The sequence below is a fragment of the Oncorhynchus keta genome, unplaced genomic scaffold (genome assembly GCF_023373465.1).
Source record: "Oncorhynchus keta strain PuntledgeMale-10-30-2019 unplaced genomic scaffold, Oket_V2 Un_scaffold_11504_pilon_pilon, whole genome shotgun sequence".
Classification (NCBI taxonomy): Eukaryota; Metazoa; Chordata; class Actinopteri; order Salmoniformes; family Salmonidae; genus Oncorhynchus; species Oncorhynchus keta.
Genome location: NW_026290759.1, coordinates 157,446 through 222,448, shown reverse-complemented (window position 1 = coordinate 222,448; position 65,003 = coordinate 157,446). Strand labels below are relative to the sequence as shown.

Below are 65,003 nucleotides of genomic sequence, written 5' to 3'. Positions count from 1 at the left end.
CGCTGTACCTGTCCCGCAGTTGTGATGTTCGGATGTACCGATCCTGTGCAGGTGTTGTTACACGTGGTCTGCCACTGCGAGGATGATAAGCTGTCCGTCCTGTCTCCCTGTAGCGCTGGGCGTCTCACAGTACGGACAGTGCAATTTATTGCCCTGGCCACATCTGCAGTAGTCCTCAAGCCTCCTTGCAGCATGCCTAAGACACGTTCACACAGATGAGCAGGGACCCTGGGCATTTTTCTTTTGGTGTTTCCAGATTCGGTAGAAAGGCCTCATTGGAGTCCTAAGTTTTCATAACTGTGACCTTAATTGCCTTCCGTCTGCAAGCTGTTGGTGTCTTAACAACCGTTCCACAGGTGCATGTTCATTAATTGTTTATGGTTCATTGAACAAGCATGGGAAACAGTGTTTAAACCCTGAGATTTTGGGATATAAATATGAACTTTATCAAACAAAACATACATGTATTGTGTAACATGAAGTCCTATGAGTGCCATCTGATGAAGATCAAAGGTTAGTGATTCATTTTCTCTATTTCCGCTTCTTGTGACTCCTCTCTTTGGTTGGAAAATGACTGTGTTTTTGAGGCTCTGACCTAACATAATTATATGGTGTGCTTTCTCTGTAATGCTCTTTTGAAATCAGACACGTTGGGTAGATTAACAACAAGTTAAGCTTTAATTTAGTGTATTGCACTTGTGAATGTATGAAAGTTACATATTTCTAAAAAATATTTTGAATTTCGCGCTCTGCCTTTTCAGAGGAATGTTGTTGAGGGGTTCCGCTAGCCATAAGAAGTTTTAAGACTCCATGTTTCATTAGATGCTACAGTCCTCCTTTAAGACTCCATAATGTTTAATCATTAGATGCTACAGTCCTCCTTTAAGACTCCATAATGTTTCATCATTAGATGCTACAGTCCTCCTTTAAGACTCCATAATGTTTCATCATTAGATGCTACAGTCCTCCTTTAAGACTCCATAATGTTTCATCATTAGACGATACAGTCCTCCTTTAAGACTCCATAATGTTTCATCATTAGATGCTACAGTCCTCCTTTAAGACTCCATAATGTTTCATCATTAGATGCTACAGTCCTCCTTTAAGACTCCATCATGTTTTCCTGTTCAACAGTCTTGTAAAGATAGGGGGGGCCATGTTCTGTTATAATCTCCACCCGGCACAGCCAGAAGAGGACTGGCCACCCCACATAGCCTGGTTCCTCTCTAGGTTTCTTCCTAGGTTTTGGCCTTTCTAGGGAGTTTCTCCTAGCCACCGTGCTTCTACACCTGCATTGCTTGCTGTTTGGGGTTTTAGGCTGGGTTTCTGTACAGCCCTTTGAGATATCAGCTGATGTACTAAGGGCTATATAAATACATTTGATTTGATTACTTACGTAAATAAGCTTTCTATTTTTTGTAATACATTTGAAAAATGTCTAAAAGCCTTTTATCGCTTCATCATTATGGGTTATTGTGTGTAGATTGATGAGGAAATGTTTCATTTAATCCATTTTAGAATAAGATGTAACATAACAAAATGTGCAAAAAGTCACGGGGTCTGAATACTTTCCAAAGGCATTGGAAGTGATTGAGGACAGAGCATCGTTACTATATTCTAATTACAATCATTGACCCATAAGAGAACACCTGACCAAAGCCAGACGTGACCCATACAGAATTAAAACAACATTATTCTTAATGAGAAATATAATCTAATAAACAAATGTTTGCATAACCAAAGACATGAAAACTGGCACCAACATTGAATGTTAAAGATGTGTTCACAGTGTGGATGTTGACAGAGGGGGATTCCAACCCCAAAGTAATAGTGGTACAAAATATCATACATTCTAACAACAATTTGACCACCCCTGGGTTATGATGTATATAACATTCTAACAATTTGACCACCCCTGGGTTATGATGTATATAACATTCTAACAACAATTTGACCACCCCTGGGTTATGATGTATATAACATTCTAACAACAATTTGACCACCCCTGGGTTATGATGTATATGACATTCTAACAACAATTTGACCACCCCTGGGTTATGATGTATATAACATTCTAACAATTTGACCACCCCTGGGTTATGATGTATATAACATTCTAACAACAATTTGACCACCCTGGGTTATGATGTATATAACATTCTAACAACAATTTGACCACCCCTGGGTTATGATGTATATAACATTCTAACAACAATTTGACCACCCCTGGGTTATGATGTATATAACATTCTAACAACAATTTGACCACCCCTGGGTTATGATGTATATAACATTCTAACAACAATTTGACCACCCCTGGGTTATGATGTATATAACATTCTAACAACAATTTAACCACCCCTGGGTTATGATGTATATGACATTCTAACAACAATTTGACCACCCCTGGGTTATGATGTATATGACATTCTAACAACAATTTGACCACCCCTGGGTTATGATGTACATGACATTCTAACAACAATTTGACCACCCCTGGGTTATGATGTATATAACATTCTAACAACAAATTGACCACCCCTGGGTTATGATGTATATAACATTCTAACAACAAATTGACCACCCCTGGGTTATGATGTATATAACATTCTAACAACAATTTGACCACCCTGGGTTATGATGTATATAACATTCTAACAACAATTTGACCACCCCTGGGTTATGATGTATATAACATTCTAACAACAATTTGACCACCCTGGGTTATGATGTATATAACATTCTAACAACAATTTGACCACCCTGGGTTATGATGTATATAACATTCTAACAACAATTTGACCACCCTGGGTTATGATGTATATAACATTCTAACAACAATTTGACCACCCTGGGTTATGATGTATATAACATTCTAACAACAATTTGACCACCCCTGGGTTATGATGTATATAACATTCTAACAACAATTTGACCACCCTGGGTTATGATGTATATAACATTCTAACAACAATTTGACCACCCCTGGGTTATGATGTATATGACATTCTAACAACAATTTGACCACCCTGGGTTATGATGTATATAACATTCTAACAATAATTTGACCACCCCTGGGTTATGATGTATATAACATTCTAACAATAATTTGACCACCCCTGGGTTATGATGTATATAACATTCTAACAACAATTTGACCACCCTGGGTTATGATGTACATAACATTCTAACAACAATTTGACCACCCCTGGGTTATGATGTATATAACATTCTAACAACAATTTGACCACCCCTGGGTTATGATGTACATGACATTCTAACAACAATTTGACCACCCCTGGGTTATGATGTATATGACATGACAAGATACACTGGCTACTTTAGGCATCTTTTTTTAATGACATGTTTATAATCAAAAAGTATGTTTTTAGAGGGGAGGGAAATACTGTTTATGTTAAACTGTAGAGAACAAGAACCTTTGGTGAATCAGGGAGTCCCTGATATTTTATATACTACACATGTCCAGAAGTCTGGTTCTGACAATAAACAATAAACTTTTAAAGTTTCACTGTAACACTGTTACGAGGTTGTCAAGACAGGACCGTACTGTGGTACTACACTATTACACTGTTATGTACTAGTAATGTCTGTCAAGACAGGACCGTACTGTGGTACTACACTATTACACTGTTATGTCGTCCTTCTGTGGCTCAGTTGGTAGAGCATGGCGCTTGTAATGCCAGGGTAGTGGGTTCTATTCTGTCAAGACCACCCATACGTAGAATGTATGCACACATGACTGTAAGTCTGCTTTGGATAAAAGCGTCAGCTAAATGGCATATATTATTATTATATTATGTACTACTAATGTCTGTCAAGGTAGGACCGTACTGTGGTACTACACTATTACACTGTTATGTACTACTAATGTACTAGTATCGAAGAGGATAAGGAATATCTACAGGTGGAACATGTACACAATATAACACATTACTGTCAAGACAGCCAACAACCCACAACATGTATGTTATGTTATGTTACTAATGTAACAACAACCCACAACATGTATGTATGTTATGTTACTAATGTAACAACAACCCACTGCACATGAATAAACGTTCAAAGTCCTTGTTCCTGATTGACTGACCTTCATGTCTTAATATAGTGATGGACTGTCATTTCTCTTTGCTTATTTGAGCTGTTCTTGCCATAATATGGACTTGGTCTTTTACCAAATAGGGCCATCTTCAGTATACCATCCCCACCTTGTAACAACACAACTGATTGGCTCAAAGGCATTAAAGAAGAAAATCCGCAAATTAACTTCTAACAAGGCACACCTGTTAATTGAAATGCATTCCAGTTGACTTCCTCATGAAGCTGGTTGAGAGAATGCCAAGAGCGTGCAAAGCTGTCATCAAGGCAAAGGGTGGCTACTTTGAAGAATCTCAAATATATTTAGATGTATTTAACACTTTTTTTGGTTACTACATGATTCCATATGTGTTATAACATAGTTTTGACATCTTCACTATTATTCTGCAATGCAGAAAATAGTAAAATTAAAGAAAAACCCTTGAATGAGTAGGTATTCTAAAAACTTTTGACCGGTAGTGTAGAATAAAATATCTGTAGATCAGATGTTAATGAAGCAATACAGCAATACAGACCACATTAGTTTGTATGTTCTAGAGTCCAATTTGTAAGTCGCTCTGGATAAGAGCGTCTGCTAAATGACTTAAATGTAAATGTAAATGTCTAGTGAAGAGAGGGGGGATGACTGGGACAGGTGTAACAGTATAATTTTAAACCGTTTAAACCGTCCCCTCGCCCATACCCGGGCGCGAACCAGGGACCTTCTGCAGACAACGACAACAGTCACCCATCGCTCCACAAGACCCGCTGCCCTTGCAGAGCAAGGGGAAACACTACTTCAAGGTCTCAGAGCAAGTGACGTAACCGATTGAAACGCTATTTAGCGCACACCGCTAACTAAGCTAGCCGTTTCACATCCGTTACACAGGCAATGTAACATCCATAATGTTTTGAGAAAATGTTTTTGTAAAACATGCAACTTACATTGGATCATCTTGAAACGTTCTCTCTAAAGCTAACTTTCATCAAGGATTTATATGGTCTATTGGTTTCTCTCTTTTCATTGGCAGAATCCCTTTTCAGTGTTATGATATTCATAACATCCATATCCACCAGTCTCTTCTTCTTGTCAACTAACAGAACTCCACTGGTTGTCCTGGTAACAGATACCAGTGGGCAGATCTATTGTATTTGTTCAAACTAAACTAAAGCACTTACTTTGATGAGCTAAATCTGATCCTTTCTTCTCTTCTCCTCCTCTCACAGTTCCACTCAGCCCCGTTGTTTTCCTGCAGTCCACCAGCAGCACAGACAACCTCTTCATACCCAGCAGTAAGGTGCTACCGGGAGAGGCACGACACATGGACTCCGGGAGGCTGGAAGGGCTAGCATTGTCCTAGTAACCATAAAGAGGGGACACAGATGCACATCATTATGGATGCTGATGTCACTGTTGACATAAAATGCTTTACAGAAACCCAGCCCAAGCTGATAAAGCAAGCTGTATGCTAGACCAGACCAAGCTGTATGCTAAACCAGACCAAGCTGTATGCTAGACCAGACCAAGCTGTATGCTAGACCTGACCAAGCTGTATGCTAGACCAGACCAAGCTGTATGCTAGACCTGACCAAGCTGTATGCTAGACCAGACCAAGCTGTATGCTAGACCAGACCAAGCTGTATGCTAGACCAGACCAAGCTGTACCATCTGGTGTTCTGATCTGGAGAGACTCTTCTCTGCCTCGTCAGCATCAGGATGTTGTTGAGGCTCCCCAGAGGATCCACCATAGTCATGTCTCTCTCCTGTGTGAATGAGAACATCAGACAGATGGTAAACTTATGATCTTCGATTGCTATCACAGAGTCTTACAAGAGGCATGAATATGTCTAAAAAGGGCCTAAAATGGACACTTTCATCTTGATTTCCTAAAAATATTTGTGTTGCAAATGTAAAAGGGTTGTTCCACGAAATGGGTGCCTTTTGCATCCCTTTGACAAGTTAAGTATAAATTATGCACCAATGTTGAATTCTGAAAAGCCTGTTAGATGAAGTGCACTTCAACGTGGAGCACATGGACATTTCAATAAATCTAATATAAGTCACAAAAATATATGTACCAATGACGGATAGCACCTTTAACAATTTATTCAGTTGTGAACAACATTAAATTGTAGAACTTCAGTAGAATGCCCCTTTCAAACCCCACATTAGTTCAAGAAATGCATATTTTGTGCTCGTTTTTAAGTCAGTACTCACTGGTCTTAATCGAATCTTCAGCCTCATCCTTTTTCACTCCCAAAACGTCTTCCTCCTCCCCTTTAATTGAGATAGCCTCCTCTTCCTCTTTTACTCCAAAAGGTTCTTCCTCTTCTTTAAATGTTATGGCACCTTCCTCCTTTTTGATTCTGAAAGCTTCTACCTCCTCCTCTTCCACAACCTCTTTCCCATCTTCCTCTTTCACTGTAATATCATCCTCTTCTTCTTTCAATGTGATAGCCTCCTCTTCCTCCATTTTCATCCTGAAAGCTTCTTCCTCTCCTTTCATCAGAGCTTCTTTCTCCGTCGAGATCAGTGAGCTCGTGTTCCGGGCGATTCGCCTCGTGCAGTATCAATTTACCACATTAGCTAATTTAACAAGCAATCTACGTTTCAATGAACGAGTAGATATGTAAACAGACTTGTGTTCAAAACACTAAGAATAATATACACAAGATGTGTCTTAAACGCTTCAATGTTTCGGTTTAATGTTCGCTAGTAAACCACCACGTTGGTTGAATCAGAAGCCTTTTGTCGCTGTTGAAGAAGCTTCCTGTCCCGTCCACTAGATTATACGTAACGTGCAAGAAGCATCACCTGAAAAACTCACATTGCCATCTGCTGACTGGAGTGGGTAACGCAGTTTGGAAAAATATTAATTACAATTTTTATTCTGGCAAGCAATGCCATAACTAGTCATTTAAAAAGAACCAGATGTTATTTTTTCTCTTACTTATTGCAGCCAATACTTTCTTCTAGGGCTGACCTGCCAGTTGCAGTTCTCACAAAACAATTATATATAACCATTCAACACACCGTGTTTAGTCATGTTAGCTAGCTAATGTGTTCATAGCTTGTAGCGTGGAATAGGACATAAACAAACTGTTGCTGAGATAATGGATGTTTAAACTTCCAAGGAGAAAATAGGCATTGCTGAAACTCACTCATATGCTTGCAGTGTAAAAACAAAAGTGCGGTGAATGTATTCATACCCGAATACCCCAAACAAGGAGCAACTTCCAAAGCAGCTGAGAAGTGAACCATCACTGAGCCAGTTACAGGACAACATCGTCCGCATCCTCACGGCTAAATTCAGAGAGAGCGCAGATGACATCATGGATTTGGTGAAAAAGAACATTATCAGCATTGCTAACCTGAAGAAAGAGATTGATTTCAATGCCGAGGAAGTATAAACTCTGAAGCAGCAGAAAGCAACATTGAAAATTCAGGTTGCAAAGCAGGAGAGGAAACTCCCCGAAATGGAGTCAAAGGTAAACGAAAATGACCGGTATGGTCGGAGATGGAATCTTCGAATTGATGGAAGAGCAGAAAAATCTGATGAGAACATCAAAGCAAGAGTGAAGGACATTTACAGGGCAATAGACATGGAGGAGGGGCGAAATGTTGCAGGTTCCCTGGATGTAATGCAGTGCCTGGGTAGGCTGAGAGATGGGGAAAACTACCAGCCACCACGACCAGTGAAAATGAGATTCATCTCCAGGACAGCGAGGGATATGACATGGAAAATTGCAAAGAAAAATTACTATTTAAAGAACAACAACCTGAGGTTCAAGGAGCATCTGACAGCATTTGACAAATAAGCTCCGAATCGTCTGTGGCCGATGATTGAGAGAGCAAGGAAGGAGGGGAAAAGTGCATACTTTGCGGGAGCCAAGGCGTCTGTTAATGGAAGGGAAATTCACGCTGACGCCTAGCTTGTTGACTGCTGGATTTATCAAGTGAGTTGTGCAGGACTGGGTTTTCTTTGCATCTGATAAAACTTTATATTTCTTGAGGAAAGAGCCTTGTTTGTGTGATCCAAGCTTTCTTTTAGATATATTTTATTTATGGCAGGGAAATTCACACGGACACTTAATGTTAGCTTGATGGCTATTCGTTTAACCAATCTATGGCACAATGTTATTTGCAATTGTATAAAACTATATATATATATATAATTTAGGTCAACCACTTGCAAAGGACTGTTTTTATTTGCAACTCGTAAAAACGTTTATTTTTGTGAGAACCCGCTTCATGTGAACGTATACAAGTTTAATAATATTCATATAGTCACTGTGATAATAAACGTCAATTTCTGTTTTTTCTATTAATGCCAGGGGGAATCCGTAATATTTTAAAAAGGAAATCTTTATTTTTGTATTGTAATGGTAAGAGTGCCGACGTTTATTTAATTCAAGAAACTCATGCCTGTTCCACAGATACTGCGTTTTGAAGTGTCAATGGGGGAATGATATTTGGTTTTAATTTGCTACTAATCGCTCAGCAGGTGTCGCTATTTTAAAAGGTCACTTTAAGGGTCACATATTGAGTGATGAAGCAGATAATACAGGGAGATGGATTATACTACTAGTAGATGTCAACCACATTCAATTCATTGTTGTAAATACTTATCCTTCCAATAACAAGTCAAGGTACTGTATTTTATTTAGAGACATTCAGAGGAAAATAAGCTAATTACATTTCCATTGGCCAAAGTGATATGGGGTGGAGATGTTAACACAGTATTACATGATAATCTAGATGGATGGCCTCCTAAGGACAGTAATTGTGTTTGTGAGATAATGAATATATGTCTAAGGTTAGTAGGTGTTCTACATATTTGGAGACACAAGAACCCAGATATGATGATGTTTACATGGAGGACCAAGAATGTATCTATACAATCCCATATTGACTTCTGTCTGATATCTGAAGATGTGGCTGACAAGGTTGATACAGTCTCAGTAACAGTAACAGACCACAAAGGGATCTCAATAAAGAGAAATATACATGGTTTGTCAACTAAAAAAAGTTAGTTAAGGTTACTGGAAAATTAATGACTTTACTAGAGAATTAAGTATTTTTAAGAAGGAATTAGCAGCAATTATTGATAAATACTGGAATTGTGCCTGTGTTATGAATACGTTAGGAAGTTACTGGGAGCTAATGACATTTGATAAAAGGCTTTTGTCTATTTCAATGGGGAAAGAAATTGCTCGTTCCAAGAGAGAGAAAGAATATGACATCATAAAGGGAATAATGGATTATACTAAAAAAACGGAACTAATCCGGAATTACTGGAGCTATCATCATTACAAATGCAGTGAGACTGTATCTACGAGGAAAAGGCCCAGGGAGCGTTTGTAAGATCAAGAAGAAAATGGATGGAAGAGGGAGAGAAAAATACAAAATATTTGTTTAATTTAGAAAAAAGGGCAGGCGAAAAGACTTCCATATGTAAATGAATGATTAATAAACTCCCAATGAAAACAAGGAAGAAGGAAGTTATGCTATACTGCCTACAGGAAGTTATGTTACACTGCCTACAGGAAGTTATGCTATACTGCCTGCAGGACGTTATGCTATACTGCCTACAGGAAGTTATGCTATACTGCCTACAGGAAGTTATGTTACACTGCCTACAGGAAGTTATGCTACACTGCCTACAGGAAGTTATGCTACACTGCCTACAGGACGTTATGCTATACTGCCTACAGGAAGTTATGTTACACTGCCTACAGAATGTTATGCTATACTGCCTACAGAATGTTATGCTATACTGCCTACAGGACGTTATGCTATACTGCCTACAGAATGTTATGCTATACTGCCTACAGGACGTTATGCTATACTGCCTACAGAATGTTATGCTATACTGCCTACAGGAAGTTATGCTATACTGCCTACAGGACGTTATGTTATACTGCCTACAGGAAGTTTATGCTACACTGCCTACAGGAAGTTATGCTACACTGCCTACAGGAAGTTATGCTACACTGCCTACAGGACGTTATGCTATACTGCCTACAGGACATTATGTTACACTGCCTACAGAATGTTATGCTATACTGCCTACAGAATGTTATGCTATACTGCCTACAGGACGTTATGCTATACTGCCTACAGAATGTTATGCTATACTGCCTACAGGACGTTATGTTATACTGCCTACAGGAAGTTATGCTACACTGCCTACAGGACGTTATGTTATACTGCCTACAGGAAGTTATGCTATACTGCCTACAGGAAGTTATGCTATACTGCCTACAGAATGTTATGCTATACTGCCTACAGAATGTTATGCTATACTGCCTACAGGACGTTATGCTATACTGCCTACAGGACGTTATGCTATACTGCCTACAGGAAGTTATGCTACACTGCCTACAGGACGTTATGCTATACTGCCTACAGGAAGTTATGCTATACTGCCTACAGGAAGTTATATTATACTGCCTACAGGACGTTATGCTATACTGCCTACAGGAAGTTATGCTATACTGCCTACAGGAAGTTATATTATACTGCCTACAGAATGTTATGCTATACTGCCTACAGGAAGTTATGCTATACTGCCTACAGGAAGTTATGCTATACTGCCTACAGGAAGTTATGCTACACTGCCTACAGAATGTTATGCTATACTGCCTACAGAATGTTATATTATACTGCCTACAGAATGTTATGCTATACTGCCTACAGGAAGTTATGCTATACTGCCTACAGGAAGTTATGCTACACTGCCTACGGGACGTTATGCTATACTGCCTACAGGAAGTTATGCTATACTGCCTACAGGAAGTTATGCTATACTGCCTACAGGAAGTTATGCTACACTGCCTACAGGACGTTATGCTATACTGCCTACAGGAAGTTATGCTATACTGCCTACAGGAAGTAATATAATAATATAATATATGCCATTTAGCAGACGCTTTTATCCAAAGCGACTTACAGTCATGTGTGCATACATTCTACGTATGGGTGGTCCCGGGGATCGAACCCACTACCCTGGCGTTACAAGCGCCATGCTCTACCAACTGAGCTACAGAAGGACCACATGCTATACTGCCTACAGGACGTTATGCTATACTGCCTACAGGACGTTATGCTATACTGCCTTCAGAATGTTATGCTATACTGCCTACAGGACGTTATGCTATACTGCCTACAGAATGTTATGCTATACTGCCTACAGAATGTTATGTTATACTGCCTATAGAATGTTATGCTATACTGCCTACAGAATGTTATGCTATACTGCCTGCAGAATGTTATGTTATACTGCCTATAGAATGTTATGCTATACTGCCTACAGAATGTTATGTTACACTGCCTACAGGAAGTTATGCTATACTGCCTACAGGACGTTATGCTATACTGCCTACAGAATGTTATGTTATACTGCCTACAGGACGTTATGCTATACTGCCTACAGAATGTTATGCTATACTGCCTACAGGACGTTATGCTATACTGCCTACAGAATGTTATGCTATACTGCCTACAGAATGTTATGCTATACTGCCTACAGAATGTTATGTTATACTGCCTACAGAATGTTATGCTATACTGCCTACAGAATGTTATGTTATACTGCCTACAGAATGTTATGCTATACTGCCTACAGAATGTTATGCTATACTGCCTACAGAATGTTATGTTATACTGCCTATAGAATGTTATGCTATACTGCCTACAGAATGTTATGCTATACTGCCTACAGAATGTTATGTTATACTGCCTACAGGATGTTATGCTATACTGCCTACAGGACGTTATGCTATACTGCCTACAGAATGTTATGTTATACTGCCTACAGGACGTTATGCTATCTTACCCATGTTCACAGGAGAGCCCACCTGCACTCAGCTGGTCAAGTGCCTTAACAGGAAAAGGATATGACATCACACAGGGAGAATGAGATGGCAGGAGCAATGGTGCCCTGTATGTCCAAGGATTCTCTGGGCCAGATTACTGTAAAAGCACTTTGTGACCACTGCTGAGATTTTTTTTTAAAGGCCATAAAAATGTGCTTGATTGATTGTATAAATAGAAGTCCTACTACCAGTCAGATAGGAAGTAGCAGTGAGGTCCTATTACCAGTCAGGTAGGAAGTAGCAGTGAAGTCCTATTACCAGTCAGGTAGGAAGTAGCAGTGAAGTCCTATTACCAGTCAGATAGGAAGTAGCAGTGAAGTCCTATTACCAGTCAGATAGGAAATAGCAGTGAAGTCCTATTACCAGTCAGGTAGGAAGTAGCAGTGAAGTCCTATTACCAGTCAGGTAGGAAGTAGCAGTGAAGTCCTATTACCAGTCAGATAGGAAGTAGCAGTGAAGTCCTATTACCAGTCAGATAGGAAGTAGCAGTGAAGTCCTATTACCAGTCAGGTAGGAAGTAGCAGTGAAGTCCTATTACCAGTCAGATAGGAAGTAGCAGTGAAGTCCTATTAACAGTCAGGTAGGAAGTAGCAGTGAAGTCCTATTACCAGTCAGGTAGGAAGTAGCAGTGAAGTCCTATTACCAGTCAGATAGGAAGTAGCAGTGAAGTCCTATTACCAGTCAGGTAGGAAGTAGCAGTGAAGTCCTATTACCAGTCAGGTAGGAAGTAGCAGTGAAGTCCTATTACCAGTTAGATAGGAAGTAGCAGTGAAGTCCTATTACCAGTCAGGTAGGAAGTAGCAGTGAAGTCCTATTACCAGTCAGATAGGAAGTAGCAGTGAAGTCCTATTACCAGTCAGATAGGAAGTAGCAGTGAAGTCCTATTACCAGTCAGGTAGGAAGTAGCAGTGAAGTCCTATTACCAGTCAGGTAGGAAGTAGCAGTGAAGTCCTATTACCAGTCAGGTAGGAAGTAGCAGTGAAGTCCTATTACCAGTCAGATAGGAAGTAGCAGTGAAGTCCTATTACCAGTCAGGTAGTGAAGTAGAAGTAGCAGTGAAGTCCTATTACCAGTCAGGTAGGAAGTAGCAGTGAAGTCCTATTACCAGTCAGGTAGGAAGTAGCAGTGAAGTCCTATTACCAGTCAGGTAGGAAGTAGCAGTGAAGTCCTATTACCAGTCAGATAGGAAGTAGCAGTGAAGTCCTATTACCAGTCAGGTAGGAAGTAGCAGTGAAGTCCTATTACCAGTCCTACTACACAAAATGTCCCCTGTCATTGGATTTAGGTTGCCAGTTCGGTGAAAATAAAAAATACCTGTGTTCATGGATTTTTACAAATCCAATCAGTTTTCCACATTAATCAAACATCACATAGATTTGTTTTGTTGAAATGACGTGGAAACAAAGTTAATTCAACCAGTGGGAGGCTTGTAAATGACCCCAGGAAAATAAAACAAAGAACGCTTCATTGAGACAATGATAAACAGCAAGAGGGGGAGAGTTGTGGTGAATATTATAAAATAAGGATCTGCTGGAGTCCAAGTCAAACCAATATTCTTTATTTCTGAGCTCAGAGAGAATAACAAAGTTACACAGCGCAGTGTAGACAGTCTGAATTCCTGAAGCAGTGGGTGATGGGCACATATCTTTATAGTTTCCTGTTCCTGGGAGGGACTTTATTCATACAAAAGACGGAGATGCAGCTGGTTTGCAACGCAGGACGATACTCCCAGGAACAGGAGATTATAATAGGTCAGTTTCACAAGGTTAGTCACATACTCAGATATGTGGACACATACAATTAACATTTTGCATTACAGACACTGTGAACATTTTAATGTCATTAAATCATCAGTGGGCCACAATGAAAATGTCAACAATGGAACAAATGCATCACATCCAAATATCACTGTATTATCTGTAGTGCTGGAGGAATGACACAGCCAGATAAACACACAGTCAGAGTTGAAAAAAGGACCATTTAAACACATGGAATCTGATTTACTCTATATACTCCATATTCAATTCATATTTTCCAATAAAAACATACAACTATATGTTTACGTATACTTTGTACAATTCAATTTCATCTGGTAAAAACAGGTAAACACATTCTCAATCAACAATATAAGACAATTGGAGCACTGTGTATGTTCTCTGATGAATTTTAAGTCAATGTGATGTTAAATATCAATATTCACACTGGGAGAAGTAATTATTCTGTCCTGTGTGGATTCTCACGTGACTTTTAAGTGACTGTGATGAGAAATATGTCTTCCCACAGTCTGAGCATTTGTAAAACTTCTACCATGTGTGTATTCTATCATTTTCTTTGCAATAAACTTTTCTGTTTAAAACTTTTTTCACACTGGCAACACCCCTGTGTGTTTCCTCTCATGTTTTTTCAGATCCCCTGACTGGTTGAAGCACTTTCCACACTGGGAGCAGTGGTAAGGCTTCTCCCCTGTGTGTATTCTCTCGTGTCTTTTCAGGCTCCCTAACTGGTTAAAACTCTTCCCACACTGGGAGCAGTGGTAAGGCTTCTCCCCTGTGTGTATTCTCTCGTGATGTTTCAGGGACCTTATTAGGTTAAAACACTTGCCACACTGAGAGCAGTGGTACGGTCTCTCTCCTGTGTGTATTCTCTCATGATTTTTGAATTCCCCTAAATGGTTAAAAGTCTTTCCACACAGGGAGCAGTGGTAAGGTTTCTGCCCTGTGTGTATACGCTCATGATATTTGAGGGCGTGTAACCGATTAAAACTCTTCCCACACTTGGAGCAGTGGTAAGGCTTCTCCCCAGTGTGTATTATCTCATGTTGCTTCAGGGCCCCTAACAGGATAAAACACTTGCCACACTGAGAGCAGCGGTAAGGTTTCTCCCCTGTATGTATTCTCTCGTGTATTTTCATGTTACCTGCCTGGCTAAAACTCTTTCCACACTGGGAACAGTGGTAAGGCTTCTCCCCTGTGTGTATTCTCTCATGGAGTTTCAGCTTCCCCAAATCGTTACAACCCTTTCCACACTGGGAGCAGTGGTAAGGCTTCTCCCCTCTGTGTATTCTCTCGTGTCGTTCCAGCTTCCCCAAATCATTAAAACGCTTTCCACACTGGGAACACTGGTGTCTTCTTGCTGGTTTGGACGTCCCTGGCTCTGGTTCCTCTGAGTCTGGTCTTTCTCCTGCCAAAGACAGTGTTTAAAAAAAATTGATACCCAAATGAAACCTCCACATGATAAAACAACAGTTCTACAAGAGTAAATCCGAATCAGATCTCTCATTAACCCGAGGCCAGTTTTAACAATCTTAGTATGATTTTAAAACAAATGTAGAGCTTCCTGGTAATTACTGATATGTTTACACTACTTATTTTATTCATCCTGTTTTACAAGTCAGAACACAAAAAACTAAACAGTTCTAGGACACAGACGTCGCTGGATTCCAATCGAGCAGGAAGTTCTAAATATATAACTTTCATAGCTGTATGATACAGAATGCGACCTACACACTTTCTTAACTTCTTCGATATAGGGGCGCTCTTTTAATTTTTGGATAAAAAAACGTTCCCGTTTTAAACAAGATATTTTGTCACGAAAAGATGCTCGACTATGCATATAATTGACAGCTTTGGAAAGAAAACTCTGACGTTTCCAAAACTGCAAAGATATTGTCTGTGAGTGCCACAGAACTAATGCTACAGGCGAAACCAAGTTACATTTCATACAGGAAGTTCCCCTGATTTTGAATGTGCTGTGTTCCAATGTCTCCTTATATGGCTGTGAATGCGCCAGGAATGAGCTTACACTTTCTGTCGTTTCCCCAAGGTGTCTGCAGTATTGTGACGTATTTGTAGGCATATCATTGGAAGATTGACCATAAGAGACTACATTTACCAGGTGCCCGCTTGGTGTCCTCCGTCGAAATTATTGCGTAATCTCCAGCTGCGTGCATTTTTCCATTTGGTTCAGAGGAGAAACCAAACTGCCACGAATGATTTATCATCGAATAGATATGTGAAAAACACCTTGAGGATTGATTCTAAACAACGTTTGCCATGTTTCTGTCGATATTATGGAGTTAATTTGGAAAAAAGTTTGGCGTTGTAATGACTGAATTTTCTGTTTTTTCTTAGCCAAACGTGATGAACAAAACGGAGTGATATCTCCTACACAAATAATCTAACTGAGAGTCTCCTCATTGAGAACATCCGAAGTTCTTCAAAGGTAAATTATTTTATTTGAATGCTTTTCTTGTTTTTGTGAAAATGTTGCCTGCTGAATGCTAGGCTTAATGCTATGCTAGCTATCAATACTCTTACACAAATGCTTGTGTAGCTATGGTTGAAAAGCATATTTTGAAAATCTGAGATGACAGTGTTGTTAACAAAAGGCTAATAAGCTTGTGAGCCAATATATTTATTTAATTTAAATTGCAATTTTCATGGAATAGTTAACGTTGCGTTATGGTAATGAGCTTGAGGCTATGATTACGCTCCCGGATACGGGATTGCTCGACGCAAGAAGTTAAACATAAAATAACTAAAGAAGTAATTTTGTGTGATAGTCAAAAACTTGTTTTTACATCAAAGACACAAAGCACATCAGTAACATCTCTCAGTTGTTGAAAGGGTTCGACACCTGCTGTTTTAATGGACCGATTCCTTATTTAGACGTTCACAGGTTTTCAACATTTTGACTATCGCTGATGTCATATTTTGGGTAAAGTAAAAAATAAGGTGAAATATTTGGAAAGATGTTCCTAAAACTGATAGTAACTACAATAAACAAAAATATAAACGCAACATGTAAAGTGTTGGATGTTTCATGAGCTGAAACAAAAGATTGCAGAATTTTTTACATCCCTGTTAGTTAACATTTATTCTCTGCCAAGATAAACCATCCACCTGACAGGTGTGGCATATCAAGAAGCTGATTGAACAGCTTGATTATTACACAGGTGCACCTTGTAATACTGTTTAGCCATCGAATAGCTTTGATGGGTACTCTCTCATCTGTGTCTATTGAACTGAGTTGGGCCTCTGGAGCTTGAGCTGACAATTGATTCATGACTTACTGATAAAAACCTACAGCCGGGTTGGGGGGTTAAAACAACATCAGGTGCAGATGACCAGAGGATGAACCCAGGATGGCTTGTGATGCCCCCCGATCAGCATGGGAGGGGTGGAACCAGCCCTGACTAAGCATTTATAAGAGCTCTGTTTTTCATTCAAGGTTAAGCTCTCGGCAACATACTCAAGAGTGTGGGGTCAACAGCTTCATTATTTCAATAATTAATCAATATTAAATAAAAAATTATTGTTTGAAGAAATTACAAAGTCTCTCTCAGTATCATGAATTTCCATGACAACGCCCGCTGCGTCAATTTCTTTTATTTAGACGTTCACAAATTTTGTACATTTTGACTATCACAAATGTCATGATATTTTGTGTAAAGTAAAAATAATTTTGTGGTAGATGTTGCTAAAAAATATATAAAACACAACATGTAAAGTGTTGGTCCCATGTTTCAAGAACTGAAATAAAAGACCCCAGAATTTTTCCATAAGCAAAGGAGTTTATTTCTCAAAAATATTGTGCACAAATTTGTCTACATTCTGTTGGAGGAAATTATGGTTGAAATGACTAATTATGCATACATTCCAATCAGAACTGACTAGTCCAAATGCTATAATGTACTGTACATGTGAATTTTCTCTCTTGCTCCCATTCCCAATTGTATATAATGGAGTCAGGAGTTTAGTAACAATGAAGGTCTGTTCCTTAGTTCATTCAGTTGTACAAATGTCCAGGTGGTGGGAACGGCCCATCTACAGATTGTCTAGAATGTTGATTTATACTGACTGGCCTTGACTTCGTGCTGATAACGCGAAGGCTCGAGAGCTAGAGGGACCCTCTACTTGTAAATAGAACGTTTGGAAAACGCTGACTTCATTTTCAGTTTATAACCTGTGGAAATATGTGTATGCGTTTAGTACTCTCTTGAAATAAACGCTGTTACCTTTGGCTTTTAAGACTGGTCTCAATCTACTTCATGCATAATTAATGAACTTACATTAATGAATTAGAATGAGTGAGAATCTGGTTTTGGCTATAAAACACATAGGAATTTAGAATTCCTCTATCAGGTGGGTCTAAATATATAACTTTCATAGCAAATAACTAAAGAAGTAATTTTGTGTGATTGTAAAAAACTTGTTTTTACATCGAAGACACAAAGCACATCAGTAACATCTCCCCGTTGTTGAAAGGGTTTGACACATTGCTGTTTAAATGGACCAATTTCTTATGATATCGCTGATGTCATATTTTGGGTAAAGTAAAAAATAAGGTGAAATATTTGGAAAGATGTTCCTAAAACTGATAGTAACTACAATAAACAAAAATATAAATGCAACATGTAAAGTGTTGGATGTTTCATGAGCTGAAACAAAAGATTGCAGAATTTTTTACATTCCTGTTAGTGAACATTTCTCCTTTGCCAAGATAATTAATCCACCTGACAGGTGTGGCATGTAAATGTAAAGTCCATAGATTAGGGCCTAATTTATTCCTTTACAATGACTGACTAAAATTAACTGTAAATCGTTGAAATTGTTGTTTATATTTTGGTTCAGTATACACACACAGTGCATTCATTAAGGATCCAGACCCCTTCAACTTTTCCAAATGTTGTTATATTTCAGCATTATTCTAAAATTTCCCCCTCGCCAATCTAAACTCATCAAAAAAAAGAAACATCCTCTCACTGTCAACTGCGTTTATTTTCAGCAAACTTAAGATCGATCCAACGGGTCCCAGACGTGCTCAATTGGATTGAGATCTGGGCTCTTCGCTGGCCATGGCAGAACACTGACATTCCGCTCTTGCAGGAAATCACACACAGAACGAGCAGTTTGGCTGGTGGCATTGTCATGCTGGAGGGTCATGTCAGGATGAGCCTGCAGGAAGGGTACCACGTGAGGGAGGAGGATGTCTTCCCTGTAACACACAGCGTTGAGATTGCCTGCAATGACAACAAGTTCAGTCTGATGATGCTGTGACACACCGCCCCAGACCATGACTGCCCCTTCACCTCCAAATCGATCCCGCTCCAGAGGACAGGCCTCGGTGTAATGCTCATTCCTTCGACGATAAACGCGAATCCAACCATCACCCCTGGAGACAAAACCGTGACTTGTCAGTGAAGAGCAGTTTTTGCCAGTCTTGTCTAGTCCAGTGACGGTGGGTTTGTGCCCATAGGTGACGTTGTTGCCGGTGATGTCTGGTGATGACCTGCCTTTCAACAGGCCTGCAAGCCCTCAGTCCAGCCTCTCTCAGCCTATTGCAGACAGTCTGAGCACTGATGGAGTGATTGTGCGTTCCTGGTGGAACTTGGGCAGTTGTTGTTGCCATCCTGTACCTGTCCCTCAGGTGTGATGTTCGGTTGTACCGAGCCGGGGCAGGTGTTATTACACTGGCACTGCGAGGATGATAAGCTGTTCATCCTGTCTCCCTGTAGCGCTGTCTTAGGCGTCTCACAGTACGGACATTGCAATTTATTGTCCTGGCCACATCTGCAGTCCTCATGCCTCCTTGCAGCATGCCTAAGGCATGTTCACGCAGATGAGCAGGGACCCTGAGCATCTTTCTTTTGGTGTTTCCAGAGTCAGTAGAAAGGCCACTTTAGTGTCCTAAGTTTTCATAACTGTAACCTTAATTGCCTACCGTCTGCAAGTTGTTTGTCTCTTAACGACCGTTCCACAGGTGCATGTTCATTAATTGTTTATGGTTCATTGAACAAGCACGGGAAACAGTGTTTAAACGTGTTAGGGATAAGGGGCAGCATTTTCACTTTAATGAATTGCGTGCCCATAATGAACTGCATCCTACTCTGTCCTAGATGCTAATATATGCATATTATTATTACTATTGGATAGAAAACAGATGTCAACAGTCAGTAGAACGTGGAATGAAGCCTCTCGTGTGATGTGGGACTTGATGGAAGGGGAATGAGTCAGTGGTCTGTCAGAATGCCACATTACCGTTGATATCGCGTTCCATTACTCTGCAGACAAAAACGAATGCTCTGGTTGGAACGTTATTGGATATATATGATAATAACATCCTGAAGATTGATTCTCTACTTAGTTTGACCAGTTTATTTGACCTGGAATATAACTTTTTGAAGTTTTTGTCCGAGTTCGCCTGGACCAGCACCAGCTTTTGGACATGTGAACTAACCGTGCTAGCAAAAGTAGCTAATTGGACACTAGTAATGGACATTATGGAACAAAACAATGATTTATTGTGGAACTCTGACTCCTTGCACTGCATTCTGATGAAATATCATCAAAGGTAAGGGAATATTTATGACGTAATTTCGTATTTCTGTTGACTCCAACATGGCGGAGAAATATTGTTACGTCTTAGCGCCGTTTTAGATTATTGCATAGTATGCTTTTTTCGTAACATTTTTTAAAAATCTGACACAGCGGTTGCATTAAGAACCAGTGTATCTTTAATTATATGTAAAACATGTATCTTTCGTCAAAGTTTATGATGAGTATTTCTGTTATCTGGCGTAGCTCTCTGTAATTACTCTGGATATTTTGGAGGCATTTCTGAACATGGCATCAATGTAAACCGAGATTTGTGGATATAAATATGCACATTATCGAACAAAACATAAATGTATTGAGTGTCATCTGATGAAGATTATCAAAGGTTAGTGATTAAACCCGTTACAATGAAGATCAGTGATGTTATTTGGAATTTTCCGAATAATCTTCTTAAGACAAGGTCCTGAAAAAGATCCGTAATTGTTTTTGCTGAATTTATTTTGTATATGTTGAAAAAAAAAATGTCTTTCTCAGACATAAATAAACAACTCCAGGTGAAAGAAAAAGGCCATAGCTGTAATAAAATAACAAATTAACTGGCAAAGCAGCAGAGTGAGGCCCGCATCCAGCAACGTCACAAGTCATGTTTTTGCAGCCGTTTCAGCACAGCACTACAGGAAGAGAGGGGAAAAAATCCACGGGACTAGTTTCAATGTATGGAATCACTTAGGAGTTTCTGGATTTTGGGTAAACTTCTCCTTTAAAGCATCAGACTCCATAGTAATACATAATTAGATGCTACAGTCCTCCTTTAAAACTCCATAATGTTTCATCATTAGATGCTACAGTCCTCCAACCTGTTTGGGATAGGGGCCAGCATTTTCACGTTCAGATGAAAAGCGTGCCCAGAGTAAACTTCCTGCTCCTCAGGCCCAGAAGATAATATATGCATCTTATTATGCATATTGGAAAGAAATACTCTGAAGTTTCTAAAACTGTTTGAATGATGTCTGTGAGTATAACAGAACTCTTATGGCAGGCAAAAACCTGAGAAAAATTCAACCAGGAAGTGGGAAATCTGGGGTTTGTCGTTTTTCAACTCATTGCCTATCGAATATACATTGTCTTTGGGGTCATATTGCACGTCCTTCGGTGTCCACTAGATGTCAACAGTCTTTAGAACGTTGTTTGAGGCTTCTACTGTGAAGAAGAGGGGAATGAGAGCTGTTTCAACCAGAGGTCTGCCAGAGTAGCATGAGCTGATCACACGCTTACACGTGAGAGAGCGATCTGCATTCCATTGCAATTCTAAAGACAAAGGATTCTCTGGTTGGAACATTGTTGAAGATTTATGTTCACAACATCCTAAAGATAGATTCTACACATCGTTTGACATGTTTCTACGAATTGTAATATATCTTTTTGAATTTTTCATCTGAACTTTCACCTGGACTTGCCCGCGCCTCGTGAGTTTGGATTTGTTTACCAAACACTTTAACAAAAGGAGGTATTTGGACATAGATGATGGACTTCATCAAACAAACAAAAAACATTTATTGTGGAACTGGGATTCCTGGGAGTGAATTCTGATGAAGATCATCAAAGCTAAGTGAATATTTATAACGCTATTTCTGACTCCACAACATGGCGGGTATCTGCATGGCTTGTTGTTGTGTCTGAGCGCCATACTCAGATTATTGCATGGTTTGCTTTTTCCGTAAAGCTTTTTTGAAATCTGACACAGCGGTTGCATTAAGGAGAAGTATATCTATAATTCTGTGCATAATACTTGTATCTTTTATTAAAGTTAATATGAGTATTTCTGTAACTTGATGTGGCTCTCTGAAAATTCGCCGGATGTTTTCGAGGCACAACATAACTGACCATAAAGCGCCAATGTAACCTGAGATTTTTGGATATATATATATATATGAACTTTTTTGAACATAACATACATGTATTGTGTAACATGAAGTCCTATGAGTGCCATCTGATGAAGATCAAAGGTTAGTGATTAATTTTCTCTATTTTTGCTTTTTGTGACTCCTCTCTTTGGCTGGAAAATGGCTGTGTGTTTTTTTTACTCTCTTTGGCTGGAAAATGGCTGTGTGTGTTTTTGTGACGAGGCTCTGATCTAACATAATTATATGGTGTACTTTCGCTGTAAAGCTTTTTTGAAATCGGACACGATGGGGAGATTAACAACAGGTTAAGCTTTAATTTGGTGTATTGCACTTGTGAATGCATGAAAGTTACATATTTCAAAAAATATTTTTGAATTTCGCGCTCTGCCTTTTCAGCGGAATGTTAGCCATAAGAAGTTCAGACTCCATAATGTTTCATCATTAGATGCTACAGTCCTCCTTTAAGACTCCATAATGTTTCATCATTAGATGCTACAGGCCTCCTTTATACTCCATGTTTATCATTAGTGTCTGGAAGTCCTCTTTAAGACTCCATAATCTATTCTACACTCATCCTTTCAGTTTTAATAATATTTAATAATAATAATAATAATAATGTTATACTAGGTAATAACTAACTTTAATAACTAGGGTTAATACCTGCCTGGCGCCCCAACAAAATATTTCTTTACCCCCTCTAACAATACCTGCTACAGAATTAGCATAGTAGGCCATGTAATTTAAGGTAATCTGAAATATTTAGGACTAATTTATTCCTTGCCACCCATTCTGAAACTCACTGCAGCTCTTTGTAAGTGTTGCTGTCATTTCATTTCCGTGGTAGCTGACGTGTACAGTGTTGAGTCATCCGCATACAGACACACTGGCTTTACTCAAATGTCATTGGCATCTTTGATGAAAACCTGCTCCAGAGCAGAACCTGCTGCTTGAACAGAGTTCTGAGTAGAGGGTCTGAATACTTAAGTAAATCCTCCTGAATCCTCCTCCCCTCCCCCCTCCTCCCTCTCTGCAGATGACTTCATTCAACCATTTTGAAAAGAAGGTCGACGACATCCGATCCTCGTTTGCTAAGTCAAACGACACCGCTGGTTCTGCTCACACTGCCCTACCCTGTGCTCTGACCTCTTTCTCCCTCTCTCTCCAGATGAAATCTCGCGTCTTGTGACGGCCGGCCGCCCAACAACCTGCCCGCTTGACCCTATCCCCTCCTCTCTTCTCCAGACCATTTCCGGAGACCTTCTCCCTTACCTCACCTCGCTCATCAACTCATCCCTGACCGCTGGCTACGTCCCTTCCGTCTTCAAGAGAGCGAGAGTTGCACCCCTTCTGAAAAAACCTTACACTCGATCCCTCCGATGTCAACAACTACAGACCAGTATCCCTTCTTTCTTTTCTCTCAAAACTCTTGAACGTGCCGTCCTTGGCCAGCTCTCCCGCTATCTCTCTCAGAATGACCTTCTTGATCCAAATCAGTCAGGTTTCAAGATTAGTCATTCAACTGAGACTCTCTTCTCTGTATCACGGAGGCGCTCCCCACCGCTAAAGCTAACTCTCTCTCCTCTGCTCTCATCCTTCTAGACCTATCGGCTGCCTTCGATACTGTGAACCATCAGATCCTCCTCTCCACCCTTACCTCCGAGTTGGGCATCTCCGTAACGCTTGATTGCGTCCTACCTGACAGGTCGCTCCTACCAGGTGGCGTGGCGAGAATCTGTCTCCTCACCACGCGCTCTCACCACTGGTGTCCCCCAGGGCTCTGTTCTAGGCCCTCTCCTATTCTCGCTATACACCAAGTCACTTGGCTCTGTCATAACCTCACATGGTCTCTCCTATCATTGCTATGCAGAGACAACAATTAATCTTCTCCTTTCCCCCTTTTGATGACCAGGTGGCTGGAAAATGGCATCTCTGCATGTCTGGCCGACATATCAGTGTGGATGACGGATCACCACCTCAATGCTGAACCTCGGCAAGAAAGCTGCTCTTCCTCCCGGGGAAGGACTGCCCGTTCCATGATCTCGCCATCACGGTTGACAACTCCATTGTGTCCTCCTCCCAGAGCGCTAAGAACCTTGGCGTGATCCTGGACAACACCCTGTCGTTCTCAACTAACATCAAGGCGGTGGCCCGTTCCTGTAGGTTCATGCTCTACAACATCCGCATAATGTTGCCTCACACAGGAAGCGGCGCAGGTCCTAATCCAGGCACTTGTCATCTCCCGTCTGGATTACTGCAGTCTCTGTTGGCTGGGCTCCTGCCTGTGCCATTAAACCCCTACAACTCATCCAGAACGCCGCAGCCCGTCTGGTGTTCAACCTTAGAAAGTTCTCTCAAGCCCCGCTCCTCCGCTCTCTCCACTGGCTTCCAGTTGAAGTTTTATCCGCTAAAGACCATGGTGCTTAATAATAATACGGATGTGAGGGGAACGGCACCTCAGTACCTCCAGGCTCTGATCAGGCCCTACACCCAAACAAGGGCACTGCGTTCATCCACCTCTGGCCTGCTCGCCTCCCTACCACTGAGGAAGTACAGTTCCCGCTCAGCCCAGTCAAAACTGTTCGCTGCTCTGGCCCCCAATGGTGGAACAAACTCCCTCACGACGCCAGGACAGCAGAGTCAATCACCATCTTCCGGAGACACCTGAAACCCCACCTCTTTAAGGAATACCTAGGATAGGATAAAGTAATCCTTCTCACCCCCTTAAAAGATTTAGATGCACTATTGTAAAGTGGTTGTTCCACTGGATGTCATAAGGTGAATGCACCAATTTGTAAGTCGCTCTGGATAAGAGCGTCTGCTAAATGACTTAAATGTAAATGTAATATCAGTTTTGTATTTTTTAAAATTAATTAGCAAAAATATCAAACAAAAATGTTTTTGCTTTGTCAGTATGGGGTATTGTGTTTATAGAATAAGGTCAGTATGGGGTATTGTGTTTATAGAATAAGGTCAGTATGGGGTATTGTGTTTATAGAATAAGGTCAGTATGGGGTATTGTGTTTATAGAATAAGGTCAGTATGGGGTATTGTGTTTATAGAATAAGGTCAGTATGGGGTATTGTGTTTATAGAATAAGGTCAGTATGGGGTATTGTGTTTTTAGAATAAGGTCAGTATGGGGTATTGTGTTTGTAGAATAAGGTCAGTATGGGGTATTGTGTTTGTAGAATAAGGTCAGTATGGGGTATTGTGTTTGTAGAATAAGGTCAGTATGGGGTATTGTGTTTATAGAATAAGGTCAGTATGGGGTATTGTGTTTATAGAATAAGGTCAGTATGGGGTATTGTGTTTATAGAATAAGGTCAGTATGGGGTATTGTGTTTATAGAATAAGGTCAGTATGGGGTATTGTGTTTATAGAATAAGGTCAGTATGGGGTATTGTGTTTATAGAATAAGGTCAGTATGGGGTATTGTGTTTATAGAATAAGGTCAGTATGGGGTATTGTGTTTATAGAATAAGGTCAGTATGGGGTATTGTGTTTATAGAATAAGGTCAGTATGGGGTATTGTGTTTATAGAATAAGGTCAGTATGGGGTATTGTGTTTATAGAATAAGGTCAGTATGGGGTATTGTGTTTATAGAATAAGGTCAGTATGGGGTATTGTGTTTATAGAATAAGGTCAGTATGGGGTATTGTGTTTATAGAATAAGGTCAGTATGGGGTATTGTGTTTATAGAATAAGGTCAGTATGGGGTATTGTGTTTATAGAATAAGGTCAGTATGGGGTATTGTGTTTATAGAATAAGGTCAGTATGGGGTATTGTGTTTATAGAATAAGGTCAGTATGGGGTATTGTGTTTATAGAATAAGGTCAGTATGGGGTATTGTGTTTATAGAATAAGGTCAGTATGGGGTATTGTGTTTATAGAATAAGGTCAGTATGGGGTTTTGTGTTTTTAGAATAAGGTTGTAACCTAACGGCTCCAACAGTATTGTGTTTTTAGAATAAGGTCAGTATGGGGTATTGTGTTTATAGAATAAGGTCAGTATGGGGTATTGTGTTTATAGAATAAGGTCAGTATGGGGTATTGTGTTTATAGAATAAGGTCAGTATGGGGTATTGTGTTTATATAATAAGGTCAGTATGGGGTATTGTGTTTATAGAATAAGGTCAGTATGGGGTTTTGTGTTTTTAGAATAAGGTTGTAACCTAACGGCTCCAACAGTATTGTGTTTTTAGAATAAGGTCAGTATGGGGTATTGTGTTTATAGAATAAGGTCAGTATGGGGTATTGTGTTTATAGAATAAGGTCAGTATGGGGTATTGTGTTTATAGAATAAGGTCAGTATGGGGTATTGTGTTTATAGAATAAGGTCAGTATGGGGTATTGTGTTTATAGAATAAGGTCAGTATGGGGTATTGTGTTTATAGAATAAGGTCAGTATGGGGTATTGTGTTTATAGAATAAGGTCAGTATGGGGTATTGTGTTTTATAGAATAAGGTCAGTATGGGGTATTGTGTTTATAGAATAAGGTCAGTATGGGGTATTGTGTTTATAGAATAAGGTCAGTATGGGGTATTGTGTTTATACCGGGAGGTGACCCTTCATAAAACAACAGATCAGGGGTTCCACTGTATCGTTGTTGCAGCCTAAATGGCCAAATACACCTTTAGAGTTGAAAAGGCTTCCCTTCGTCAGAAAGCAGCTCTGAAACAGAGCAACAAAGGGACTGATTTGTTTCTGATCTCAGCATCTGTTAAATACACAGACCCCTTATTGTGCTGTAGTGAGTGTGTGGCTCTCGCACTCTGAATAGAGTTCATTATCAAGGAGGACGGTCACGTGTGTTGAGAAGTAGAGGATCACGAGTTTGAGTCCAGTATGGGGACAGAGGAGGAAACTAAACTGTTAGCAGCACACTGTCGTCATTTACATATGAAATCAATAAAGTTAGTAATTTCCAAATGAAACCATGTTCTTTAAGGTCTGTATGTTGTAGTTCAGGCTTTATTTGACCTGTTAGAGTAGGAAATGAATTTAATTTTGTCCATTACAGAGATGGAGGCCAAGACAACAACAAAAAGAAGCTTGTTTTAAAATATATATTTGCCATGTTTAACAAGTCCTGTAGATCAGATGTTAATGAAACAATTCAGACCACATTGAAGTGTATGGAGTTTTGTCTGCCTCTTCTAGAGTCTTGTAAAGAAAGGGGATTGACTGGAACAGGCAATGTACAATCCATAATGTATTTAGGGAAGGTTTCTGGAAAACAAGCACCTTACATTGGTTCATCTTGAAACTCACTCTAAAGTTAACTTTCATCAAGGTTTTATATGGTCTATTGGTTTCTCTCTTTTCATTGGCAGAATCCTTTTTCAGTGTTATGATATTCATAACATCCATATCCACCAGTCTATCTTCCTGTCAACTAACAGAACTCTGCTGGTTGTCCTGGTAACAGATATCAGTGGGCAGATCTATTTTATTTGTTCAAACTAAACTACAGCACTTACTTTGATGTGTCAAATCTGATCCTTTCATCTCTTCTCCTCCTCTCACAGTTCCACTCAGCCCCGTTGTTTTCCTGCAGTCCACCAGCAGCACAGACAACCTCTTCATACCCAACAGTAAGGTGCGACCGGGAGAGACACGACATGGGGACTCCGGGAGAGAGGAAGGGCTAGTGTTGTCCTGGTAACCATAAAGAGGGGACACAGACACATATCATTATGGATGCTTATGTCACTGTTGTCATGAAGTGCTTTACAGAAACCCAGCCCAGACCCAGAGAGAGCAAGCTGTATGCTAGACCAGACCAAGCTGTATGCTAGACCAGACCAAGCTGTACCACCTGGTGTTCTGATCTGGAGAGACTCTTCTCTGCCTCGTCAGCATCAGGATGTTGTTGAGGCTCCCCAGAGGATCCATAATAGTCATTTCTCTCTCCTGTGTGAACAAGAACATCAAACAGATAATGAACTTATGACCGTCTATTAAAATCATAGGGTCTTAGACGAGGCATTAGTCGCTCTAAACAGGCCCTAAAATGCAAATGTTAAAGGGTAGTTCCACGAAATGGGTGCCTTTTGCGTCCCTTTGATATTTAAAGTATAAATTATGTTCCAATATTGCATTTTAAAAGCCTGTTATACTAGATGAGATGCACTTTAATGTAGACCACGTGGAGAATGTAATAAACCTAATTTAAAAGACCCCAAAATATATGTACCAAAGGCAGATTGACCCTTTAACAATTTATAAAGTACTGAATAACATATTCAAGTGTAGAACTTCAGAAGAATGCCCCTTTAAAACCCCACATTAGTTCAACAACTGCATAGTTTGTGTCCCTGTTGAAGACAGTACTCACTGGTGTTAATCTGATATTCTGTCTCCTCCTCTTTCACACTCAAAACGTCTTCCTTCTTCACCTCTTCTGCGATAGCATCCTCTTCCTCTCTAAAATGTTCTTCCTCAATAACAGAATCATCTTCTTCTTTCACGACAATGTTCAGCCCCAAAGCTTCATTCTGCATACAGCAGACCTCTTCTTTAGCAGGGGAGGAGTAGTTTAGTGAGCTCATGGTCCGGGATGTTAGAATTAGCGACTAGCCTAGTGCTACGCTCAGTATCAATGTTTAACAACTTTGCAAATTGAACAAGCAAAATAGGTTAAAGTTAACCAGTTGATACGTCAAATGAACTGCGTTTACAACACTGAGATTAGCTAATGTACATTAATAATGTCTAAAGCGTCAATCTTTCAGTTTTATGTTGGCTAGCAGGCTACCGAGGTGGCTGAAAGAGTTGGCGCCTTGTTGTTCCTGAAGAAGTGTCCCGTCCAGTCCATTATACGTCACGCAAGAATCATCACCTGAAAGACGCTCATCGCCATCTGCTGGCTGGAGTGGGTAACGCAGTTTGGAAACAATAGTTACTACACTTTTTGCATTGGATAGAGCATCATAATAATTTAACAATAAACTGATATATTTTCTCTTACGTCTTACAAATAATTATTTCCTGTACACCGAAGTAGAAGCTTAATGAATTTGTAAATGATGAATAAATACTGTGTTTTAATACACATTTGCTCTGTTCATTTTTCACATTCGTTTTTTATCTAAATGTGACGGTACTAATCCCTTAAAGCTACGCTCTTTAAGATACAAATCATCCTGTAAACCAGGGGTGGGCGCGCTGATTAATCAAACTGCATTCTAAACTGAAGATCATGATTAGGTGATTATTGGAGTCTGGTGTGTTAGCTTGGGCTGGGGTAAAACTGTGACACTAATCAGGCCCTCGAGGTCTGGAATTTCCCAACCCCGCTGTAAACTAGAGAGCAAATGTATCACATGCAAATAGCACTTGATTTTCTGTAGTGCTTTACACAGAGTCTACAAAACATTAAGAACACCTGCTCCTTCCATGACAAACTGACTAGGTGAATCCAGGCTAAAGCTATGATCCCTTATTGATGTCACAAGTTAAATCCACTTCAATCGGTGTAGATGAAGGCGAGGAGATGGCTTAAATAAGGATTTTTAAGCCTTGAGACAAATGAGACATGGATTGTGTATGTGTGCCATCCAGAGGGTGAATGGGGAAGACAAAATAGTTAAGAGCCTTTGAACAGGGTATGGTAGTTTGTCCCAGGCGCAGGTTTGCGTCAAGAACTGCAACGTTGCTGGGTTTTTCCAGCTTCCCATGTGATTAGTTTTCTCATGAGCATGGCCTTATTTCTATTACAGCATATTGGATGACTGTCATTCATATTCCATTCACCCTGTTCAATGTAACAGCAACAGGTTTAGGCTACTATATGATACTCTAATTGTCCCTATACCCATCATGAGATTTCTACAACCTAGCCTATGAATGGAAGTTTAGAACGTAGGTGCACACAGGTCGAGATACGTTTTTTAGGTGACAGACAGTGACACATGGACAGACAGTTGTGAAGACATCAGTAACTAATTATCATGGTCCAAACACACCAAGACAGCCGTGAAGACATCAGCAACTAATTATCATGGTCCAAACACACCAAGACAGTCATGAAGAGAGGGCACGACAACAACTTTTCCACCTCAGGAGAGTGAAAAGATTTGGCATGGGTCCCCAGATCCTCAAAACGTTCTACAGCTGCACCATCGAGAGCATCCTGACCGGTTGCATCACCGCCTGGTATGGCAACTGCTCGGCATCTGACCGTAATACACTACAGAGGGTTGTGAACATCACTGGGGTCAAGCTTCCTGCCATCCTGGACCTATATAAAGAAAGCCCCAAAAATCAGATACTCCAGTCACCCAAGTCAAGACTGTTTTCTCTGCTCCCGCACGTCAAGCAGTACCGGAGCGCCAAGTCTAGAACCAAAAGGCTCCTTAACAGCTTCTAACCCAAAGCCATAAGCCTGCTGAACAGCTTCTACCCCCAAGCCATAAGCCTGCTGAACAGCTTCTACCCCCAAGCCATAAGCCTGCTGAACAGCTTCTACCCCCAAGCCATAAGCCTGCTGAACAGCTTCTACCCCCAAGCCATAAGCCTGCTGAACAGCTTCTACCCCCAAGCCATAAGCCTGCTGAACAGCTTCTACCCCCAAGCCATAAGCCTGCTGAACAGCTTCTACCCCCAAGCCATAAGCTTGCTGAACAGCTTCTACCCCCAAGCCATAAGCTTGCTGAACAGCTTCTACCCCCAAGCCATAAGCCTGCTGAACAGCTTCTACCCCCAAGCCATAAGCCTGCTGAACAGCTTCTACCCCCAAGCCATAAGCCTGCTGAACAGCTTCTACCCCCAAGCCATAAGCCTGCTGAACAGCTTCTACCCCCAAGCCATAAGCCTGCTGAACAGCCTACCCCCAAGCCATAAGCCTGCTGAACAGCTTCTACCCCCAAGCCATAAGCCTGCTGAACAGCTTCTACCCCCAAGCCATAAGCCTGCTGAACAGCTTCTACCCCCAAGCCATAAGCTTGCTGAACAGCTTCTACCCCCAAGCCATAAGCTTGCTGAACAGCTTCTACCCCCAAGCCATAAGCCTGCTGAACAGCTTCTACCCCAAGCCATAAGCCTGCTGAACAGCTTCTACCCCCAAGCCATAAGCCTGCTGAACAGCTTCTACCCCCAAGCCATAAGCCTGCTGAACAGCTTCTACCCCCAAGCCATAAGCCTGCTGAACAGCTTCTACCCCCAAGCCATAAGCCTGCTGAACAGCTTCTACCCCCAAGCCATAAGCCTGCTGAACAGCTTCTACCCCCAAGCCATAAGCCTGCTGAACAGCTTCTACCCCCAAGCCATAAGCTTGCTGAACAGCTTCTACCCCCAAGCCATAAGCTTGCTGAACAGCTTCTACCCCAAGCCATAAGCTTGCTGAACAGCTTCTACCCCCAAGCCATAAGCCTGCTGAACAGCTTCTACCCCCAAGCCATAAGCCTGCTGAACAGCTTCTACCCCCAAGCCATAAGCCTGCTGAACAGCTTCTACCCCCAAGCCATAAGCCTGCTGAACAGCTTCTACCCCCAAGCCATAAGCCTGCTGAACAATTCATTAAATGGCCACCTGGACTATTTACATTGACCCCTCCATTTGTTTTGTCCACTGCTGCTACTCACTGTTTATTATCTATGAAATGTCACTTCACCCCTACCTACATGTACAAACTACCTCGACTAACCTGTACCCCCGCACATTGACTCGGTACCAGTAGCCCCTGTATATAGCCTTGTTATTGTTATTTTATTGTGTTACTTTTATTATTTTTTACTTTAGTTCATTTGCTCAAATTTTCTTAACTCTTCTTGAACTCTATTGTTAGTTAAAGGGCTTGTAAGTAAACATTTCACTGTAAGGTCTACACTTGTTGTATTCGGCGCATATGACAAATAAAGTTTGATTTTATTTGACAAATTCAAGTATGTTTATCCCGTTTTTTTCTGTTTAAGAAACCTTTGTCAACAGAATCGTCAGAATGAATACACCACAGTTCACTTTCATAACAGCCACGTTGTATTCCTTCTCTCCTCCTCTCACCAGACCAATTTGATGCAGTGTACGGCGTATGATCTGAGCATGAACAGGCTGACCCCCACCCCTTCAACCTCTGCAGCAATGCTGGCAGCACTCATACGTCTATTTCCCAAAGACAACCTCTGGATATGACGCTGAGCACGTGAACTCAACTTCTTTGGTCGACCATGGCGAGGCCTGTTCTGAGTGGAACCTGTCCAGTTAAACCTCTGTATGGTCTTGGCCACCGCGCTGCAGCTCAGTTTCAGGGTCTTGGCAATCTTCTTATAGCCCAGGCCTTCTTTTTTTTCAGATCCTCAGAGAGTTCTTTGCCATGAGGTGCCACGTTGAACTTCCAGTGACCAGTCAGTATGAGGGAGTGTGAGAGCGATGACACCAAATTTAACACACCTGCTCCCCATTCACACCTGAGACCTTGTAACACGAACGAGTCACATGACACCGGGGAGGTTGGCTTATTGGGCCCAATTTGGACATTTTCACTTAGGGGTGTACTCACTTTTTTTTGCCAGCGGTTTAGACATTAATAGCTGTGTGTTGAGTTATTTTGAGGGGACAGCAAATTTACACTGTTTTACAAGCTGTACACTCACTACTTTACATTTTAGCAAAGTGTCATTTCTTCAGTGTTGTCACATGAAAAGATATACTCAAATATTTACAAAAATGTGAGGGGTGTACTCACTTTTGTGATATACTGTATATGCACACAGGTCGAGGGAAACATTTCCATTCCGCCTTGCACACTCTTTCTAGCATCTAAATTTCAGTCTCTCGATGTGCAAAACTGATAGAGACATACCCCAAGCGACTTACAGCTGTAATCGCAGCAAAAGGTGGTGCTACAAAGTATTAACTTAAGGGGGCTGAATAATTTTGCACACCCATTTTTCAGTTTTTGATTTGTTAAAAAAGTTTGAAATATCCAATAAATGTCGTTCCACTTCATGATTGTGTCCCACTTGTTGTTGATTCTTCACAAAAAAATAGTTTTATATCTTTATGTTTGAAGCCTGAAATGTGGCAAAAGGTCGCAAAGTTCAAGGGGGCCGAATACTTTCGCAAGGCACTGTATGTTTTGACCATGACAGTTTACAATCTAAGGTAATGCCAAGTAATTTAGTCTCCTTGTTCAACAGCCACACAATTCATTACCAGAGTCAGCTGAGGTCTAGAACTTGAGGAATGATTTGTACCAAATACAATGTTCTTAGTTTTAGAGATGTTCAGGACCAGTTTATTACTGGCCACGCATTCCAAAACAGACTGCAACTGTTTGTTAAGGGTTTCAGTGAACTCATTAGCTGTGGTTGCTGGTAGCTTATATAGTTGAATCATCAGCATACATGGACACACATGCTTTGTTTAATGCCAGTGGCAGGCCATTGGTAAAAATAGAAAAGAGTAGAGGGCCGAGAGAGCTGCCCTGCGGTACAACACACTTTATATGTTTGACATTAGAGAAGCTTCCATTAAAACCCTCTGAGTTCTATTAGATAGATAACTCTGAATCCACATTATGGCAGAGGTTGAAAAGCCATAGCACAAACATTCTTAAACAACAGGTTTTGGTCAATAATATCAAAGACTGCACTGAAATCTAACAATAGAGCTCCCAATCTTGTTGTTATCAATTTCTCTCAACCAATCATCAGTCATTTGTGTCAGTGCAGTACATGTTGAGTGCCCTTCTCTATAAGCATGCTGAAAGTCCGTTGTTCATTTGTTTACAGAGAAATAGCATTGTATTTGTGCCCTTCTTTTTAAAATTTTTTTAAAAATAATTCTTTATATCATTGATATTGGCTTCCTAATAAAGTTGATTATTTTTGTTGAGTTTGGTCACATCATTTCTCAATTTGCAGTATGTAAACCAGCCAGCCAGATGTGCAGCCAGACTTATTAGCCACTCCTTTGGCCCCATCTCTTTCAAACATACAGTTTTTAAATTCCTCATCAATCCATGGAGCCTTAACATATCTCAGTTTCTTAACAGGTACATGTTTATCAATAATTGGAAGAAGCAATTTCATCTGGTAAAAACAGGGAAACACATTAGTGGTAAGGCTTCTCTCCTGTGTGTATTCTCTGATGTTGTTTCAGGGGCCCTAACTGGTTAAAACACTTTCCACACTGGGAGCAGTGGTAATGCTTCTCCACTGTGTGAATTTTCTCATGGGCTTTCAGGTTTCCTTTCTGGTTAAAACTCTTTACACACTGCGAGCAGTGGTAAGGCTTCTCCCCTGTGTGTAATCTCTCATGAGCTTTCAGGTTTCATTTCTGGTTAAAACTCTTTACACACTGCATGCAGTGGTAAGGCTTCTCCCCTGTGTGAATTTTCTCATGAGCTTTCAGGTTTCCTTTCTGGTTAAAACTCTTTCCACACTGGGAGCAGTGGTAAGGCTTTTCCCCGGCGTGTATGTCCAAAACTTCTTTTTATGTTGAAGACACAAAGCACATCAGTAAAATCTCTCCGTTGTTGAAAGGGTTCGACACCTGCTGTTTAAATGGACCAATTTCTTATTTAGACGTTCACAGATTTTCTACATTTTGACTATCGCTGATGTCATATATTGGGTAAAGTAAAAAATAAGGTGAAATATTTTGGGTAAGATGTTCCTAAAACTGATAGTAACTATAATAAACTAAATATAACTGCAACATGTAAAGTGTTGGATGTTTAATGAGCTGAAAAAAAAGAAAGCAGAATTTTTTACATCCCTGATAGTTAACATTTATTCTCTGCCAAGATAATCCATCCACCTGACAGGTGTGGCATATGAAGGAGCTGATTGAACAGCTTGATTATTACACAGGTGCACCTTGTGCTGGGGATAATAAAAGGCCACTCTAAAATGTGCAGTTTTGTCACAATGCCACAGATGTCTCAGAGGGAGCGTGCAATTGGCATGCTGACTGCAGGACTGTCCATTTTTATATATTTTTTGGAGACAGACACAAAGCACATCAGTAACATTTCCCCGTTGTCGTTAGGGTGGACACTGAGAAATTACAAGATTGTATTAATACTGTTTAGCCATCGAATAGCTTTGATGGGTACTCTCTCATCTGTGTCTATGGGACTGAGTTGGGCCTCTGGAGCTTGAGCTGACAATTGATTCATGACTTACTGATAAAAACCTACAGCCGGGTTGGGGGGTTAAAACAACACCAGGTGCAGATGAATAATAATTGAAGGTCAGTAAAGGTTCTGTAAAATACTGTAGTTCAGATAGAGCCCGATCAGCAGACTGTAGTTCAGATAGAGCCCGATCAGCAGACTGTAGTTCAGATAGAGCCCGATCAGCAGACTGTAGTTCAGATAGAGCCCGATCAGCAGACTGTAGTTCAGATAGAGCCCGATCAGCAGACTGTAGTTCAGATAGAGCCCGATCAGCAGACTGTAGTTCAGATAGAGCCCGATCAGCAGACTGTAGTTCAGATAGAGCCCGATCAGCAGACTGTAGTTCAGATAGAGCCCGATCAGCAGACTGTAGTTCAGATAGAGCCCGATCAGCAGACTGTAGTTCAGATAGAGCCCGATCAGCAGACTGTAGTTCAGATAGAGCCCGATCAGCAGACTGTAGTTCAGATAGAGCCCGATCAGCAGACTGTAGTTCAGATAGAGCCTGATCAGCAGACTGTAGTTCAGATAGAGCCCGATCAGCAGACTGTAGTTCAGATAGAGCCCGATCAGCAGACTGTAGTTCAGATAGAGCCCGATCAGCAGACTGTAGTTCAGATAGAGCCCGATCAGCAGACTGTAGTTCAGATAGAGCCCGATCAGCAGACTGTAGTTCAGATAGAGCCCGATCAGCAGACTGTAGTTCAGATAGAGCCCGATCAGCAGACTGTAGTTCAGATAGAGCCTGATCAGAATTTGACCACCCCTGGGTTATGATGTATATAACATTCTAACAACAATTTGACCACCCTGGGTTATGATGTATATAACATTCTAACAACAATTTGACCACCCTGGGTTATGATGTATATAACATTCTAACAACAATTTGACCACCCCTGGGTTATGATTGTATATAACATTCTAACAACAATTTGACCACCCCTGGGTTATGATGTATATAACATTCTAACAACAATTTGACCACCCTGGGTTATGATGTATATAACATTCTAACAACAATTTGACCACCCTGGGTTATGATGTACATGACATTCTAACAACAATTTGACCACCCTGGGTTATGTATATAACATTCTAACAACAATTTGACCACCCTGGGTTATGATGTATATGACATTCTAACAACAATTTGACCACCCTGGGTTATGTATATAACATTCTAACAACAATTTGACCACCCTGGGTTATGATGTATATAACATTCTAACAACAATTTGACCACCCCTGGGTTATGATGTATATAACATTCTAACAACAATTTGACCACCCCTGGGTTATGATGTATATAACATTCTAACAACAATTTGACCACCCTGGGTTATGATGTATATAACATTCTAACAACAATTTGACCACCCCTGGGTTATGATGTATATAACATTCTAACAACAATTTGACCACCCCTGGGTTATGATGTATATAACATTCTAACAACAATTTGACCACCCCTGGGTTATGTATATAACATTCTAACAACAATTTGACCACCCCTGGGTTATGATGTATATAACATTCTAACAACAATTTGACCACCCCTGGGTTATGATGTACATGACATTCTAACAACAATTTGACCACCCCTGGGTTATGATGTATATAACATTCTAACAACAATTTGACCACCCCTGGGATATGATGTATATACATTCTAACAATTTGACCACCCTGGGTTCTAACATTCTAACAACAATTTGACCACCCTGGGTTATGATGTATATAACATTCTAACAACAATTTGACCACCCTGGGTTATGATGTATATAACATTCTAACAACAATTTGACCACCCTGGGTTATGATGTATATAACATTCTAACAACAATTTGACCACCCTGGGTTATGATGTATATAACATTCTAACAACAATTTGACCACCCCTGGGTTATGATGTATATAACATTCTAACAACAATTTGACCACCCTGGGTTATGATGTATATAACATTCTAACAACAATTTGACCACCCTGGGTTATGATGTATATAACATTCTAACAACAATTTGACCACCCCTGGGTTATGATGTATATAACATTCTAACAACAATTTGACCACCCCTGGGTTATGATGTATATAACATTCTAACAACAATTTGACCACCCTGGGTTATGATGTATATAACATTCTAACAACAATTTGACCACCCCTGGGTTATGATGTATATGACATTCTAACAACAATTTGACCACCCCTGGGTTATGATGTATATAACATTCTAACAACAATTTGACCACCCTGGGTTATGATGTATATAACATTCTAACAACAATTTGACCACCCCTGGGTTATGATGTATATAACATTCTAACAACAATTTGACCACCCTGGGTTATGATGTATATAACATTAACAACAATTTGATGTATGATGTAATAACATTCTAACAACAATTTGACCACCCCTGGGTTATGATGTATATAACATTCTAACAACAATTTGACCACCCTGGGTTATGATGTATATAACATTCTAACAACAATTTGACCACCCTGGGTTATGATGTATATAACATTCTAACAACAATTTGACCACCCCACCCCTGGGTTATGATGTATATAACATTCTAACAACAATTTGACCACCCCTGGGTTATGATGTATATAACATTCTAACAACAATTTGACCACCCCTGGGTTATGATGTATATAACATTCTAACAACAATTTGACCACCCTGGGTTATGATGTATATAACATTCTAACAACAATTTGACCACCCCTGGGTTATGATGTTATATGTATACATTCTAACAACAATTTGACCACCCTGGGTTATGATGTATATGACATTCTAACAACAATTTGACCACCCCTGGGTTATGATGTATATAACATTCTAACAACAATTTTGACCACCCCTGGGTTATGATGTATATAACATTCTAATGACATTTTTTGACCACCCTGGGTTATGATGTATATAACATTCTAACAACAATTTGACCACCCTGGGTTATGATGTATATAACATTCTAACAACAATTTGACCACCCCTGGGTTATGATGTATATAACATTCTAACAACAATTTGACCACCCCTGGGTTATGATGTATATAACATTCTAACAACAATTTGACCACCCTGGGTTATGATGTATATGACATTCTAACAACAATTTGACCACCCTGGGTTATGATGTATATAACATTCTAACAACAATTTGACCACCCCTGGGTTATGATGTATATAACATTCTAACAACAATTTGACCACCCTGGGTTATGATGTATATAACATTCTAACAACAATTTGACCACCCCTGGGTTATGATGTATATGACATGACAAGATACACTGGCTACTTTAGGCATCTTTTTTAATGACATGTTTATAATCCAAAAGTATGTTTTTAGAGGGGAGGGAAATACTGTTTATGTTAAACTGTAGAGAACAAGAACCTTTGGTGAATCTAGGAGTCCCTGATATTTTATATACTACACATGTCCAGAAGTCTGGTTCTGACAATAAACAATAAACTTTTAAAGTTTCAAACGAGGCTGTCAAGACAGGACCGTACTGTGGTACTACACTATTACACTGTTATGTACTACTAATGTCTGTCAAGACAGGACCGTACTGTGGTACTACACTATTACACTGCTATGTACTACTAATGTCTGTCAAGACAGGACCGTACTGTGGTACTACACTATTACACTGTTATGTACTACTAATGTCTGTCAAGACAGGACCGTACTGTGGTACTACACTATTACACTGTTATGTACTACTAATGTCTGTCAAGACAGGACCGTACTGAGGTACTACACTATTACACTGTTATGTACTACTAATGTCTGTCAAGACAGGACCGTACTGTGGTACTACACTATTACACTGCTATGTACTACTAATGTCTGTCAAGACAGGACCGTACTGTGGTACTACACTATTACACTGTTATGTACTACTAATGTCTGTCAAGACAGGACCGTACTGTGGTACTACACTATTACACTGCTATGTACTACTAATGTCTGTCAAGACAGGACCGTACTGTGGTACTACACTATTACACTGCTATGTACTACTAATGTCTGTCAAGACAGGACCGTACTGTGGTACTACACTATTACACTGCTATGTACTACTAATGTCTGTCAAGACAGGACCGTACTGTGGTACTACACTATTACACTGTTATGTACTACTAATGTCTGTCAAGACAGGACCGTACTGTGGTACTACACTATTACACTGCTATGTACTACTAATGTCTGTCAAGACAGGACCGTACTGTGGTACTACACTATTACACTGTTATGTACTACTAATGTCTGTCAAGACAGGACCGTACTGTGGTACTACACTATTACACTGTTATGTACTACTAATGTACTAGTATCTAAGAGGATAAGGAATATCTACGGAACATGTACACAATATAACACATTACCAAAGCATCTAAGGACACGAACACTGACTCTGACATTGTATTATGTTATGTGACAGTAGCATAACGTTGGACACACCTGCTCATTCAAGGGTTTTTCTTTATTTTTTACTATTTTCTACATTGTAGCATAATAGATGAAGACATAAAAACTATGAAAAAGCAGTGAAGTCCTATTACCAGTCAGGTAGGAAGTAGCAGTGAAGTCCTATTACCAGTCAGATAGGAAGTAGCAGTGAAGTCCTATTACCAGTCAGGTAGGAAGTAGCAGTGAAGTCCTATTACCAGTCAGATAGGAAGTAGCAGTGAAGTCCTATTACCAGTCAGATAGGAAGTAGCAGTGAAGTCCTATTACCAGTCAGATAGGAAGTAGCAGTGAAGTCCTATTACCAGTCAGGTAGGAAGTAGCAGTGAAGTCCTATTACCAGTCAGATAGGAAGTAGCAGTGAAGTCCTATTACCAGTCAGGTAGGAAGTAGCAGTGAAGTCCTATTACCAGTCAGATAGGAAGTAGCAGTGAAGTCCTACCACCATAAACACCATCTGTTGTCTGCACACCCCTGACCACAGATCAAATTAAATTAAATGTTATTGGTCTCATACACACATTTCTCTGATGTTATCGCAGGTGTAGCGAAACAGTGCAGTAATATCTAACAAAACATGCAAATCCCCACAATTTCTTTGAAGAAATGGATGAAGAAATATTGAGAAATGGTAGAACGAGGAATGTCAGAGTCCGGAATATAAATATACAGTTTGTTTACAATGTATACTCCAGTTTCAACTGTTCTGCCTTATTATTATTCGACCATGCTGATCATTTATGAACATTTGAACATCTTGGCCATGTTCTGTTATAATCTCCACCCGGCACAGCCAGAAGAGGACTGGCCACCCCACATAGCCTGGTTCCTCTCTAGGTTTCTTCCTAGGTTTTGGCCTTTCTAGGGAGTTTTTCCTAGCCACCGTGCTTCTACACCTGCATTGCTTGCTGTTTGGGGTTTTAGGCTGGGTTTCTGTACAGCACTTTGAGATATCAGCTGATGTACGAAGGGCTATATAAATACATTTGATATATGATGGTGTGTCTAGACATTATGGACCGTATATGAATATAAAAGGTGTGTACAGTAGTAGTTATATAGGATGAGCCTTGACTAGAATACAGGGTGGAGTACTGGGTGGTTGTGTGACTAAAGTTCAGGACAGGGTACTGTGAGGAGGCCGGCTAGAGGTGACTATTTAAGTCTGATGACCTGGAGATAGACCACATATTAACCACACAATAAGTATTGTGGTGGCAGCATTATGTTATGAGTATCCTTGTCACTGGCAGGGATTGGGGTTTGTCAGGATCAAAATAAATATGAAAGGAGCAAAGCCCAGGTAAAAAGTTAGAGGGAAACCCACCTCAGTCTTCTGAAAACCTGTTTCCATCACATCTGTCTTGAGTTTTTTTATACGGTATGACTTGACTCAAATAAAAACTTTGGATGGAAATGTGGTTAATCAATCTGTATACAGCCTAATTATTTCCCCATCAGGAAGCTCCGGTAAACAGTGGTTGTAGTGCACTGCTGCCACCACCAGGCCTGGAGTCCATTTTGACTTTGTTGATAGCAAGCTGCTGTGCGGACAAAGACGAAGCAGCTAGCTAACTGGCTAGCAATTAACCTATTGTGTGTATTGAACATTCACATTGGACTTGCATTTGTAAGGCTTCTCACCTGTGTGCAGTTTCATGTGTTCTTTCAGTTTTCCTGAATGGTTAAATCTCTTTCCACAGTGGGAGCAGTGGTAGGGCTTCTCCCCGGTGTGTATTCGCTCATGAGCTTTCAGGTTTCCTAACTGGGTAAAACGCTTTCCGCACTGAGAGCAGCAATAAGGCTTCTCTCCTGTGTGTATTCGCTCATGAACTTTTAGGCATCGTAAATGGGTAAAATGCTTTGCGCACTGGGAGCAGTGGTGAGGCTTCTCCCCTGTGTGGATTCTCTCATGACTTTTAAGTGACTGTGATGAGTAATATATCTTCCCACAGTCTAAGCATTTGTAAGGTTTCTCACCTGTGTGTACTCGCTCATGAGCTTTCAGGTTTCCTAACTGGGTAAAACTCTTTCCACACTGGGAGCAGCGGTAAGGCTTCTCCCCTGTGTGTATTCGCTCATGAGCTTTCAGACTTCCTAAATGGGTAAAACGCTTTGCACACTGGGTGCAATGGTATGGCTTCTCCCCTGTGTGTATTCGCTCGTGACCTTTAAGGGTTCGTAACAATTTGAAACTCTTTCCACACTGGGAGCAATGGTGTGGCTTCGCTCCTGTGTGTGTCCGCTTATGTCTTTTCAGGCTTCCTAACTTGGTAAAACTCTTTCCAATCTGGGAGCAGAGGTGTCGTCTTGCTGGTTCGGACGTCTCTGGTTCCTCCAAGTTTGGTTTTCCTCCTGCCAAAGACAGTGTTAATTATTGTGTGGAAGTCCAAAACCTTTATTTTTTTTTACTACATGAATATTGAAAAATATAAACATGAATATTGAAAACAAATGTTTGCATTATTTTGAAATAGTTGAACATAATATACTTTAAGGGTATATCAGTTCCAGGATATCTGCTAGTGTTAAAGTTATAGGCCATTTTATACGGAGAAATTAGCAAAGTAGGACATGTAATTTAAGGTTACCTAGCATAACGCCTGTTCTATGATATTATAAGCCTCGTTAGGGGCGGAGTCTAGGGAGATCCAGTCAAACAATGTCAATCGAGCAACGGCCAATAGCAGACGACTCCATATAAGGGACATGGTCGCTCCCATCTTCCATGTGTGAAAGGTAACATGGTGAATATCATAGAATCTGTTTTAAGTTCTATTTCAATGACTCGTTAGTCTTTCACTTTGGGGATAGAGTCAACTACCAACTACCATAGAGCTCATATATTCTCTGATGCCAAGTCTAGACAGGACCATCGCTCAGAGGTCCCCACTCTACTCACCGTATGTGTAGTGATGTCCAGTCAGTAGAACCTCATGAAGGTTCATCACCACAACATGCTTCATTACAGATCTCTTTGAACAGAGATGCCTTTAATAAACAATGTATATGTTGTATATGTAGCCATACCTCTGGTGGATTGAGCCATCAAGCCCTCTGGAGGTGTCAGATCCTTGCTACTATAGAACCTCATGAAGATATTTTTTTTTATTTGTATTTATTTAACCTTTTTTTGTGTGTTGAGAAGTAGAGGATCACTAGTTTGAGTCCAGTATGGGAACAGGAACAATGGAGGAAACTAAACTGTTAGTAGCACACGGGCGTCAGTTACACTGGAGTCAGTTACACTGGAGTCAGTTACACGGGCGTCAAAGTTAGTCATTTCAAAATGAAGACATGTTCTGTTAAGGTCTATATGTTGGAGTCGTGTGTCCCCCCCCCCCAAATAATGCTTTTCATTCAATCAATTTTCATAGCTTTTAGAAAAGGCTTACAGAACTTGTTTTAAAATACACATACCTTGATGAAGACAGCTTGGCTGTCAAAACGTTGGATATTTTTGCATCTGAGCTCCGAGAATGTGCAGCTCTCCTTTATTTTCAAGTTTTCCACTCAGCACCTCGCAGCCTAAATAGGTGTTTCTTTTTCTTCTAGATGAAAATATACATTTGCCATTTTTAACTGTAGATTAGATGTTAATGAAGCAATACAGACCACATTGAAGTGTCTGGAGTTTAGTTCTAGAGTCTTGTAAAGATATGGGGTTGACTGGGACAGGCAATGTAACATCTATGTTTTTAGGAAAACATGAACCTTACATTGGATCATCTTGAAACTTTCTCTCTAAAACTAACTTTCATCAAGGTTTTATATGGTCTATTGGTTTCTCTCTTTTCATTGGCAGAATCCTTTTTCAGTGTTATGATATTCATAACATCCATATCCACCAGTCTATCTTCCTGTCAACTAACAGAACTCTGTTGGTTGTCCTGGTAACAGATACCAGTGGGCAGATCTATTTCATTTGTTCAAACTAAACTACAGCACTTACTTTGATGAGCTAAATCTGATCCTTTCTTATCTTCTCCTCCTCTCACAGTTCCACTCAGCCCCGTTGTTTTCCTGCAGTCCACCAGCAGCACAGACAACCTCTTCATACCCAGCAGTAAGGTGCTACCGGGAGAGGCACGACACATGGACTCCGGGAGGGTGGAAGGGCTAGCGTTGTCCTGGTAACCATAGAGGAGACACAGACACATACCATTATGAATGCTGATGTCACGGTTGTCATAAAGTGCTTTACAGAAACCCAGCCCAGACCCTGATAGAGCAAGCTGTATGCTAGACCAGGCCAAGCTGTACCATCTGGTGATCTGATCTGGAGAGACTCTTCTCTGCCTCGTCAGCATCAGGATGTTGTTGAGGCTCCCCAGAGGATCCAGGATAGTCATGTCTCTCTCCTGTGTTAACGAGAACATCAAACAAATGGTAAACATATGATCTTCTATTACAATCACAGAGTCTTACCAGAGGCATGAATATGTCTAAAAGGGCCACTTTCATCATGATTTTATAAAATAATGTTTGTGATGCAAATGTAAAAGGGTTGTTCCACGAAATGGGTTCCTTTTGCGTCCCTTTGATATTTTAAGTATAAATGATGCTCCAATATTGCATTTTTAAAAGACTGTTATATCAGATGGGGAACTTTAATGTAGACCACATGGAGAATTCAATACATCTCATTTAAAAGTCCCCAAAATATATGAACCAACTGCAGAATGAACATTTAACAATTTATAGAGTACGAAACGTATTTAAGTGTAGAACTTCAGTAGAATGCCCCTTAAAAACCCCACATTAGTTCAACAACTGCATAGTTTGTGCCCCTGTTTAAGACAGTACTCACTGGTGTTAATCAGATATTCTGTATCCTCCTCTTTCACTCCCAAAACGTCTTCCTCCTTCACCTTTACTGAGATACCATCCTCTTCCTCTCTAAAAGGTTCTTTCTCTTCTTTCACTATAACAGCCTCCTCTTCTTTCACTGTAACAGCCTCCTCTTCTTTCACTGTAACAGCCTCCTCTTCTTTCACTGTAACAGCCTCCTCTTCTTTCACTGTAACAGCCTCCTCTTCTTTCACTGTAACAGCCTCCTCTTCTTTCACTATAAAAGCCTCCTCTTCTTTCACTGTAACAGCCTCCTCTTCTTTCACTGTAACAGCCTCCTCTTCTTTCACTGCAACAGCCTCCTCTTCTTTCACTGCAACAGCCTCCTCTTCTTTCACTGTAACAGCCTCCTCTTCCACGACAATGTTCAGTCCCAGAGCTTCTTTCTCCGTCCAGCAGACCACCTCTTCTTTAGCAGGGGAGGAGTAGTTTAGTGAACTCATGGTCGGGGATGTTAGCTAGTTAGTTAGCATTAGCGACTAGCCTAGTGCTAACCTCAGTATCAATCTTAAACAAGTTTGCAAATTGAACAAGCAAATTAGGTTAAAGGTCATCAGATGATAAGTCAACAGAAATGTGTTTAAAACACTGAGATTAGCTAATGTACACAAACACGGTGTAAAGCGTCAATCTATCGGTTTTATGTTGTCTAGCAAGCTACCGAGGTGGTTGAAATAGTATCCGTGTTGTTGTTCCTGAAGAAGCGCCCGTCCAGTCCATTATACGTCACACAAGAAGCATCACCTGAAAGACGCAGATCGCCATCTGCTGGCTGGAGTGGGTAACGCAGTTTGGAAACGATAGTTACGACACGTTGTATTGGAAAGAACGTCATAATAATTTAACAATAAGCTGATATATTTTCTCTTACGTCTTTCAAATAATACTTTCCTGTACACAGACGTAGACGCTTAATATGAATATGTAGATGATGAATAAATACTTCTATGAATAGGTAGTGTGTTAATACACATTTTCTCTGTTCATTTTTCACAATCGTTTTTGTCTAGATGTGACCATACTCTTCCCTTAAAGCCATGCTCTATAAGATACAAATAATCCTGTAAACAATAGAGCAAATGCATCACATGGAAATAGCACTTGAATATCTGTCCTGCTATACACTGAGTCTACAAAACATTAAGAACACCTGCTCCTTCCATGACATAGACTGACCAGGTGAATCCAGGTGAAAGCTATGATCCCTTATTGATGTCACTAGTTAAATCCACTTCAATCAGTGTAGATGAAGGGGGAGTCAGGTTAAATAAGGAATTTTAAGGCCCAAGATAATTGAGGCATGGATTGTGTATGTGTACCATTCAGAGGGTGAATGGTGTAGACAATATGTGTAAGTGTTTTTGAACAGGGGATGGTAATAGGTTCCAGGTGCACCAGTTTGTGTCAAGAACTGCAACGCTACAGTTTTTCAGCTCAAGTTTCCCATGTGTACCAAGAATGGTCCACCACCCGAACAGTGGAGGTCAGTGCCCTTTAAGATGAGGGAGGACCATTTTGTTTTTCATGAGCATGTCCTTATTTCTACTACAGCATGTTGGATGACTGTCATTCATATTCCATTCACCCAGTTCAATGTAACAGCGATGGTTACAACTGTCATTCATATTCCATTCACCCTGTTCAACGTAACAGCGATAGTTACAACTGTCATTCATATTCCATTCACCCTGTTCAACGTAACAGCGATAGTTACAACTGTCATTCATATTCCATTCACCCTGTTCAATGTAACAGCGATAGTTACAACTGTCATTCATATTCCATTCACCCTGTTCAATGTAACAGCGATAGTTACAACTGTCATTCATATTCCATTCACCCTGTTCAATGTAACAGCGATAGTTACAACTGTCATTCATATTCCATTCACCCTGTTCAATGTAACAGCGATAGTTACAACTGTCATTCATATTCCATTCACCCTGTTCAATGTAACAGTGATAGTTACAACTGTCATTCATATTCCATTCACCCTGTTCAATGTAACAGCGATAGTTACAACTGTCATTCATATTCCATTCACCCTGTTCAATGTAACAGCGATAGTTACAACTGTCATTCATATTCCATTCACCCTGTTCAATGTAACAGTGATAGTTACAACTGTCATTCATATTCCATTCACCCTGTTCAATGTAACAGCGATAGTTACAACTGTCATTCATATTCCATTCACCCTGTTCAACGTAACAGTGATAGTTACAACTGTCATTCATATTCCATTCACCCTGTTCAACGTAACAGTGATAGTTACAACTGTCATTCATATTCCATTCACCCTGTTCAATGTAACAGCGATAGTTACAACTGTCATTCATATTCCATTCACCCTGTTCAATGTAACAGTGATAGTTACAACTGTCATTCATATTCCATTCACCCTGTTCAATGTAACAGTGATAGTTACAACTGTCATTCATATTCCATTCACCCTGTTCAATGTAACAGCGATAGTTACAACTGTCATTCATATTCCATTCACCCTGTTCAATGTAACAGCGATAGTTACAACTGTCATTCATATTCCATTCACCCTGTTCAATGTAACAGCGATAGTTACAACTGTCATTCATATTCCATTCACCCTGTTCAATGTAACAGCGATAGTTACAACTGTCATTCATATTCCATTCACCCTGTTCAATGTAACAGCGATAGTTACAACTGTCATTCATATTCCATTCACCCAACGTAACAGCGATAGTTCAACTGTCAACCATTCACCCTGTTCAACGATAGTTACAACTGTCATTCATATTCCATTCACCCTGTTCAACGTAACAGCGATAGTTACAACTGTCATTCATATTCCATTCACTTCCTGTTCAATGTAACCTGTTCAACCATTCACCCTGTAACAGTGATAGTTACAACTGTCATTCATATTCCATTCACCCTGTTCAACGTAACAGTGATAGTTACAACTGTCATTCATATTCCATTCACCCTGTTCAATGTAACAGTGATAGTTACAACTGTCATTCATATTCCATTCACCCTGTTCAATGTAACAGCGATAGTTACAACTGTCATTCATATTCCATTCACCCTGTTCAACTGTCAACCATTCACCCTGTTCAATGTAACAGTGATAGTTACAACTGTCATTCATATTCCATTCACCCTGTTCAACGTAACAGCGATAGTTACAACTGTCATTCATATTCCATTCACCCTGTTCAATGTAACAGTGATAGTTACAACTGTCATTCATATTCCATTCACCCTGTTCAACGTAACAGCGATAGTTACAACTGTCATTCATATTCCATTCACCCTGTTCAACGTAACAGCGATAGTTACAACTGTCATTCATATTCCATTCACCCTGTTCAATGTAACAGCGATAGTTACAACTGTCATTCATATTCCATTCACCCTGTTCAACTAACAGTTACAACTGTCATTCATATTCCATTCACAATGTAACAGTGATAGTTACAACTGTCATTCATATTCCATTCACCCTGTTCAATGTAACAGTGATAGTTACAACTGTAATATTCCATTCACCCTGTTCAACGTAACAGTGATAGTTACAACTGTCATTCATATTCCATTCACCCTGTTCAATGTAACAGTAATAGTTACAACTGTCATTCATATTCCATTCACCCTGTTCAACAGTAACAACTGTCATTCATATTCCATTCAGTTCAATGTAACAGCGATAGTTACAACTGTCATTCATATTCCATTCATAGTTCAATGTAACAGCGATAGTTAAACTGTCATTCATATTCCATTCACCCTGTTCAACGTAACATTCATATTCCATTCATAGTTCAGTAAGCATGTACAACTGTCATTCATATTCCAAATGTAACAGTAATAGTAATTCACCCTGTTCAGTAACAGTAACAGTAATATTCCATTAACCCTGTTCAACGTAACAGTGATAGTAACATAGTGATAGTAACAGTAAGTAACAACTGTCATTCATAATAGTTCAACAGTAACAGTAATTCAGTAACAGTAACAGTAACAGTTACAGTAATTCCATAACAATAGTAACAGTAACAGTTCCATTCACCCTGTAACAGTAACAGTAACGTGATAGTTACAACTGTCATTCAGTAACAGTAACAGTAAACTGTCATTAACAGTAACAGTAACAGTGATAGTAACAGTAACAGTATAACAGTAATAGTTACAACTGTCATTCATAGTAACATTAACCCTGTTCAATAGTAAGTTACAGTAATAGTAATAGTAACAGTAACAGTGATAGTAACAGTAACAGTAACAGTAACAGTAACAGTAATAGTAACAGTAATAGTAACAGTAATATTCCATTCAGTTCAATGTAACAGTAACAGTAACAGTAACAGTAACAGTAACAGTAACAACTGTAATATTCCATTCAGTAACGTAACAGTAACAGTAATAGTAATTAACAACTGTAATATTCCATTCAGTAACAGTACAGTAACAGTAACAGTAACAGTAATAGTAACAGTAACAGTAACAGTAATATTCCATTCAGTTCAACAACAGTAGTAACAGTAACAGTAACAGTAACAGTAATAGTAACTGTAATATTCAGTAACAGTAACAGTAACAGTAACAGTAACAGTAACAACTGTCATTAATTCCAGTAACCCTGTTCAACGTAACAGTAACAGTAATAGTAACAGTAACAGTAACAGTAACCATTCAGTAGTAACAGTAACAGTAATAGTAACCCTGTAATAGTAACAGTAACAGTAATAGTAACAGTTCAACGTAACAGTAACAGTAATAGTAATAGTAACAGTAATAGTAAACAGTAACAGTAACAGTAACAGTAACAGTAATAGTAACAGTAACAGTAACAGTAATAGTAACAATAGTAATAGTAATAGTAATAGTAACAGTAACAGTAATAGTAACAGTAACAGTAACAGTAACAGTAACAGTATAGTAACAGTAATAGTAATAGTAACAGTAACAGTAACAGTAACAGTAATAGTAATAGTAACAGTAATAGTAACAGTAACAGTAACAGTAACAGTAATAGTAACAGTAACAGTAACAGTAACAGTAACAGTAACAGTAACAGTAACAGTAACAGTAACAGTAACAGTAACAGTAACAGTAATAGTAACAACAGTAACAGTAACATAGTAATAGTAATAGTAATAGTAATAGTAACAGTAATAGTAACAGTAACAGTAATAGTAATAGTAACAGTAATAGTAACAGTAACAGTAATAGTAACAGTAACAGTAACAGTAACAGTAACAGTAATAGTAATAGTAATAGTAATAGTACAGTAACAGTAATAGTAACAGTAACAGTAACAGTAATAGTAACAGTAACAGTAACAGTAACAGTAACAGTAATAGTAATAGTAACAGTAACAGTAACAGTAACAGTAACAGTAACAGTAACAGTAATAGTAACAGTAACAGTAACAGTAATAGTAACAGTAATAGTAACAGTAACAGTAACAGTAATAGTAACAGTAATAGTAACAGTAATAGTAACAGTAACAGTAACAGTAACAGTAACAGTAACAGTAACAGTAACAGTAATAGTAACAGTAACAGTAATAGTAACAGTAACAGTAACAGTAACAGTAACAGTAATAGTAACAGTAACAGTAACAGTAATAGTAACAGTAACAGTAACAGTAACAGTAACAGTAACAGTAATAGTAACAGTAACAGTAACAGTAACAGTAACAGTAACAGTAACAGTAACAGTAACAGTAATAGTAACAGTAACAGTAATAGTAACAGTAACAGTAACAGTAACAGTAACAGTAACAGTAACAGTAACAGTAATAGTAACAGTAATAGTAACAGTAACAGTAACAGTAATAGTAACAGTAACAGTAATAGTAACAGTAATAGTAACAGTAACAGTAACAGTAACAGTAATAGTAACAGTAACAGTAACAGTAATAGTAATAGTAACAGTAACAGTAACAGTAATAGTAACAGTAACAGTAATAGTAACAGTAACAGTAATAGTAACAGTAATAGTAACAGTAATAGTAACAGTAACAGTAACAGTAACAGTAACAGTAACAGTAACAGTAACAGTAACAGTAATAGTAACAGTAACAGTAACAGTAATAGTAACAGTAACAGTAATAGTAACAGTAACAGTAATAGTAACAGTAACAGTAATAGTAACAGTAACAGTAATAGTAACAGTAATAGTAACAGTAACAGTAACAGTAACAGTAATAGTAACAGTAATAGTAACAGTAACAGTAATAGTAACAGTAACAGTAATAGTAACAGTAACAGTAACAGTAACAGTAATAGTAACAGTAATAGTAACAGTAACAGTAACAGTAACAGTGATAGTAACAGTAACAGTAACAGTAACAGTAACAGTAACAGTAATAGTAACAGTAACAGTAATAGTAACAGTAACAGTAATAGTAACAGTAACAGTAATAGTAACAGTAACAGTAACAGTAACAGTAACTAGTAACAGTAACAGTAATAGTAACAGTAATAGTAACAGTAACAGTAATAGTAATAGTAACAGGTTTAGGATACTACATGATAAACACATTTACATTTTTATTTGGTGACGTGATTATCTTTACTATAGTTTTTGCATTGTTTTATCATCATCATCATCATCATCATCATCATCATCATCATCATCATCATCATCATCATCATCTATCATCATTTATCATTTATCATTGGGAAGCATTGAAGACAATGGGCCAGCATCCTGTGGAAAGCTTGACACCTTGTAGAGTCCATGCCCCGACGAATTGAGGCTGTTCTGAGGGAGAAAGGGGAGGGTCCAACTCCATATTAGGAAGGTGTTCCAAATGTTTGGTATAATCAGTGTACATATCTGCCATTTAGCAGACACTTTTATCCAAAGGGATTTGCAGTCACGTGTGCAAACACTTTACATATTGGTGGTCCCAGGAATCAAACCCACTACCCTGGTTTTACAAGCACTATACTCCACCAACTGAGCTACAGAACCACAAGGAATGATCAAGGAATGACGCAGATAAACTGTCTGACCTTCATTCCTACAGCCTTCACCTCCATCCCTGGAGTCTCTTCACTGTCTGATCTTCATTCCTACAGACTTCATCACCATCCCTGGAGTCTCTTCACTGTCTGATCTTCATTCCTACAGCCTTCATCACCATCCCTGGAGTCTCTTCACTGTCTGACCTTCATTCCTACAGCCTTCATCACCATCCCTCCATCCCTGGAGTCTCTTCACTGTCTGACCTTCATTCCTACAGCCTTCATCACCATCCCTGGAGTCTCTTCACTGTCTGATCTTCATTCCTACAGCCTTCATCACCATCCCTGGAGTCTCTTCACTTCATTCCTACAGCCTTCTGACCATCTTCATCTCCTTGTTACAGAGTTTCAGACTCCCTGAAATTATCAAAGGTAAGACCCATGCAGACCCCAGGTGGAGTCTCTTCACTGTCTGAGACTTCATTCCAGAGACCCAGGTGCACAGAGACCCAGGTTCATCACCCATCCCCCAGGTGCAGAGTCTCTTCCCAGGTGCTGTCCCAGGTGCAGACTTCAGGTGCCAGTGACCCAGGTGCCAGTGACCCAGGTGCAGACAGTCAGGTGCCAGTGACCCAGGTGCAGAGTGACTGCAGACAGTTACCCAGGTTCACAGACAGTGTCCCAGGTGATCTTCAGACAGTTCCCAGGTGCAGACAGCCCAGGTGCATCAGGTGCAGACAGTGACCCAGGTGCAGACAGTGACCCAGGTGCAGACAGTGTCAAATTACATCAGGGCACAAAAGTTCAGAAGAGTTCCAGATAGATGGGGCAAAGGTGCAGAACGGCAGGCAGGCTCAAGCAGAATGGTCATCTCCTTGTTAGGAGCAGAGTTTCAGACTCTCTGAAATTATCAAAGGTAAGACCCAGGTGCAGACAGTGACCCAGGTGCAGACAGTGACCCAGGTGCAGACAGTGTCCCAGGTGCAGACAGTGACCCAGGTGCAGACAGCCAGGTGCAGACAGTGACCCAGGTGCAGACAGTGACCCAGGTGCAGACAGTGACCCAGGTGCAGACAGTGACCCAGGTGCAGACAGTGACCCAGGTGCAGACAGTGACCCAGGTGCAGACAGTGACCCAGGTGCAGACAGAGGGGTGAGACCCAGACAGTGCAGATAGTGACCCAGGTGCACAGTGACCCAGGTGCAACCACAAAGACAGTGTCGAAGGGACAATGACCACCTGGAGAGGGGTGCAGACAACCACAAAGACAGAACACAGGTTACTCGGTGCAACATGGGCAGGCAAAAAAGACAGACAGGTAGAGGGTCAGGCAGAGGTGGAGACAGACAGTGAACCAGGTAGAATACACAGGGACAATGGCAACACCTGGAGGTGCAGACAACCACAAAGCAGGAACACAGGTAGAATGGGACAATGGGCCACCTGGGAGGGGTGGAAATTAGGAAGACAGGAACAAGGTTAGAATACACAGGGACAATGAGCAACACCTGGAGAGGGGTGGGTAGACAATGGGCCACAAAGACAGACAGAACACAGGTATGAATACACAGGGACAATGGGCAACACCTGGAGAGGGGTGGAGACAACCACAAAGACAGAACACAGGTATGAATACACAGGGACAATGGGCAACACCTGGAGAGGGGTGGAGACAACCACAAAGACAGAAACACAGGTATGAATACACAGGGACAATGGGCAACACCAGGTGAGAGGGGCAACACCTGGAGAGAAACCACAAAGACAGAACACAGGTATGAATACACAGGGACAATGGGCAACACCTGGAGAGGGGTGGAGACAACCACAAAGACAGGAACACAGGTATGAATACACAGGGACAATGGGCAACACCTGGAGAGGGGTGGAGACAACCACAAAGACAGGTGAACACAGGTATGAATACACAGGGACAAACACCTGGGCAACACAAAGACTGGAACACAGGTATGAATACACAGGGACAATGACACCTGGACCACAAAGACAGAGAACACAGGTATGAATACACAGGGACAATGGGCAACACCTGGAGAGGGGTGGAGACAACCACAAAGACAGAGAACACAGGTATGAATACACAGGGACAATGGGCAACACCTGGAGAGGGGTGGAGACAACCACAAAGACAGAACACAGGTATGAATACACAGGGACAATGGGCAACACCTGGAGAGGGGTGGAGACAACCACAAAGACAGAACACAGGTAAATACACAGGTATGAATACACAGGGACAATGGGCAACACCTGGAGAGGGGTGGAGACAACCACAAAGACAGTGAACACAGGTATGAATACACAGGGACAATGGGCAACACCTGGAGAGGGGTGGAGACAACCACAAAGACAGAACACAGGTATGAATACACAGGGACAATGGGCAACACCTGGAGAGGGGTGGAGACAACCACAAAGACATGTGAAACAGATCAGGGTGTGACAGCAATACATCAACAGCAAAGTTCATGTTACTATGTGCAGTAATGTGTAACCAATAAGAAACCTGTCCCTTTCCACTTGTCTATTATCTTTGTTTAGAAATAGCCATTTGTGATGACTTACTGATGCGTCAAGTGTGTCGTCTCAATGAAGAGAGCTGTGTGACCATGTGACACCATCCTTGATGTGGGGAAGAGTGTTGGACAGGCACATCCTGTTCCTGTTAAGACACCTGGCCAGCTGAGTGCAGGTGGGCTCTCCTGTCAACATGAGCCTCCTACCATGGACAGATTTTTCACCTCGTGTTACACCTCTTGGAAGAGGGAACGCAACACCCTGCTACAACGCAACTCCCTGTGGAGTGAAAAGGGGACTGTAGGTGCGAGTAAGGATGACAAAGGCAGATCATTTATTGCTTCCTTCACACGGTCATTTTGGGGAAAAGGGGCTGAACTGAATCAAAGAAAGTAAATGTCAAATGTCAAAGTCCCACTACTCCTACTTAGCACCACCTGGTACCTGCACCTGGGGGGGTGCTAGACAAGACCACATAGACAGTAAATACCAGGTATGTATGCCCATAGGCCTACACTTCCTAGGTGTCTCCCCCCTGGGAACATAGACAGTAAATACTACAGGTTATGTATGCCCATAGGCCTCTTGCCTAAGCACTTCCTAGGTGTCTCCCCCCTGCATAGACAGTAAATACTACAGGTCATGTACGCCCATAGGCCTCTAGGGTAAAGCACTTCCTAGGTGTCTCCCCCCTGGGAACATAGACAGTAAATACTACAGGTTATGTATGCCCATAGGCCTCTTGCCTAAGCACTTCCTAGGTGTCTCCCCCCTGCATAGACAGTAAATACTACAGGTTATGATGCCCCTCTTGCCTAGGTGTCTTCCCTGGGAACATAGACAGTTACTACAGGTTATGTATGCCCATAGGCCTCTAGGGCAAACTTCCTAGGGTGAACATAGACAGTAAATACTACAGGTTATGTAGGTGTCTCCCCTGCATAGACAGTAAATACTACAGGTTATGTATGCCCATAGGCCTCTTGCCTAAGCACTTCCTAGGTGTCTCCCCCCTGCATAGACAGTAAATACTACAGGTTATGTATGCCCATAGGCCTCTTGCCTAAGCACTTCCTAGGTGTCTTCCCCCCCTGGGAACATAGACAGTAAATACTACAGGTTATGTACGCCCATAGGCCTCTAGGGTAAAGCACTTCCTAGGTGTCTTCCCCCCTGGGAACACATGAAACAGAATAATACAAACGTAAGGAAACAATTTCAAGAAACAAAAACACTGCGCCCTATTGGCACACATATACATATAGATCAGCAGCTACAAAATACTTAATAAAAACCTCTGAGCAACAACCAGCACAAGACATATCAATCAGCAACAACCAGCACAAGACATATCAATGCAACAACAGTAAATACTACAGGTTATGTATGCAATGCACAAGACATATCAATGAGCAACAACCAACACAAGACAGCAACAACCAACACATAGACAGTATCAATACAGCAACAACCAGCACAAGACATATCAATGAGCAACAACCAACACAAGACATATCAATGAGCAACAACCAACACAAGACATATCAATGAGCAACAACCAACACAAGACATATCAATGAGCAACAACCAACACAAGACATATCAATGAGCAACAACCAAGACAAGACATATCAATGAGCAACAACCAAGACAAGACATATCAATGAGCAACAACCAACACAAGACATATCAATGAGCAACAACCAACACAAGACATATCAATGAGCAACAACCAACACAAGAACAATGAGCAACAACCAACACATATCAATGAGCAACAACCAACACAAGACATATCAATGAGCAACAACCAACACAAGACATATCAATGAGCAACAACCAACACAAGACATATCAATGAGCAACAACCAACACAAGACATATCAATCAGCAACAACCAACACAAGACATATCAATGAGCAACAACCAACACAAGACATATCAATGAGCAACAACCAGCACAAGACATATCAATGAGCAACAACCAACACAAGACATATCAATGAGCAACAACCAACACAAGACATATCAATGAGCAACAACCAACACAAGACATATCAATGAGCAACAACCAACACAAGACATATCAATGAGCAACAACCAACACAAGACAACAACAACAACCAACACAAGACATATCAATGAGCAACAACCAACACAAGACATATCAATGAGCAACAACCAACACAAGACATATCAATGAGCAACAACCAACACAAGACATATCAATCAGCAACAACCAAGACAAGACATATCAATGAGCAACAACCAACACAAGACATATCATAGCAGCAACCAACAACCAACACAAGACATATCAATGAGCAACAACCAACACAAGACATATCAATGAGCAACAACCAACACAAATCAATCAGCAACAACCAACACAAGACATACAATCAGCAACAACCAACACAAGACATATCAATCAGCAACAACCAACACAAGACATATCAAGACATATCAATGAGCAACAACCACACACAAGACATATCAATCAGCAACAACCAACACAAGACATATCAATGAGCAACAACCAACACAAGACATATCAATGAGCAGCAACAACCAACACAAGACATATCAATGAGCAACAACCAACACAAGACATATCAATGAGCAACAACCAACACAAGACATATCAATCAGCAACAACCAACACAAGAGCAACAACCAACACAAGACATATCAAACAACCAACACAAATGAGCAACAACCAACCAACACAAGACATATCAATGAGCAACAACCAACACAAGCACATATCAATGAGCAACAACCAACACAAGACATATCAATGAGCAACAACCAACACAAGACATATCAATGAGCAACAACCAGCACAAGACATATCAATGAGCAACAACCAACACAAGACATATCAATCAGCAACAACCAACACAAGACATATCAATGAGCAACAACCAACACAAGACATATCAATGAGCAACAACCAGCACAAGACATATCAATGAGCAACAACCAACACAAGACATATCAATCAGCAACAACCAACACAAGACATATCAATGAGCAACAACCAACACAAGACATATCAATGAGCAACAACCAGCACAAGACATATCAATGAGCAACAACCAGCACAAGACATATCAATGAGCAACAACCAGCACAAGACATATCAATGAGCAACAACCAACACAAGACAAATCAATCAGCAACAACCAGCACAAGACATATCAATCAGCAACAACCAACACAAGACATATCAATCAGCAACAACCAGCACAAGACATATCAATCAGCAACAACCAGCACAAGACATATCAATCAGCAACAACCAACACAAGACATATCAATCAGCAACAACCAACACAAGACATATCAATCAGCAACAACCAACACAAGACATATCAATCAGCAACAACCAACACAAGACATATCAATGAGCAACAACCAACACAAGACATATCAATCAGCAACAACCAACACAAGACATATCAATGAGCAACAACCAACACAAGACATATCAATCAGCAACAACCAACACAAGACATATCAATCAGCAACAACCAACACAAGACATATCAATGAGCAACAACCAACACAAGACATATCAATCAGCAACAACCAACACAAGACATATCAATCAGCAACAACCAACACAAGACATATCAATCAGCAACAACCAACACAAGACATATCAATGAGCAACAACCAACACAAGACATATCAATCAGCAACAACCAACACAAGACATATCAATCAGCAACAACCAACACAAGACACAAGCAACAACCATATCAATCAGCAACAACCAACACAAGAATATCAATCAGCAACAACCAACACAAGACATATCAATCAGCAACAACCAACACAAGCACATATCAATCAGCAACAACCAACACAAGACATATCAATCAGCAACAACCAACACAAGACATATCAATCAGCAACAACCAACAACAATCAATGAGCATATCAATCAGCAACAACCAGCACAAGACATATCAATCAGCAACAACCAACACAAGACATATCAATCAGCAACAACCAACACAAGACATATCAATCAGCAACAACCAACACAAGACATATCAATCAGCAACAACCAACACAAGACATATCAATCAGCAACAACCAACACAAGACATATCAATCAGCAACAACCAACACAAGACATATCAATCAGCAACAACCAACACAAGACATATCAATCAGCAACAACCAACACAAGACATATCAATCAGCAACAACCAACACAAGACATATCAATCAGCAACAACCAACACAAGACATATCAATCAGCAACAACCAACACATATCAATGAGCAACAACCAACACAAGACATATCAATCAGCAACAACCAACACAAGACATATCAATCAGCAACAACCAACACAAGACATATCAATCAGCTCTCTCCTAACAAAGGAACACTTGCTTTTCTAGCTTCAGAAGGAATCTGTAATTGTAGACAGCTGTTTCTGACGAGAGGGCGGGGTCAGCGCCAATCATCAATGGGGCCGACCAATCAGCTGCTTAGAAGAATCCAGGAAGCCATTTCCTGAAATACAAACCCATAACACACAGAAACTGGGGAATGTAACACCAAGTCGTCTCTGGGATTCAAACCAGGGATCTTTCAGTTACTGGCCCAACACCCTTAACCGCTAGGATACCTGCAGCAGGAGTCCCATGTTGACAGGAGAGCCCACCTTTATTTCTCCCTCAATATGAACATTCATATTGGTCAACAGTCCTACTGTGTGTATTGAACATTCATATTGGACTGTAGCAGCTAGCTAACTGGCTACTGATCAACCTATTGTGTGTATTGAACATTCATATTGAACAGCCTTACCTATAGAGTAGCACCCCACCCATCAGCCCATTCTCTTCTTGATGTCAAAGCTGCAGTGTATTGTTGCTATAGGAGTTTATGATTAATAATCCTATTTATTTCAAGCCCCACTAAGATGTCACCATACTATTCATTTACAGCCCCTCTGTCAGATATAAATCATCAGAGTGGGAAACCAACTGACATGGAAACAATGGAACAAATGTATCACTATCAGAGGGGTGTATCATATGACATCAAATATAGAACTGTATTATGACATCAGACATTTCCAAATCAGGCTTCATCCACATCATGAAGGTGGATATTGATCCAACCATTTCCAAAGTAATGACTGGGCTGATGGAAACAGGATATGCCTGAACAATTTTCTAAATGCCGACAGACGATTTGTTGGTTTGTTTTACATGGTGGGTGTTTTTGTGTCAGTAAAAATGTATGAGCGAGAAAAGGCGGTGGAAACTCCTTTATGCGCAAATATTTATATAATAACCATCATCTCGAAGTTAACTTGGAGTCACGTGATGATATGTTGTGTGGTCCTCCCACTACGACTTGGGAACCCATGCAGTTTATTAGGCTACAGATTAAATAAGTTATGAACTTCACAGGGTGGTGAAAGTGGAGGTGATGAGCTTGATGCTCCTTTCCAATACATTTTGAGGGTCTTATTCTGGTGACGTGATGATCGATGCTTGGCTGCCATTTGACAAATAAAATAATATCTCTCTCATCCATAATAATCTCATCATGTAGGTAGCCTACCAACACTGTATCTGTGAGCTGCTGGCTACAGTGCACCGGACAAGAGCACATTTTCTATATAACGCAACAGTTTTTTAAAACCATCAGTTGAAAATGCGATGGAAACCCATTTAACTTGCATTTTTCATTCAGTACATGGGAATTCAACAGGAAAACATTTTTTTCCGTGCACTACGTCATCACGCAAATACTTTTATCCGCAATAAATCTGTTTGATGCAAACATTTCCGATGGGAAAATGCGTATATTGTTTAATGCACAGGGGAATTTAACAACAGACGTTATTTTGTTGTGCACTACGTCATCACGCTCAGCATTTTATCCACAATAAGTCTGATGGAAACATGCATATATTGTTTGAAGCAGATTGGAGAATATTCACATGAAAATCTGTCGCAAATTGCGTGGATATTGATCCAACACCTGCCGTATTTTCAAACCAGCCCACTTGGCAAAGAAGTCAATTGAACGTCTAGTTTCTATTTACATTTCTTTGAGTCCTTAACTAAAGTGAATTCAACAAGAAATCTACACAAAATGTCACCGTCATTGGATTTGGGTTGCAAGTTGGGTGAAACACAAAATGTCACCTGTCATTGGATTTAGGTTGCAAGTTGGGTGAAACACAAAATGTCACCTGTCATTGGATTTAGGTTGCAAGTTGGGTGAAACACAAAATGTCACCTGTCATTGGATTTAGGTTGCCAGTTGGGTGAAACACAAAATGTCACCTGTCATTGGATTTAGGTTGCCAGTTGGGTGAAACACTAAATGTCACCTGTCATTGGATTTAGGTTGCCAGTTGGGTGAAACACTAAATGTCACCTGTCATTGGATTTAGGTTGCCAGTTGGGTGAAACACTAAATGTCACCTGTCATTGGATTTAGGTTGCAAGTTGGGTGAAACACTAAATGTCACCTGTCATTGGATTTAGGTTGCCAGTTGGGTGAAAAATAAATATAAATACCTGATGTTGATGTCTTTTCACAAATCCAATCAGTTTTCCACATTGATCAAACATCACATGGAATTATTTTGTTGAAATGTGGAAACAAAGTTTATTCAACCAGTGGGAGGTTTGTAAAAGCCCTCGGGAAAGTCGAACGAAGAACTTTTCATTGAGAAAATGATGATGAAACAGCAATCTGTAGGAGAGTTGTGGTGGATATTATAAAATAAGGATCTGCTGGAGTCCAAGTCAAACCAAGATTCTTTATTTATTTTATTTAATCCGTGGGCGAGTCAGTGTACATTTTCATGTCATTAAATCATCAGTGGGCAAACGATGCAAAATGTTAACAATGGAACTAATGCATCACATCCAAATACCACTTGATTATCTGTAGTGCTGGAGGAATGACACACAGATAAACACAGAGTTGAAAAAAGGACCATTAGACACATGGAATCTGATTTACTCCGTATTCAATTAATATTTTCTAACAAAGACATACAAATATATTTTACAGTATATTTTTTTTACAATTGAATTTAATTTTATATGGTATAAGCAAGTAAACACATTCTCAGTCAACAATAGAAGACAATGGGAGCACTGTGTTCTCTGATGAACTTAAAGGTGATGTGAAATATCACACTAGGAGAAGTTATTTTTCTGTGGATTCTCACATGCCCTTTAAGTGACATTTGTAAGGTGTGTATTCGCTCCCGAGCTTTCAGCTTTCCTAACTCCGTAAAACTCTTTCCACACTGAGCGCGATGGTATGGCTTCTCCCCTGTGTGTATTTCGCTCATGATATTTCATGTTTCCTAACTGGTTAAAACTCTTTCCACAATGGGTGCAATGGTATGGCTTATCCCCTGTGTGAATTCGCTCATGAGATTGTAGGTTTCCTAACAAGCTAAAACTCTTTCCACACTTTGCGCAATGGAAAGGCTTCTCCCCTGTGTGTATTCTCTCATGTCTTTTCAGGTTTCCTAAATGGTTAAAACTCGTTCCACACAAGGCGCAATGGAAAGGCTTTGCTTCGGTGTGTGTCCTCTCATGTCTTTTCAGGCTTCCTAACTTGGTAAACTTAGTTCCACACTGGGAGCAGTGGTAAGGCTTATCCCCTGTGTGTATTTGTTCATGAGATTTCATGTTATCTAACTTGTTAAAACTCTTTCCACACTGTTCACAATGGTATGGCTTCTCCCCTGTGTGTATTCGCTCATGAGCAATTAGGCTTCCTAAGCGGTTAAAACTCTTTCCACAATGTGAGCAGTGGTAAGGCTTCTCCCCTGTGTGTATTCGGCTGTGAGCTTTCAGGCTTCCTAACTGGCTAAAACTCTTTCCACACTGGGAACAGTGGTAAGGCTTCTCCCCTGTGTGTATTCGCTCATGAGCTTTCAGGCTTCCTAACTTGATAAAACTCTTTCCACAATGGGAGCAGAGGTGTCGTCTTGCTGGTTTGGACATCTCTGGTTCCTCCAAGTTTGGTTTTCCTCCTGCCAAAGACAGTGTTTATTTAAAGAGAGACCAGAATGAAATCTCTACATGATAAAACTGCCTTGCTATGAGGTGTAATCCAAATCAGATCCCTCAATAACCTGAGGCCAGTTTTCAAACATTTCATAATTTAAAACAATCTTTGTGTGATTTTAAAACAAATCATGTTGAAGAGATTCCTGGTAATATAGTTACATTACTCATTCTGTTTCAGTAGTCATAACACAAAACACAGTTCTATCACACTCTAGACACAGACATAGCCGGATTCCTATCAAGCAGGTGGTTCTAAATATATAACTTTCATAGCTGTATGATACAGAATGCGATCTACACACTTCCTTCAACCTAAAATAAGTAAAGAAGTAATTTTGTGTGGAAGTCAAACACTTGTTTTTTTACATTGGAGACAGACACAAAGCACCTCAGTAACATCTCCCTGTTGTCTCAAGGGTTTGACACAATGCTGCACAACGCTGTTCACAAATGTTTAACATTTTGAATAATCACTAATGTCATGATATTTTGGGTAAAAATAATGAGATATTTGATGTATATAAAAGAACAATATTAATATTTTTTACCCCCATTTTCTCCCCAATTTTTGTCAATTGGTCATCAGTCTTGTCTCATCGCTGCAACTCCCGTACGGACTCGGGAGAGGCGAACGTCAAGAGCCAACCCGGAAGCCAGCCGCACCAAGGTGTCGGAGGAAACACCGTACACCTGGCAACCGTGTCAGCGCGCATGCGTCCGGCCCACCACAGGAGTCACTACAGTGCGATGGGACAAGGACCGACCGGCCAAAACCTCCCCCAGCCCGGATGACGCTGGGACAATTGTGCGTCACCTCATGGCTCTCCTGGTCGTGGCCGGCTGCGACACAGCTGGGTATTGAACCAGAATCGGTAGTAACGCAGCTAGCACTGCGATGCAGTGCCTTAGAACGCTGCGCCACTCGGGAGGCTGCATTTATATTTCTGTTCAGTCAAAAGTTTGGACACATCTACTCATTCAAGGGTTTTTCTTTATTTTTGCTATTTTCCACATTGTAGAATAATAGTGAAAACATCAAAACTATGAAATAACACGTATAGAATCATGTAGAAACCAAAAAATGTGAAATAAATCCAAATATATTATATATTTGAGCTTCTTCAATGTAGCCCCCCTTTGCCTTGATGACAGCTTTGCTCTTGGCATTCTGTCAACTTCACCTGAAATGCTTTTTTCAACAGTCTTGAAGGAGTTCCAACATATGCTGAGCACTTATTGGTTGCTTTCTTTCACTCTGTGGTCCAACTCATCCCAAACCATCTCAATTGGGTTGAGGTCGAGTGATTGTGGAGGCCAGGTCATCTGATGCAGCATTCAATCACTCTACTTGGTCAAATAGCCCTTACACAGCCTGGAGGTGTGTTTTGGGTCATTGTCCTGATGAAAAACAAATGATAGTCCCACTAAGCCCAAACCAGATGGAATGGCGTATGGCTGCAGAATGCTGTGGTAGCCAACCTGGTTAAGTGTGCCCTGACTTCTAAATAATTCACTGACAAGTGTCACCAGCAAAGCACCCTCACACCTCCTCCTCCATGATTCACGGTGGGAACCACACATGCGGAGATCCTCTAATTCACCTACTCTGCATCTCACAAAGACGTGGAGGTTGGAACCAAAAATGTCTCATTTGGATTCATCAGACCAAAGGACAGATTTCCACCGGTCTAATGTTAATTGGTCTAATGTTAATTGCTCGGTCTAATGTTAATTGCTCGTGTTTCTTTGCCCAACAAGGCTTTTCTTCTCATTGGTGTCCTTTAGTAGTGGTTTCTTTGCAGCAATTCAACCTTGAAGGCCTGATTCACACAGTCTCCTCTGAACAGTTGATGTTGAGATGTGTCTGTGAAGCATTTATTTTGGGCTGCAATTTCTGAGGCTGGCAACTCTAATGAACTTATCCTCTGCAGCAGAGGTAACTCTGGGTCTTCCTTTCCTGTGGCGGTTCTCATGAGAGCCAGTTTCATCATAGCGCTTGATGGTTTTGGCGACTGCACTTGAAGAAACTAAAAGTTCTTAACATTTTCCGAATTGACTGACCTTCATGTCTTAAAGTAATGATGGACTGTCGTTTCTCTTTGCTTACTTGAGCTGTTCTTGCCATAATCTGGACTTGGTCTTTTACCACATAGCCCTATCTTCAGTATACCACCCCTACCATGTCACAACACAACTGATTGGCTTAAACGCATTAAGAAGGAAATAAATTCCACAAATTAACTTTTAACAGGGCACATATGTTAATTGAAATGCATTCCAGGTGACTTCCCCATGAAGCTGGTTGAGAGAATGCCAAGAGTGTGCAAGGAGAAGGGTGGCTACTTTGAAGAATTTGTTTAACACTTTTTTGGCTACTATATGATTCCATATGTGATATTTCATAGTTGATGTCTTCACCATTATTCTACAATGTAGAAAATAGTAAAAAAATAAAGAAAAACCCTTGAATGAGAAGTTGTGTGTCCTAACTTTTGACTGGTAGTGTATATTGCCGAATCTGTGGGAAAGTCAACCTGAACATGTGTAACGGAGGTGAGAACGTGCCGTAAACTCACTCCACAGCTTGAAGCGTCACAGATGGAGCTGTCCAACTGGTACCTTTTCTATCGCTCCATCGGTTCATTGTCAAGGAGAGTGGTCACATGTGATGAGAAGCAGAGGATCACTAGTTTGAGCCCAGTATGGGGATAGTGGAGGAAACTAAACTGTT

The 65,003-nt window shown here is 40.3% G+C and overlaps 3 long non-coding RNA genes and 2 pseudogenes across 10 annotated transcripts; 2 read left to right on the top strand and 3 right to left on the bottom strand.

Annotated features, from left to right (window-relative positions):
* Positions 1 to 12,187: 12,187 nt before the first annotated feature.
* Positions 12,188 to 13,214, top strand: LOC127927301 (uncharacterized). 7 transcript variants are annotated; one of them, XR_008126843.1, is made up of 4 exons: positions 12,188 to 12,378; positions 12,449 to 12,693; positions 12,729 to 13,008; positions 13,121 to 13,214. It is a non-coding gene; the product is annotated as an uncharacterized LOC127927301 (long non-coding RNA). The 7 variants fall into 7 exon arrangements; XR_008126844.1 differs by having other exon boundaries at positions 12,414 to 12,693; positions 12,834 to 13,008; XR_008126842.1 differs by having other exon boundaries at positions 12,414 to 12,693; positions 12,799 to 13,008.
* Positions 13,215 to 13,515: 301 nt separating this feature from the next.
* On the bottom strand, positions 13,516 to 45,372 carry LOC127927296 (zinc finger protein 791-like; annotated as a pseudogene).
* LOC127927302 (uncharacterized) lies at positions 36,261 to 38,551 on the bottom strand. Its single transcript, XR_008126846.1, has 3 exons — positions 38,441 to 38,551; positions 37,194 to 37,595; positions 36,261 to 36,415 (listed from the first exon to the last, which is right to left on the bottom strand). It is a non-coding gene; the product is annotated as an uncharacterized LOC127927302 (long non-coding RNA).
* LOC127927300 (uncharacterized) lies at positions 38,926 to 40,470 on the top strand. 2 transcript variants are annotated; one of them, XR_008126838.1, is made up of 3 exons: positions 38,926 to 39,060; positions 39,121 to 39,939; positions 39,975 to 40,470. It is a non-coding gene; the product is annotated as an uncharacterized LOC127927300 (long non-coding RNA). The 2 variants fall into 2 exon arrangements; XR_008126837.1 differs by having other exon boundaries at positions 39,121 to 40,009; positions 40,045 to 40,470.
* A 15,619-nt stretch (positions 45,373 to 60,991) lies between the features above and the next one.
* The window catches only part of LOC127927295 (zinc finger protein 420-like), a 17,668-nt pseudogene continuing 13,656 nt past the window's right edge, over positions 60,992 to 65,003 (bottom strand).